The 60094-nt window shown below is 36.6% G+C and overlaps 3 protein-coding genes and 1 long non-coding RNA gene across 5 annotated transcripts in view; 1 reads left to right on the forward strand and 3 right to left on the reverse strand.

Annotated features, from left to right (window-relative positions):
- Nucleotides 1–18595: 18595 nt before the first annotated feature.
- LOC133525991 (uncharacterized) lies at nt 18596–38189 on the reverse strand. The gene is made up of 4 exons (XR_009800656.1): nt 36210–38189; nt 21611–21781; nt 20413–20563; nt 18596–19967 (listed from the first exon to the last, which is right to left on the reverse strand). It is a non-coding gene; the product is annotated as an uncharacterized LOC133525991 (long non-coding RNA).
- A 4948-nt stretch (nt 38190–43137) lies between these two features.
- On the reverse strand, nt 43138–47880 carry LOC133525990 (uncharacterized). 2 transcript variants are annotated; one of them, XM_061862445.1, is made up of 4 exons: nt 47667–47880; nt 44685–44855; nt 43870–44032; nt 43138–43580 (listed from the first exon to the last, which is right to left on the reverse strand). In XM_061862445.1, the coding sequence occupies exons 1-4, from the start codon at nt 47748–47750 to the stop codon at nt 43444–43446; spliced, it is 555 nt and encodes a 184-aa protein (XP_061718429.1). In that variant the 5' UTR covers nt 47751–47880; the 3' UTR covers nt 43138–43443. The 2 variants fall into 2 exon arrangements, with proteins under 2 accessions (XP_061718429.1, XP_061718430.1); XM_061862446.1 differs by lacking the exon at nt 47667–47880 and adding an exon at nt 46722–46890.
- A 2271-nt stretch (nt 47881–50151) lies between these two features.
- On the reverse strand, nt 50152–56346 carry LOC133525992 (uncharacterized). Its single transcript, XM_061862447.1, has 4 exons — nt 56143–56346; nt 54843–55016; nt 51033–51186; nt 50152–50324 (listed from the first exon to the last, which is right to left on the reverse strand). The coding sequence occupies exons 1-4, from the start codon at nt 56248–56250 to the stop codon at nt 50194–50196; spliced, it is 567 nt and encodes a 188-aa protein (XP_061718431.1). The 5' UTR covers nt 56251–56346; the 3' UTR covers nt 50152–50193.
- Nucleotides 56347–57598: 1252 nt separating this feature from the next.
- Nucleotides 57599–60094, forward strand: part of LOC133525995 (uncharacterized) — a 4978-nt gene continuing 2482 nt past the window's right edge. The window contains exons 1-3 of the mRNA XM_061862451.1: nt 57599–57731; nt 58593–58671; nt 58975–59166. Of these exons, the coding sequence (XP_061718435.1) occupies nt 57721–57731; nt 58593–58671; nt 58975–59166 (282 nt within the window). The 5' untranslated portion in view covers nt 57599–57720. The remainder of the gene's footprint in view (nt 57732–58592; nt 58672–58974; nt 59167–60094) is intronic.

Below are 60094 nucleotides of genomic sequence, written 5' to 3' on the forward strand. Positions count from 1 at the left end.
CCTAGAGTCCACTTGGCAACTAATCCCAAGAAGTGGCGTAGGCACTAGTTTTTACGAAAACAACTGCCATCTGCCCTTCCAACATAGACAGTAAACTAGGCCTTATTGGAATTATCCCAGTTTTCTCGCGATGTTTCCCTTCACCGAAAAGCGACTGGTAAATATCAAATGATATTTTGTACATAAATCTCAAAAAACTCATTGGTATGAGCCGGGGTTTGAACCCCTAACCTCTAGATTGAAAGTCACATGCTCTTAAAAGTTATTGAACTGGTGGGAGATGGCACAGGATCGTGACAACTGGCGTGTTGTCGGAGGCCACTCATTTTGGGTCGCTGCGCCATTAAGTAATTACCTAAGTGTCATCGTTTGAGAAGTATAAGTAATCTATATTTAAATTATTTGCTCGTGTTACAGGCTACATCCGGTATATTACACATAGGTGCATATTGTAATTCAGTGACGTTGTTGGAACAAGTGACATGTCGTGAGTCGTGACCCCGCAACGAACGGGATCGCTTCCATGTACTTGTCTCTTGAACTCGGACTGACATAGCACAGACATAGTGACGTTATTGTACAACCTACTAACACAAAATTATTTATAAATTGTATATACAGATGTCAATCACAATAAAAACATATAGATTGTAATGTGGTACGTTCCATAATAATTTTTTTTTTTACATTTAACAAATATATTATATATATTAATTATATATATATTTTTTTTTAATTTAGGTTAACCAAATAACGGAAACCAACGAGTAAACATCAGCAAAAAGGCCAAAGAGGAACCAAGAAACAGAAAATACTAAAGACTCGAACGCAAAATTTCCTTCTTCCAGCCAATATGAAAGTCGATTGAGCATGCTTGAATTCTGGCTGTGGACGTCCTACGGCCGAAATAATGATGATGGGAAATACCTAAAACTTAGAATTAATGCCGAAAATTATAATTTATACAGTAAAACAGGTACCTAGAAGAAATTATTGACAATAATATACAACAAAATGTTTTCTCACTTTGAACATTTTCTCTGTAAAAAAGTTACTCTCTAATTTCTCGATGTTAACATGTTCATATCTACTAGTAATGTTTTCTCACTTCGTAAACAACGGCGTATAAACATACAAATCTTTTCTAAGGTCTCATTACACTTTGAAACAGCGCCGAGAAGCACATAACAGCCATAAAGTTACATGCTTAAGCTTACAAATTTTTATCTTTAAACTAAAACGTACATATTAAAATATTCGCAGAGGTACTTGAATTTCAAATGAAACAGCAAACAATGTAGCGAAATGAGATATAAGCATTTATGATAATTTTAAACATGGACGTTTCGTTACACGGAAACGAGCGGTCTCTATTTTGTTTGACAATGTATTTCTAGCGGTGGTTCAATGAATATTAGGTTTATATTTATATCCTATGGTTTGCATTAGGTAGTTTACCTTATTGGTATTCGTGGTTAAAAGACTTCTATAAACATAAAAAACATTTAACTAATACAAAATTAAGAAAACTAGGTTGCGTATAAATGTATGTTATTTAAGTTATTTTATTTTTGTTCTGTTATTTTACTAATACGATTATTTATGTAAAAACCTTCACCTAAGTACTAGTACCTAAATATCAATAAATTTTACATCAATGTTTTTTATAAGTTATTTTAAAAATAAGATTTTGTCAAAAAAAATCATTTTTGTTACAAGCTTTTATCGCTGACTGACCTTTTCTTTCCACATGCAACTAATACTCATCGAGCCAATTCTAAAAAACCCAAACACAATTAGGTTGCCTTGTTTAATCACAGAGTTCATATGGCCACCTACTGTCTCCATCATCAGATCAGCTCAATGGTACACAGTGCAATATTATGTGCATTCAACTTACATACCTATGTATGCAAATTTTCAGCTTCATTGGAAACCGGGAAGTAGTTGCAAGATTTGACCCGTACATACATAGGTACATTGCGAGTTAAATAAAAGCTTGTAAGAAACCAAAATAAGTACTAAGGATGTTGTATCAAAATCAAATTCTTTATAATTAACATTTAATATTCCTCGCCAACAAAAGAGTCAGGCAACCCTTCTCAATGAATTCGAAAACAATCGCATTGCAAGGCTACCACACTAGCACATAGTAGTTAAATGCGTTTGACGTGACGCTTGCCTTGCCATGCGGGCTGAGTGAGCCAAGCTTCCATAATTAATCTGTTACGGCGGTCGCCGGCAAACGGGCTCGGGAGATAGTGCCTCCTGGTGACACTGTCGGATAAAAGGAAGGCTTAAGGTTAAACTACAGTGCTGTAAAACAGAGTAGAGGTGGAAGCATTTGTTGTTTTTAAATCCGGTAAGCAAGAAAAATATGAGCGTGCGCGCCCATTTGTCAGTAAGAAACAATTAAATGCCAACTAAAGTGGACCAACAAATATTTATTAGCTAAATAATAATTATATTGAACAAATACGCCGTTTTCACAAAACAGATTGAAAAGCCATCATTTGTTGGCTTGAATGACAAAAAATATCTGTCGTTGGACGTTGGAAAATTATCAAAGATTCCGAACTGGGAACCTAACTCTTAGAAATTTGGAAATCAGTTAAAAATGGTCAAATATATAAAAAACAAAAATACAATCGTAAAGGCAAATTTAACTAAATTAAGATGCAAAAACAAACATTATTGTCAACTGTCAAAATATACAAATCTATTTTGTTGCAGACGATACTGTTGATCGACAAACATTACAACAAAAAGACAGCAATATCGAGAAAGAGCTATTTGCAAAAGCCATTGACAAAAGGACATCTCATTGCATTTACACTGAGGGAAATAAAATCACAATTTTTGGAAAGAAATGAACTGAGAGGAGAAAGGGTTGAATCGGACGCGCTCTGAATAGACAATGCTCAGTCAGTTGTTGATTTTCGGGCCGTTGCGCGCATACCAATGAGTTTTGGTGCAGTTGAATTAATTTTTAGACTCGAATTGTAAAAAATTGAGAAATTGTAAACTCAATTTGTCATACGCTTGGATTCTGCTCGTTCTGCTGCCGTGAATACTAAAGGTGACTCGGTCTCTTTGATTTAATTTTGTGCTGTGTGCATGTCTCATGCTTCGCTTTTACAATTTGTTATGTGTTTCAGTACTTGTTCGTTTTTCAAAAAATAAGGATGCGCGGAGGTGGCGTCTGGATGCATATTCGATAGAATGTTGGCAGAAAATACGGACTACTTTCATTTCACCTTACATACGTATACATAATTAATGTGAATTAGGTTAAAGGTACAGGTGTATTGGTATAAGAAGTATTTTTAAACGTTTTTGAAAACGAACTCCTTTTTCTTAAGAAACTAAACAACTAATTAAGGCATGTGGCGGTAAGTATAAAAAGTATGGAGATGGGAATTTTAAATATAAACCGAGACCTATAACTAAACGCATATGTAATATTAGTGTTACATACGTTAGCATACGTTATTATAATCTTGCTCATTACCTAAATTTAATTTATTATAAGCTCACAGGAAATGTTAAATTGAATCCACCAACCTTGGCACCTTAAACTTTGTCAAGACGCAGTAATGTCGACTCCTACAAAAATAGTTGCCTTTGGCCTGGTCAATATCAAAGATCGAGTTTTAGAAATAGTCTAGCCATAAATTCTGCATCTACGTTAATTGTACATTATACAAATCAACTTTGGATTAAAAATTATTGAATTAAATTTTACATATTAAATGGAGAAACTAATCACGAATATAATAAGTCTAATGATTTTTCGATGCCGTCAGCCCTTGAGTTAATACGTGTTTTATAATGAATTAAACACGCCTCAAAAATACGCAAAACTTTATCACCACCTATTTTACTACACCTCAGCAAGATTTCCAAGTAAATCCATTTCGTGCCCGTACGTCAGTCTAACGGAAACAGCGGGAAATGCACAATTAGAGGGCCCGAATCGTGCGTCGGGGCCAGAAATGCTTTTATTTTTCCACTTTCCCGCCAGTTTATGGCCTCCGATGGCCAGTATTGTGAGAATTTACGACGTGTGTGTGTTACGCTATATGTTTTGGGAATTAAATAAAATAAAATGTTTCTAGGTACTGATTGCCGTTTATCGCCACATTATTCCTCATTATGATGTTTAGTTGTGTTTTTACCTGACGCGACAGCAAAGACCGGGACGCTTTTAAAGCGCGAGTATCTAATCTTAAGTTTGTTGCAGGTATTTTTCTCTCAAATATTCACAAGTTCTGCATGGTACTTAGGAATAAACTGTATTCTGTGTGTCATATAGAGAGTTCTTAAAGGAAACACCTTCCTTTATTTAGTACAAATAAATTATGTACGTATGTTATAATCTCCACGCCCCGAGAAACCTCTTTCCCGCTCCAGTGCCCTAAGCTGTTTAGACTGCGAAGTAACGCTACCAACTAATTTTCTCACTCTGCGAAATAATCTTTCACGTAACTTTACTAAACAACTACTTACTTTAATATTATTTCGAGAACATTGCATTGCAGACAACATACACAAAGTTTTCCGAGAGTATTACATTAATACTTGCCGTACGAGGAATATTAATGTTGGTATGTCTCTGGTGTGGACCAGGCAATACCTATAGGTGCCTTTTTAATAATATGTGCTTTTATGCATAGGAGTAGTTACCTAATAGGTGATATCTCAATACTTCCCATGTCAAGTTTTTGTCTAAAGACTCTTACAAACGCGAGATTTTTTTACTGTGTTAAAGTCTCTTCAGTAGCTTGTCGGATACTAAATCCATTTAAAGCTACATAGTTAATCAATATTTTCGTAAATCTTATTAACATGATTTCCTTGGCAGTTAGGTTCTGCCTCGTACGAAAAAAAAAAACAGCTTAATTCCAAGATCGAATGTCTTACTTAGGAAATGATACTCATAGTTAGGTACCTTGTTTGAAATTGAAGGCATTCTCGCATACGCTGTTCCACAGGGACTGGCAAGCGATGACTGCGATAAATTCCTGACCCGCTCGGAAACATGCTCTTAACGCGGCCCACAGCGGGCAAGGTGACGTAGAAATCTTTTTTTCCTAGCCTATTTGATCGTCCCACTGCTGCGCAAAGGCCTCTTGATTTCCATGACTCCCGATTTAGTGTTTCCTTCGGCCAGTTGTTCAGGTCATCCCGCCATCTCCCTCTGGGCCTGCCCCGTCCACGTCCCACTACAGAAAAAACGCGATTATATTATTGCTCGAATGATCCTATGAATATAAGTGAAACGCTAATATTCAAATGTTTTATCAGTATCAGCAAGTTCAAAAAATAGAAAAAAATATCAAAGATGCCCAACTTGATTGATTGGGTAATTGATTAATTTTAGTATAGCCCTTTTCTAGGGCTTGTTATGAAAAAATATTTGTTTAAATTAGAACTTTAACGGATGTTAATAGAGTTCAATGTTATACAGTCAGCATCAGAAGTAGCGGATGAAACAACGCGCCAAAAGTATCTGATATTCCGGATAACTTTTCCAAATATAGATAAATTTCTAAAATTCTCGTTCAAAAGTATATCTTTTGCAGTCCTAGTTATTTTATATTAAAGAAATCACTTTTTGTTAAGCTGTTACAGAATGGCAGTTACTTATGGAACGTTATTTCATCCGCTACTTTTGATGCTGACTGTACATATGCCTTTGCATGAACTAGGGGGGTATAAACTTTTTTTATTTTTCAGAAGTATTTCTTGGAAATGCATGGAATAACCTACAAATATTATATAAATTTAAACGAGGTATTTGCTCCCACTATTGATATAGTAAACATTTGTTTTATATCCATAATTAAAGGTGTATCGAAGGTAGCTTAGTGCATTGCTTCTAATTAGAAACATTATTATAATATTTACCATTTCAATCATCAGACGTGAACACTAGAAAGTAAATATTGCGTTGTGTGCATCATGCTGTTAAAAATATGTAGGTACCTACATAGGAAATTAAATACAGTTAAAAAGTAGGTATCAACACAACACAACACTAGATTAAAGTAGTATTTTTTGTCAATAAAAAATATCAATGATAATATTAAGCATACATTTTTAAGTATTTATAATCCCATCCGCAGTATTGCATAAATGTTTATTTATTTATTTAAGCCTTATTGAGCTTACTGTGGGACTTAGTCAATTTGTGTAATAATGTCCTATAATATTTATTTATTAGTTATTGTTATTATTATTTAATATTTATTGCACTTCATAAAAGGTACCAATGGTGGACTAAATGCCTCATGGAATTCTCTACCAGTCAACCATAGGGCCAAACAGAAAAATGTCAAATGTCAAGAAAAATGTTCTGCTGTGTCCAAATGTACTGTACACGCACGGTCTAGTCAGAATAGGCTATCATCCTGACACGAAGTCTCTCAGCCGTGGTAATAACGCATATTTTTCATCTCTCATCTCACTCTACGTCACTTACAACGTGTGAGATAAAATACTGGGCATTCTTTTAAACCGCTCAACATTACCTGCCTTTTGCGAGGAAATGGATTTTCGTAAAAGCGGTGTAGAAAATACTGGCTCTTTACAGGCGTTTTACAATTAGTTTATTGCGATGCAACGTTGAAACTATGGAAGGTACAGTTAAGGAATAGAATCTCCATGTACCAGTAATGTCTGACAAAAAACAATATAAAGGTGGCGCTGCAATACCTAGTATACTTGAAAAAATATCGAATCATAGACAGCGCACTTCACTCCGTCAATAAGGCCTAGGTTATTGGCTACTCTAGCGCTACGCTGGAGAGATTTGGAACTATTATTTATAGCTGACAGCTGGACTCTTTTGCAACAGTTCTGCCTATGGAGATTCTATTCCTTTCCTCAACCTTCTATAGTTGAGACACTTTCGTTTGACACATTGAGGAAAGAGATGCATATAGTGCATATTGGGGCCTAGCCAAGATGACAATTGAGCGCGTTTATGTCAGTGCATGACTCTTTCTTAAATAAATATTATTGTTTGTAATAAATATAAAGTAAGATATGTACTAAAATATTTATTACCTAATAACGTAAAACTTAATGTAAATAAAAAAAATCAGAGCAACTATTGTAAACAGACGAATGTAAGTCGAACGTCAGTGTTAAAGTTAAAAAAAAGCGGCCAAGTGCGAGTCGGACTCGCCCATGAAGGGTTCCTTTATGACGTATTAAAAAAAACTACTTACTAGATCTCGTTCAACATTTTACCACTTTGGACACACATTTTACCACTTTGGTAGTGTCTCTCGCGCAAACTATTCAGTTTAGAAAAAAATGATATTAGAAACCTTAATATCATTTTTGAAGACCTATCCATAGATACCCCACATGTATGGGTATGATGAAATAATTTTTTTTTTAAATTTCATGATATATTAAAAAAAACTACTTACTAGATCTCGTTCAAACCAATTTTCGGTGGAAGTTTACATGGCAATGTATATCATATATTTTTTTTAGATTTTTCATTCTGTTATTTTAGAAGTTACGGGGGGGGGGACATACTTTTTACCACTTTGGAAGTGTCTCTCGCGCAAACTATTCATTTTAGAAAAAAATGATATTAGAAACCTCAATATCATTTTTGAAGACCTATCCATAGATACCCCACACGTATGGGTTTGATGAAAAAAGATTTTTTGAGTTTCAGTTCAAAGTATGGGGAACCCCCAAAATTTATTGTTTTTTTTCTATTTTTGTGTGAAAATCTTAATGCGGTTCATAGAATACATCCACTTACTAAGTTTGAACAGTACAGCTCTTATAGTTTCGGAAAAAAGTGGCTGTGACAGAATCGGACAGACAGACGGACATGACGAATCTATAAGGGTTCCGTTTTTTGCCATTTGGCTACGGAACCCTAAAAACACGTCAGTGGTTAAGGTTTAAATTTCACACTCATCAGCTTGTTAGCATAGACACGTAATTTTATATAGCCCAACAGAAATAAGTCAGGAGCTGCAAAATTTGGGGAATTTGGGTGCCGATCACTGTCACTTTTTCTCAAATTTAATCGAGCAAACAATGTGTTTTAAAAATTGCTTGCTGCTAGAGGTAGACATTTGGCAGACATGATCTTCTTTATACTATTGCCAACCCTGAATAATATTTTTATGAAAAATTATTTATAAAATGTTTCACTTAATATAATTAATATTTAAAAACAAAGTGTATCACTCTTATTTGCCCACTCTGTAGTATAAAGTAGTGAAGTATGGAACTTCCTTCCAAAGTGTTCCTTGCAGCTTAACATTTTCCATGTTTTAAAAACATAGAAAATGCTAAGCTTTAAGTCAGCACGCGGTGACCTCGCGCTCTTCGTAAATGTCTATTCAAGTCTGTGTCGTCTGTGGGAAAAAATAATCTTACCGTTTCGTCTATTAAAATTATAGACATGTAGGTAAATTAGGGGATGTATTAAGCTCAATGCACACACACGGCTAGAGCGAGCGTGAGCGTGCGTGCGCGGGCGTGAGTGGGACAAACCTGACCAAAACCACGACTTGATATGACGTCATGGCGTATGGGACACGAAATGTACTGACTTTTCAAGTTAATTCTTGTCCCTTAAAGCCTCATAAAAAACAGCTATCAATAAATAATTAAAAAACAAAGCGCTGTGAGCGGTGTCAAATTACTAGCGGGACATTGAAGATGCAAATATATTCAAATAGGAACAAAAATCCATTAAAAACTCATTGAGCGGGAAAGATGAAAGAATGGAGCCTGGTTACTGTTTTTTTAAGGACTTATAAAATAATACAGTGTAGGTAAAAAACTAAGTTAAAGCATACTTGTAGGTTGTAAACTGTAGGTACACTACAACCGATATGATGATGTTCGGAAAAGCTCTTGAGTAGTTGACGGATTTTTCCTTATGGTGGGCAACAAATAACCTGACCAAATTACGTAGGTGTTTTTGGTATGTTGTCAGGCATGTTAAATCGTATTTTTAATTTTGTCGCATTGCGTATATTCTGTCCCTCACGGCGCACGCATCTATGTGATCCCACCATCTATGCTTTAATGAAATATTGGACAAAACTGCGTTGTAGATTTTGCTCGGGTAAGTTAAAAAAATGTTCTCGAGAATAAATACTAACTTGTGTTTTAAGTAATTACATATTATTAATATTGGTAGTGCAGTGTATGAAATGAAATAAACTAAATATGAAAGTTAGAACGGAAACATTTAATGATAATATCATTAATTCCATTTCTACTTCTGTCTGGTCCATAATTACAAAGTGTGTTAACAAAACAGGGTGTCTGAGTTTGTATACAAACTTTGATAAACATTAGCTACTAATAAACAACATAATGATAAAGGCCGTCACGCTGTTAGTCACTTAGGGTCATCAACACGCCGCCGGCTCCCGCGTTGCTCGGCGACGCCGGCGTCGCGACGGCGCGGCGCCGCGGCAGCCTCCGTGTCACTACCCTGACGATGAATCATATTGTGAAAATGGGATTTCATTAAACTTCAGAGATGTGAGACGAATATGAATGGTTATAATAATTTTCCGGTGTGTAAATATAGGGACGAGCAATGATATAACCAGCATAGAAGTGACGCTACATTATCTCGCCCGCGGATAGACTACCCGTCTTTTTCTCACTGTTTTAATTTGAGAGGGACTGGTATTGTGTCTCGCCGACGAGATACTCGGTACTGTTGCGCCAATCCTGTGCTAGGCTTACTGATATGGTTACAGGCGTTCCAAAATTGAAGCAAATTATTACAAATATTATACAAATTGTATAGTTGGTCTTTAGTCGCGCATAGCCAAGCTATAGCTGTGCACCTGCTAACAAGCTACCGCATACTGACAGAGAAAATACAAGCTTATATTCAACAACGAATGTAACAAATGAATGGTATGTGAACATTAAGCAACAAAAACAGATTCATTCGTAGGTACCGAAAGAAATAAAAATAGAAGTATTTTGTGTGTTCCTTATGTATGAGTATAACCTATCTAGAGTTATAATATCATTGCCATTAATGATGAATCATACATATGAAAATGTGATTTCATTCAACTTCAAATATATGAGACACATATGAATTTGGTTTTTTTATGGGTTGGTGAGAAAACAGGAACGAACAAAGCGAAGAATCGAACCGTCTGTTCAGCAGACGCAGCGCTGCCGGCGTTTTTAGCCCATCATACCTACTTTACTCTTTGCCCATCACAGCCTTCAAGTACCCTTACCACGAGTCACTGACAGTGTCAATGTTGACATACACGCTAACGTCTACGTAACTTACTTTATATGCATCTCGCTCGTACAGTCAAGTGCAAAAATAAGTATCGAATAAATCGTCTCATACATATGGTAATACGCTCTTATTACACTGGAATAAGATGCTATTGGACATATTTTTGAGCAATATGTGTACAGCCATACTTTTACACTTGACTGTACTGAAATATTAGTGCGAGCGAGATGTATACATAGAAAGTAAGTTACGTAGATCATAGCGTAGGTGTATATGTTGGTATTCCTCAATATTTATTTATTTATTTAAACTAATTGCATGACATATAATTGTACGAATAGCGGACTTAATCCCTTAAAGCATTCTCTACAAGTCGACCATTGGGTCAAACAAACGTGTAGTTAGTGCAGGATGAATATAAGTCATCCAAATTTAATGAAGCCGCAAATCAGTGAAGCATTAGCTTTCTGCATACAGGGATAGCATTTTAACTATAAAAAACTGATCTTGATTTAATATTGTTTTCCTATTTTCAGACCGCGATAGCTTATCTCCGCACCTGGCAAGTTCCTACGCTGGGAAGTCGATTTCTGACCTAATGATTTCTCATGGCTTGCTTTTAAATTTTTACCGTGGCAAATAAATATCTGGGGACAATCTTACACCGATCGACCTAGCCCCAAACTAAGCAAAGCTTGTCCTATGGGTACTAGGCGACGATATACATACGTAAATAGATAAATACATACTTATATACATAGAAAACACCCATGACTCGGGAACAAATATCTGTGTTCATCACACAAATAAATGCCCTTCCGGGATTCGAACCCGGGAAAATATAAAAATCAACTTACGAAGAGCGCTGGTAGCCTAGCGGTATGGGCGTGCGATTTTCAATCCGGAGTTTGTGGGTTCAAACCCCAGATCTTACCTCTGGCTCTGAGTTTTTTGGAACTTATGTACGATAAATATATCATTTGATATTTACCAGTCGCTTTTCGGTAAAGGAAAACATCGTGAGGAAACCGGACTAATCCCAATAACATCCATCTTTTTGTATGTTTGTCTTACTCAACATTTTCAGCACTTTTAAGTGGCGATAAGGCTTTAATCATGGATATTTTTGGATCTGGTCGGTTTAAGAGTCCCTGGCAAACCCGAATTCCACCTTCCCTTACCAAGGGAGTTTCGTTCTCATTTTAAAACTATATATTGGATTGTAATGAAACTTTGCACATTGACATGAGGTACATCTAGTCTTTTAATTCGTTTACAGCTCCAGTATATAATGCAAAAACAAGTTTTGTATGAAAAACTTATATTCGCTATATTTTTTTAACTATGATATCTAAAACTACATAAACTAATTACAAAACTAGATTACCTTATTCTGTAGTAAGTACAAAGTTTCAGAGCAACCTAGCTAGTCGTTAAAAATTGAGCGAAATGAGAGAGAACCGAGCTTACTGGGCACCATTAAGGGTTACAAAATATATGTCAGATTAGTATCAAATCATGCGTTTATTTAAACATCGAATGCCGCATCAGGATGTATATTAATCTGTATGTTAATTGAACCCCGCAGACTGCAGCGGTATTTTCTATTGGAGCATTTATTGAACGGCGGATTAAATGGCCAGGTGCAGCGCAATTGCTTTTGTGGAATATTAATTTATTTTTGAATTATTTTATGACATTCTTTAAACATAACGTAATTATTTTCGTGCAATTTTAAATTTTAAAGTTGCAATTTTGTGTTAATTTAACAATACCTATATCGTACCTATAGACTATTACCAAAATCATGTTTGCTCTAAAACTGTTTTAAAATAACCATATAGGTACCGATATATTTAAGAAAAAAATGATAAGTCAATAATGAAAACGCACATTTGCGACATGAGATAATTATGGTCCATCCAAAATTAATAAAAAAAAATTGCAAGAGCTAAATGACCAAAGGATAGGTTAAAAAATAGGTTTACTTTTGACACAAATGAACCATTAACCATCGCAAATATCGTGGTAAACTTTTAAAACTATCAAAATAATAAATCTTTATCATCAAACTGGCAATATTTTAAAGTTTGAAATTTCTAAAAAAACATGAATATTTAAGCTACAGCTTTCACTGCTTTTACATTATTTATTCTATCTTTTTAAAACTGTAAGATTTGGACCTATATAAGATAAAAACCCAAAGCATAAACAGATCGGGAAAATTTTATAGTAAAATGTTATACATGTCCAAATATTCCTAAGCTCCCAGCAAGAAAGTTAAAAGATTCCGAAATACGAAACCGATGCCCTAAAATATGAGCTCGGATGTAATTATGTATGCAAGTCACGCATGGTGCACCCAGATTTCTGTACAACTAATCAATAGCCTTGTTCGGTACAATTCGTTCATCAGTCTCTATAGCGAATTATGCTATTATTTACTCCATTATGGTTTGAAGGGCTGGTGATACGAGAGCTATAATTAAGTAGAATCTAATTGTAGGTCTTGGTTAGTGGATTTGTAAAATATTGATAAAACTTGGTGTGACTTAGTATAATCACAAGTTTTAATTAGAACTACTTATTAGAGTATTTAATAGCGCGATGTAGAAACTCTAAGACTATAGGAATCTAAGATTATAGTAAATTGTGGTTTAAGTGTAATAAATACTGACATCCGAAGGGCATTCAAACAATTTATATTATTTTAGTAAACAAGTTACAGACAATTGCAGAAATTATAATATTGACCATAAATGGAAAAAAAAACATTAAGTAAAATTATAACGCTAGAGAGATGAAATGTTTTTTCTAATCTAGATTATGGGCAAGAAAGTTAAATAAACAGTTGCGTTAGCTAGTAGGTTATTAAACGAAGCCTAAAACTAAAATAAGTATCTAATTAAACCTGGCAAAATGCGTTTTTATTGTAGGTACCATCTGATCTTGAAAGGTAGCAACCTGCATTTTTCAATCGACGCGTGTAATTCAATGCAGCGGTTCGTCAGGGGTCCGTCGCGACCGCTCACTCGCTAATCAATCACTGCTGGTTCAGATTCGGAAATCCATTGGAAAAATACTTCCGAAACTATAGGAGGTTTGTCGACTGTGGCGTGGATATTGCCGGCATAATGTTTGTATAAAAAACTGTGAACTATAGTCAACCTTCTATTTTATAAAATAGAAGGTTGACGTCTGGTTGACGTATCCGGTGACCGAAGAGCTGGCGGCTTCCTCGCACAACGTATCAGTATAGCGATTCAGCGAGGACATGCTGCCAGCACCCTTGGTACAATGCCTCAAGGGCCTATTTTAAATTTAAGCTAGTTATAGTAATCCTCTGTATAAATCCATTATGTATATTGTGATCATGATCATACAAAATGAACGCTATCATACAACTATCAGTATAATGAAACTTGCGAGGTTCTGTTTTTGCCGTTTCTGGTATGTATACCAAAATCACCGAAAAATTACATAGATCTAAAGGGGCGCACTTTATTTTTAATTAATTTATTAAGTAGTTTTTATTTTATTGTTGTAGATTAAATACCACGTAGAACGCTTTGTTATTTAAAAGTTTATTGCAAAATAATTTAGCGAGGCAAGTAAGAGTAAATTTTTGTGTTATTTTTGTGTTTATATTATGTTTCAAAAAACAGATTTTCTAACTTAGTTCACACGAGACTAAAACATTATATTAATCCTTCAATCTTTCTTTCTTTTGCAATATAAAAAAGGTGATTAGGAAGTAGGTACAGTGGCCAGACGCATTTGTCCCTAATTTGTGTCAAGCGCACGCAATAATGAACCCGACCGAACCGATGGCGGCAGGCTGTCCACTCCAATTCCCTGCTGGCCTCAACCCCGATAATTAAGGACCAAATAAGGAGGAAGATGTAACGTAACTTAGACATTGCAAGTCCAACGTAGTATCTTTACTTGTTTTTATCCGCTAAAAAGTTTGTTTGAACAAGAGTTTTACTTGTTGAGACTATTTAATTAAATTGCATAATACCAATGTTTCAATCTGTTATCTTTTTGTTTTATCTAAAGTATTTTTTAGTAGTAAAGTATAGCTCAGTATAGACATACATAGGCTGTTGATGTCGTTTGTTTGCGAGTGCGTTGTTAGTTCATAAGTGCTTGCGTGCGTATGTTGAGCGCAGGCACAAGAGCAGAGGGCCTACCGCGAACCACGTTCAACGTGTTGTCTCTCTGTCGCACTTGTAAATTCATACGTAAGCGTGTCTGGGAGTGAACATGTCGAACGTGGTTCGCGGTAGGCCCTCAGATGTGGAAAACTGCTCGGAGATCTGACGGTCCGGTCCAGTGGACGTGTATTCGCTGATATGATGATGATTAAAGTAGACTTGGTAATCGTGATGTAGAAACCTACTTTAGTGTATTAGGGAGCTTATAACACCAAAAATTCACTTCAAATATACACGAGAAAACCCTCAATTTAATTTTACTCGTTGTTATCATTTAAAACAGGTAACCCTATCCATAAAATATCCGCTAAAATACCCAACCGTGAAAAGGGTACGAGCTCAAGGGAACAGTAATTTAAATAAATATAATTTCGGCACATATTTTATGTATGAGATGGCCCGACAGCGCGTGGGTGCGTTTGAAACGCCATTAAAAGAACAATTTTAGACGAAATTAAAATATTGAGACACGTTCTAGACACACACATATTACACACACGTGTTGGTACACATTCGTGTACAAACAATTAAATAGCTTTGTAAATGAGAAATGTGAGGATATTTATGTATTTACTTTAGGGAGTACCAACAGCTGCAAAAACATGCAGATTTAGGTAACAATACAAACCCAATTACAGGTACTCACAGATAGAAATGAAATAACAATATAACAAACTTTGCACGCAAGTTCACACAATGCTATCACACCTATACATTTAAAAAAAAATACAAAAAAAAACGATTTTATACAACTCAAAGCTTATCTAATTGTAAGTTATAGACATGCTAACAATACTAACAGTAAAAATAAAGGTTACGTAAATCCTTAAGCACTCGGACAGACCGTATAACTGTTACTTTTATATGGACGATTATCTCGGGTAAACTAATTCAATTTTGACAAATAATAATTGCATTTGTTGCTGTTGGCTCTCTGTCTTTCGAATATGTAAGAGGGATAGAGATGAAAATCGAACGAAGTGGCTAGAGGTTATGTCGTGTAAGGTTGCAGGTCCCGAATAAGTCTCTTCAGCAGAAGGTGCAGATTCTCACGTATAATCCATTACTCAGCACGTATCGTTAATGACATTGCTACGTGAAACACAAGGCTATTATATTAATTGAAAACTTTGTTAACGATCGGGGCGCTGTTTGAAAATGATTGTGTTTTTGCACATTTTGTGGACCAAAAAACCGAATAGTAATAACAATTAGTATTATAATTATAGATCTTGCAAGTTTTGGCGCTCTTCCCAGACAACCATTATTGATCACGAAACATCAATAGTTGTCACAGACTTAGTAAAGGTAGTTGCAGTGACGAAACATTTACAACACATTGTTACAAGCAGTAACAATTTGGTTGCCATGTGCGGTTACATTGTGGACACTTTGTGTTTCTGTTTCTCCTTGTTACGACACAAGCCTTATTGAGCTTACTGTGGGTCTAGGTAAATTTGTGTAAGATTATATAACATTTTTTTTAATACTTTTACAGTAACATTTTTGGGAAACATTATGTTCAACTCGCACGATAAACAAATATGAAGTCGTGCGAGATAAAGAAAGATGTGCTAAACATGCTGACGATAACAGTAAGAGTTATTAAAATTATCATGTTATTTGATTATATGTATAATAATCATTGCAATCTCATTCTTACTGCTAGTATTCAGGATTTTACTCAGTTTCTAAAGATAAGATAAGGATAGTTTATTATTGAAGAAAGCATTTTAAAATGCGCTTATGAACGTCAAATAAAGCTACAATAGCTCTAACCCGACACCTCTGCCTTGAGAAGATTTAAATCCCTCCTAAATTGACGGAGGATATCCCAATATGGGACCAGCAAGAAATTCAGCGGGACACATCTTTTCAAAACATTACATCACATAATTAACATCCATTAAGTAAGAAAAATACACTATATTTCATTCCATTCAACGCCAAAAAACCTAAAACTACATATGTATTTTATGTAGAGAGTCAGGAGGACGGACGTAAACACAACTGTGGGTCAGTTTCCAAGACCCTTGTGACTCTTAAGACTCCTATCATTTCTCAAGACAGCCTTATCACGAGACTTTTCCAGTTTCCATTGAAAACAAACGGCCAACTAACGAACAAGTCGGTCCAAGTCAGAGTTAACTAATCGAACTAAAAAGCCGGTAGTCGATTAAGCCAATCTGGAACCATTGTCTAGCGGCGCTCCAGTTCATTTAGTGCAGCTACTGCAGCTAGTCTTAATGTTATAAAGCTACTTTTTTAATTGTTACTTTGAAATATTACTTACCTAATTACAATATGTTTTTGTGCATTTTTTAGCTTTGGTACGAGCTTTTGGCCAACTGTATTCTTCAGCTATTCATCCATGTCAGCCGGGGTGAAAACATGTTTTGGTTTAAAAGTATACAAGTCATACGTACAGTCACGTCTGAAAATATCGATACGAAAAAAGTGCCAAAAATATGTATACACGACTTTATTGCTCATGTATTAAGGCGCAGACGTGAGTCTACTAAAAACAGTACATGCCTAAATATATGACGTCATCATTGATGTCTATAAACATACACTTCTCTATATCCACGGATAGCTTAAATAACAAAATTTAACTAATTTACTCGTGTTTCGCGCCTGACATCTAGGTCAAATTTTTGGGACCTAGGCTTGGCGGTCACTGAGTTAAGCCCCATTTAGACGGTTCAAGAACTTGCATGCAATATTCAATACATTGCTATAATTAAAGAGTTCAATGAATTTAGTCGATCGACCAAATACCGCAATATAACGAAAATCGCATGCAAGTTATTAAGTTCTAAACCGTCTAAATGGGGCCTTAGGGGTTATGCCTCGCGCCACCTAGCGGAGATCGTCAGAAAAGAGCAGTTGGCAGCGGAGGTTGTAATACAGCCGACTATTTTTCGAGAATTCTCTTTGCACGTAGATACCGTTACAACCACGGAGGGTGAATACTAAATGCTAGAGGGCGCTGAATTTCGAAATATGTTTGTTAAACATATTAAAGCATAAATATTAAATATTACAGGACATTATTATACAAATTGACTAACATGTTTCACAAAGTCTGAGTAAAGTATTGGATAGCTAATTAACACATAAATTACCTGCCAGATAAAATAACTTAAGTTGTAAATGTATTTATCTACAGATAATCTTTTTTGAAGATAGTGAACCGCTAATGATGACTTTATTTATCAGATAAGTGGCAAGTAGCTTATTCAGAACTTTACTTGAATATTGTGTAACTGACCCGAAGTCCCACAGTGAGCTCAATAAAGTTTGTGCTGCGGGTACTTACTCGTAGACGATATAAATATGTACATATTTATAAATAATTAAATACAAAGAATACACCCATGACTCAGGAACAAAATATCCTTGCTCATTCACACAAATAAATCCCCCTACCTGTATTTGAACCCGGCACCATCGGCTTCGTAGGCAACCATGCCTTCTCGTAGGCACTTCCCGAGTACCCATTAGACCAGACAGGTCGTCCATAATAACATATAGGTACTTATTCTTATTATTGTACTGACTGTACTGTTTCAGCTTTTATTTCAAGAAAACGCCTTGCATTCCGACTAAAGCTAAAATGCCAAAATAACTGTTATGCTTTTAACAGTCTTTAAGTATTATGACTTACGAGATCCATCTGGGAGTCTAGATCTTTGAAATGAAACTACTAAAGAAGGCCAGAACGGAACTCCTCAACAACAAGTATTTTACGTTCGGTGATTAGGTTTCTTTGTGAAGGCTGCTAACTTATGCTTATAAAAGTGCTCGAATCAAAGTATTTTTTTATTTATTTTTATTTAGGATTAGGTACCAACAGATAATACATCTTACATGCTCTTAAATCTATATGACAATCAGGACTGATGCTTATCTAATTATAGGTAACCACATCTTATATAAGTGTCTTCTACCAGTGAACATGCAGTAATCTTACGGTTAAATTAATTAGTACCAGTACATTACATTAACTAATGCTATTCGTACAACTAGGATGATGGTAAATAGTTGATAACAATTATTAACTACTTATATACAAATATTTTATATAAATAAGTAAAACTCATTGTGAAGACTGCACAACAATAAAAATAAATTTTATTCTAAATTTGCAAAGGTACATTAATGCTTACAAACTACAATTGACAAATTCAAATCTGCAAGGCAGTTTTCGTCAGGTGGGTACAATCATAAATCAGCAACAGGCGTCGTCGCCACTGAAGAGACCCGGCCGGCCGGGAATAGCTTGAGATAGTACATAGGATAGGTTTGTTTATAATAAACAGCATAAAGCCACGACTGTGTAAATGTACTTATATGTACGTGTTTGCTTTCTCAACCCGTAAGTCCTCTTTCTCCCACATCTGAGATTAGCTCGGGAAACCTCTCCAGCCCTTCAGGCCGAGAGGATATGTGAGTTTTTCGCAGGCAGCACATCACATTTCAATTCATAAAAAAATGTTTTTTTTTTTTTAATTAAGTCCTTGTGCATCTTAAATAAATAAATAAATAAATATTATAGGACATTATTACACAAACTGACTAAGTCCCACAGTAAGCTCAATAAGGCTTGTGTTGAGGGTACTTAGACAACGATATATATAATATATAAATATTTATAAATACTTAAATACATAGAAAACACCCATGACTCAGGAACAAATATCCATGCTCATCACACGAATAAATGCCCTTACCAGGATTTGAACCCGGGACCATCGGCTTCATAGGCACTACCCACGAGGCCAGACCGGTCGTTTTTCGTAATCTTATTTGTGCACTTTATCCAGGGAAAAACTGTATAAGCAATATATTTGAGGGTTAGTGTGGATTTTACCGTAAGATTAGTAAGATCGCACGAAAAACTGCGAATACTTAAATGGTGGTCAAAAACCTAGAGTCCTCATAAGGCATATTAATAACTATAACCGGTTGGATATTCGGATGAACAGCTGTACTATACGGATAAGATGGTCGCAGATGTCTAAATTAATGCGTGTTAGTTAATGATTGTCAGTTTCTTTCAATCGCGCGGTATTCTTTCTATCAGTTGGATAACGCCATCCATCGTACTTCTGGAGAAGAATGCAGCAGATGTACGAAGCATCAGATTTAGGTACACAGTATAAGGACGGTTATGTGCGTTGTTAGCATTCCGCGCGCCTACGAAAGGTCCAACGCATAGCTCGCTCTTCAGTTGTCTCCCGGTCGCGATTGTGTGAATACACGTTCATAATCAAGTACTCCTGCGTGTCTTATTACATACTCCCAGATACCCCTATACACAGTCAAATAGATGTTTCATCCAGATACGTTAAATTGGAGGTTCGTAGTCCGTCCTCGTTTCCATGGTCTTGTCCAAGCCGATGTATCCATGGGCTTGGCTTTGTTCTTGTAGGTCCAACATAACGCCGCGCATTATCAGGACCCTCGAATAACTGAAAAACGAAAGAAACGGATCAATATCTAATAATTGTGATTACAGAGATTAGTCTGTTTTCTCAGTCTACCCCGTGATGTCTAAGCGAGAGCGAGTCTCCGTTCATTTTCTTTTTCATGTCACTTTATGATGTCACTGTAAATGTTGTAAGTACCTAGTTGGGCCTAGCTTAGGTACTTAATACATTTTTGAATATTGAATTTGGAAGCTTCGGCAAAATGCTTTCGTAAATATAAGTATCTGTATTTTTTTCTATACAGTTTACATTTCTCAACCGATTCTCATTAAATTTGGTGAGCATGTTAAGTATCTATATATATATATATATATATCGTGACGAAATGGCGGAGCTGGTTCGCGAGGTCTATAACCCACAGAACCATTTTTCTATATTGTATTTCCAGAAATGGTGCAGTTTCTATTAAAAAACGCAATATACTTACCTATTATTATTAAGACGAAAACTGTCCAAACAATTCTTAGCTCATGGAACAAATAAGGTGATGGTTTGTAGGCAATTGCAGTCACGGAACACAAAATGGCACACATTACGGCTCCGAGGTACAAAAAAATCTTGAGCAGCTTCACTTTTTTCTGTAACATAATAATCATAAATAAATACGGCTTATTGATAAATTACATTGGTTCAAAGCAGTCATGAAAATAAATTAAAGTCACGGCTATCAAACTTATTTGTTAAAAATTTGTCTTAACAATTTTTCTCCAAAGCACTGCGAAAACTAGTTTTGACTGAAATAATCCAGTTAAAACTAGTTTTCACCAAGAAGTTTCGGAAAACTAGTTTTAATACTTTTAATTAGTGATAACGCGTTTTCACCACGTCGTGTCGTAAACTGTCACAAAAAAACACGTTTTTCCTAGAAATGGATTTTCACGGTAACATTTTGACTGTGATCACAACTTCTTTTTTTACAATTTTGATTCTAAATATAATTTCTTGTCGAGACTTTCAGCCTTATTTGATCGTGCATTGATATCAGATTGATATCTGAATCAGGTCTCGGTCGGAACAGGTTTTTCAAACCCCTAAATAGCCCAACATTTTTAATTATTTTATGATATTTATGTAGGACTGAATCATGTACTTAGGTAACAACTTCGTATAAACCAAAAAACTAAAAAGAACGTAATAATACCGGTTTTTTATGAAGAAAAAACCGGTTCCGAGGCTTGATCTGATTCATGTTAGTTAGTTATTCGGCGTCTCGCCTGCGCCAATCACAGTCATGTACCGACTAGTACTAGTTAAATGCACGGTAAATAACATGATTTAAATATCATTCTGATATCAGTGTAACTTACGAATCGGCCTGTATCTCTAATAAACAAGACTCGGACAAACGCCCGTCATTTTGAAAACATAACCAAAGGACCCATTTATGAGTCGAAGATGTTCGTTCACCGTCGGAAGTCATTGGAGCATATTTTATCGTTGACATTGGTACAAGGAAGTCTCTGCTCGTTCGCCACGTTCGACGTGTTGCCTCCCTGTCATGCTTACGTACTAATTTAAAAGTGCGACAGAGAGGCGACACGTCGAACGTGGTTCGCGGTAGGCCCTCAGGGTTATGTTTTCATAATAACAGGCGTTTTTCCGAGCCATGTTAATAAAATACTCACCCCAAGAGTAGCCACTATGACAAGCAAGTTGTACACGATATCGGTTAGTAATGCCGAAGAGAATATCAACATTTTAATATCTTTAAACACAGAGACGCGACTTACTCCTGACATTGCGTCTATAAGCATTATTCCCAAATACATGATAATTAGCATAATTACGGTGGAACCCTGAAACAATAATAATTACATAAGTAACACAAAAGAAAGAAGCATATTGGCCAGAGGGCCTACCGTGAACACCGTAATTTGCAAATTGCGGGCGTCTTTCTCGGTCTTACGCCTATTACGCCTTAATTGGAGTAAAACAGAAAGATGCTCGCAACTTGTCGGGTATCTTGCAAGATATATTGACCCACTTCCGGGTTTCCGATGAAGCTGAAAATTTGATAAATCGGGTGACAATGCAATATTATCTGGTAGAGTCTGTTCGGAAAGAAAAGAGTCGTGACTCTTCTCTTTCCGCACTCCGCACAGACTCTAAGAAAGGTACAGTCAGCGATACAAGCCTGTACCAAAAATATTTTTTTGCCAAAAACTTATTTTTAGTTTCAAACCTTGGTTTAGAAGGTATTATTTTTGGAAATAGACATATATTTTCTTCGTGACGCGAAAACGGCCAATTCATGCCATGGAGTGGCCAACGATAATCGCAAAACCTTTGATAATGCGGATAGTCCATATTTCATTTTCAAATGTGGGTCAATTCCCTAGAAATTAACTGCATAAAAGCTACACAAAAGACACAAATGATATGTTATAGTTGGTGTCATCCACGATGACGCGCAGATTTGTCAAATCTAACCTTTAATAACATGACAATACGAGTGAAGGCACGCGTCTTCGTGAATGACACGATCTATACAGTAAGTAAACAAATGACGTCATCACAAGCTGCATATTCAAACATTAATTAAATACATATATGAAAACAAGGACATTGCAATATTGCCTATAAAATATAAAAATATTATTTACAAAAAACGAATATCAAGCAAAACTTTTTTTTTTATTGAAGTGAAAATTTCTTTAGCGGCGCTGTGCATTTTTTGTGATGGGGAAAAAATGTTAAGCTCGCGTCAGGTGTCACGTGACCGTCAGATTGAAAATTCGTAAGAAGAATGTCATCGAAGCCTGGTTACTTTTTTTTTTATTTTATTTAAATACACAATAAGATTTATTTAAATAAACATAAAGCAGTAGCATCAACTTCTGCGAGTACATGCACAACAATTGGCGATGCTGGCTCTTCGTCTGCAACCTACTGCTTTATGTTTATACACTAAAAGCCGACACTTACCACACAATAAATCATTTATGCAAATTAACATATTACTGCATTTGCTATATAAATCAGCCTCTTGCTCTGTTTCTATACATTTTTGTTTCCCACGGATATTTTTTAATGTTTTTTTACAAGACTTGCATTTAATGTTTTCCATTTTCCACATTGATGTAAGTAAAAGGGGTAGATATGTGACGTTAATAGTTGACAAAACTAAAATCTGGTCCAGCACCCATTCATTTGCAAATACTGCACACCATTATAATGTACATGTGCACAACGAGCAACAAGGATAACCAAATATAGTTAACAGTGCTGCGCAAGCGAGACCCCTATATTTTGCGTATTCCTCGAGGTGCAACAGAGAAAAACTAATAACATTATACAAATGTGTAGGCGAGACGTACATACTTCTTACATTGTCGTCTTAAAGTGATATTAAGTCATTTCGATTTTTAAAAAATATCAATGATTTGATATTACCTAATCTTAGACCGTCTCTCTCAAGCAAATATCTGAGCGAGCGAGTTACACTGAGATTAATATCAAATTATTGACTATCATATTTTTAAAGCATGAAATTGACCCTCATTTTTTACTTCTGAAACCCTGGTCGACTATTCACTATGTTCAACTAACGTGTCGCCTCGAGAAAACCAGTATAACGATATGATCTCAGTTGATAGGGATCTCGAGGTTTCAGGGTTTCACTTCTGATGGTTTTTCGGAAAAGACAGGTACGCTTGACAAGAGACAATATTGTAATCACTGGTAATTCGTAGTTACTCCTGGTATTTATATATTCCAATCGTTCGCCGAGCGCACGACTCAAGAGAACCAATATAAAAGTGTGAACCTTGTTTATTCATAGTTACGATACGTATACGGATTCACTTATATTGGACAAGTTGTAAGTCATGGGAATAAGCGCCTTCAACGTCGGTCTTTATTAGGTAGCGTCAGGAAACAAATATTTATAAAATATATACGAAATTAAAATAAAAAAAAGACGTGTGGCACTCGGGGACTGCCGCGGTAAAGCTATTGCATAGCATTTTGTATCAACTTATGCAATTATAATTATTTATTTATTTTATTTATGCAGTATTTCTTTTTCTTTGATATTAATACCACCATAACCAACCACCAGTGAACCAGTATAACGATATGATCTCAGTTGATAGGGATCTCGAGGTTTCACTTCTGATGGTTTTTCGGAAAAGACAAGTACGCTTGACAAGAGATAATGTAAACACTGGTAATTCGTAGTTACTCCTGGTATTTATATATTCCAATCGTTCACCGAGCGCACGACTCAAGATAACCAATATAAAAGTGTGAACCTTGTTTATTCATAGTTACGATACGTATACGGATTCACTTATATTGGACAAGTTGTAAGTCATGGGAATAAGCGCCTTCGCCTGTTTTAGAGTGAGGGAACTAGCACGAAAAACTGACTTATAAACTCGACGCCAAAGCGGCAAACGCTTTCTAATTCAAAAGTTATAATGTGTTGACGGACTTGCCTTGTAGACGGTCTTGCCCACAGTGACCTTATATTAAAATAAAAACCGGTTACATTCTATAGTTTCAAGGAATAGGAGCACATGATTTAAAAAGTTGCATTATTTATAAAAAAAATTGCTGACTCGGGCATGCATGCACTGCATGAAGCGGGCATGCCTACTTGACACTCGGATAAACGTGTTTCTCACATGGGTAATGCATTATTTAGCTGTCGCACTCACTCAATAACAAGGAAATTTTTAATTTTATTTAGAAAAAATATGTTTTCAAATGTTATAATAGTACTTACGAATGAAAAGTGATACCGTGAGCTTTGTTTTTGTGCTTGGAGCTATTGAAGCACTGGAAAAAGGCGCAACACGGCATTCTTTGGCAATATTTTATCGAATTTGATGACAATGTTGACACTTCAGCGTCACCCATACGACTAATTCAATATAGGTCCCGGAACCTATATTTTGTGGCTCACGATCGACCGCCTGGTACCTCATCTACCCCTATTACGTACATCAATGATACATACAGATTACTATAAACAGCTGCTTATGTATTTGTCCGATTTCGGAGCAGCTCGTCTCGATTCGTGCGAGTTTCGTAGAGTAGTACCATAGAAATAGGATAGTATAGAACGACTGTCAAACTTCAAAAGTGTGACCAAAAATGAAATGCAAGTGTGTGCGTAAATTGTCTATGTGCGAACAAAAATAGTGATGTCATGTTACAACATATTAATAATCTATCGATGTTTAACTGCTTTATCGACTACTTTTTCAAATGTGTTTGTTTTTATAAAAAATGTAATAGGTATGAGTATTATTACTACTATTAGACCTTATTAGCGCCTTTAGTACCTTTAATTTTCTTTTACAGCGGACGCATAGTAAATAACAATACTGATAGTGATAACCGAGGCTACAGTTACAGTCGTTTCAGTCAGCATCAAAATGGTCAAATATATAGGTACACATGTGTCACAATGGTCAAATATATATTGTTACTTATTTTACAGTACATATGGAGCTACTTTACCGCACTAGTGCGATAATTAGCACATTACGTAACTATATCGAACATTTTAAGGGCCATATGTATTGTAATACATTTGCGAATAGTTAATTCGAAACTCGTGTCGACTTAAAATCGTATCGCCACTCATTGCGATTTTTTATTTTTCTCACCTGGTTTGGTGTTCTGGGACGTTTACTTACTTACTACTTACTCCGTTGGCTCAGCGACCCAAAATGAGACTTGGCCTCCGACACAAGACAGCGCCACTTTTCTCGGTCCTGTGCGACCTCTCGCCAATTGTCGACTCGAAGCTCGCGCAGATCCGCCTCCACCATGTCGCTCCAGCGATACCTAGGGCGTCCGATAGGACGTCCTGCTAGGCGACCCAGGTACGCTCTTTTTACGTTTTTTCGTTTTTACTTGACTAAATTACTAACGTAGTCCGATCAAGCATTATGGAACCCGGCGCTGTCGGTAAAGCAGGTGACTCGCGTTGATAAAGCAGGTTTCTGTCGTATGCGGGTGTGAGTGGTGTAACATGTGCAATGTCGTTAACACAAACACATGCTAAGTGTTAACAGTAGGCGCAAATAGTTGACTTACCAAAGAAAATTTGAAATTCGCGCCTTTTCCGCCTGACAAGTTGGGTTGGGTGTGTATACGCTGTCTTGTGTTTCCTTGTGTTAGCGGCAAAGCCGTGGAAAAGTGGTTAAAATGTAAGTAATGTGTTGGAAAGTGAAGTTTAAATTTATCGCTGAACATGTGCATCTTCAAAAAAGGTATTATAACAATCGTTATTATTTTACGTCGGTTATAAAGGTTAATATCTTAATGATGTCTTGTGAACAACTAATTCCATACCTACTAATATACCGACAAGTTATCGATACAGTCATATGAACATTTTGTCAAGCCCTAGCGTAAAGTAACAGTTTAGGTTTTTACACAAAATATTCTAAATTATTGACTAATATCATGAAATATTAACACACAATTGAAGAAAAACTTATAATGAACTGTATAAATTGGCTTTTTACACTTTTTATGCTGTTAATTTGATATAATATCGTTACGAAAATTTCGCTACGATTATCATAATTACCTGTGAAATGAGTATTTCCCTGGGTTTTTTGGCCCTGAAACACAACAATCCGGCACACAACATGACACCATCTTCACTAAATTACTTACTTAATATTTATTTTTGATTTTGATTCTCGTATATTTTTAACGTTAAAAAATACGGCAATATGATTTTGGCCGCCTCGGCCGCCTTCGAATTCAAAAAATGGTTACGTTTTCTCATATGTAGTCTGCCTCTTTCACACTCGTGGCTTGTTCATATACGTGATGGCTTCCCTTTCGCACACTTCATCTGTCTGTCAAGCGAAGCGTATGACAAGTCTCTGAGTAGTACAATACGTCTAATCGCACGCACACAACGCCGTGTCGAAGACTGACGAACTGAAACGACGTTAGACGAAGTGGGGAGCGTGAGGTTTTTTCGTTACGGAATTTCTGGATTCGGTCCCCGCGCTCAAGGCCCGCGATAGAAGCTATGCAATAGCTTAAAAAGACGTGTGGCACTCGGGGACTGCCGCGGTAAAGCTATTGCATAGCATTTTGTATCAACTTATGCAATTATAATTATTTATTTATTTTATTTATGCAGTATTTCTTTTTCTTTGATATTAATACCACCATAACCAACCACCAGTGAACCAGTATAACGATATGATCTCAGTTGATAGGGATCTCGAGGTTTCACTTCTGATGGTTTTTCGGAAAAGACAAGTACGCTTGACAAGAGATAATGTAAACACTGGTAATTCGTAGTTACTCCTGGTATTTATATATTCCAATCGTTCACCGAGCGCACGACTCAAGATAACCAATATAAAAGTGTGAACCTTGTTTATTCATAGTTACGATACGTATACGGATTCACTTATATTGGACAAGTTGTAAGTCATGGGAATAAGCGCCTTCGCCTGTTTTAGAGTGAGGGAACTAGCACGAAAAACTGACTTATAAACTCGACGCCAAAGCGGCAAACGCTTTCTAATTCAAAAGTTATAATGTGTTGACGGACTTGCCTTGTAGACGGTCTTGCCCACAGTGACCTTATATTAAAATAAAAACCGGTTACATTCTATAGTTTCAAGGAATAGGAGCACATGATTTAAAAAGTTGCATTATTTATAAAAAAAATTGCTGACTCGGGCATGCATGCACTGCATGAAGCGGGCATGCCTACTTGACACTCGGATAAACGTGTTTCTCACATGGGTAATGCATTATTTAGCTGTCGCACTCACTCAATAACAAGGAAATTTTTAATTTTATTTAGAAAAAATATGTTTTCAAATGTTATAATAGTACTTACGAATGAAAAGTGATACCGTGAGCTTTGTTTTTGTGCTTGGAGCTATTGAAGCACTGGAAAAAGGCGCAACACGGCATTCTTTGGCAATATTTTATCGAATTTGATGACAATGTTGACACTTCAGCGTCACCCATACGACTAATTCAATATAGGTCCCGGAACCTATATTTTGTGGCTCACGATCGACCGCCTGGTACCTCATCTACCCCTATTACGTACATCAATGATACATACAGATTACTATAAACAGCTGCTTATGTATTTGTCCGATTTCGGAGCAGCTCGTCTCGATTCGTGCGAGTTTCGTAGAGTAGTACCATAGAAATAGGATAGTATAGAACGACTGTCAAACTTCAAAAGTGTGACCAAAAATGAAATGCAAGTGTGTGCGTAAATTGTCTATGTGCGAACAAAAATAGTGATGTCATGTTACAACATATTAATAATCTATCGATGTTTAACTGCTTTATCGACTACTTTTTCAAATGTGTTTGTTTTTATAAAAAATGTAATAGGTATGAGTATTATTACTACTATTAGACCTTATTAGCGCCTTTAGTACCTTTAATTTTCTTTTACAGCGGACGCATAGTAAATAACAATACTGATAGTGATAACCGAGGCTACAGTTACAGTCGTTTCAGTCAGCATCAAAATGGTCAAATATATAGGTACACATGTGTCACAATGGTCAAATATATATTGTTACTTATTTTACAGTACATATGGAGCTACTTTACCGCACTAGTGCGATAATTAGCACATTACGTAACTATATCGAACATTTTAAGGGCCATATGTATTGTAATACATTTGCGAATAGTTAATTCGAAACTCGTGTCGACTTAAAATCGTATCGCCACTCATTGCGATTTTTTATTTTTCTCACCTGGTTTGGTGTTCTGGGACGTTTACTTACTTACTACTTACTCCGTTGGCTCAGCGACCCAAAATGAGACTTGGCCTCCGACACAAGACAGCGCCACTTTTCTCGGTCCTGTGCGACCTCTCGCCAATTGTCGACTCGAAGCTCGCGCAGATCCGCCTCCACCATGTCGCTCCAGCGATACCTAGGGCGTCCGATAGGACGTCCTGCTAGGCGACCCAGGTACGCTCTTTTTACGTTTTTTCGTTTTTACTTGACTAAATTACTAACGTAGTCCGATCAAGCATTATGGAACCCGGCGCTGTCGGTAAAGCAGGTGACTCGCGTTGATAAAGCAGGTTTCTGTCGTATGCGGGTGTGAGTGGTGTAACATGTGCAATGTCGTTAACACAAACACATGCTAAGTGTTAACAGTAGGCGCAAATAGTTGACTTACCAAAGAAAATTTGAAATTCGCGCCTTTTCCGCCTGACAAGTTGGGTTGGGTGTGTATACGCTGTCTTGTGTTTCCTTGTGTTAGCGGCAAAGCCGTGGAAAAGTGGTTAAAATGTAAGTAATGTGTTGGAAAGTGAAGTTTAAATTTATCGCTGAACATGTGCATCTTCAAAAAAGGTATTATAACAATCGTTATTATTTTACGTCGGTTATAAAGGTTAATATCTTAATGATGTCTTGTGAACAACTAATTCCATACCTACTAATATACCGACAAGTTATCGATACAGTCATATGAACATTTTGTCAAGCCCTAGCGTAAAGTAACAGTTTAGGTTTTTACACAAAATATTCTAAATTATTGACTAATATCATGAAATATTAACACACAATTGAAGAAAAACTTATAATGAACTGTATAAATTGGCTTTTTACACTTTTTATGCTGTTAATTTGATATAATATCGTTACGAAAATTTCGCTACGATTATCATAATTACCTGTGAAATGAGTATTTCCCTGGGTTTTTTGGCCCTGAAACACAACAATCCGGCACACAACATGACACCATCTTCACTAAATTACTTACTTAATATTTATTTTTGATTTTGATTCTCGTATATTTTTAACGTTAAAAAATACGGCAATATGATTTTGGCCGCCTCGGCCGCCTTCGAATTCAAAAAATGGTTACGTTTTCTCATATGTAGTCTGCCTCTTTCACACTCGTGGCTTGTTCATATACGTGATGGCTTCCCTTTCGCACACTTCATCTGTCTGTCAAGCGAAGCGTATGACAAGTCTCTGAGTAGTACAATACGTCTAATCGCACGCACACAACGCCGTGTCGAAGACTGACGAACTGAAACGACGTTAGACGAAGTGGGGAGCGTGAGGTTTTTTCGTTACGGAATTTCTGGATTCGGTCCCCGCGCTCAAGGCCCGCGATAGAAGCTATGCAATAGCTTAATAGGCACTTTATTTATTTTATGGAAAACAAATTTTTTTTCGCTAACACACTAAATAAAATATGTAAAACCGATAGTTTATCTATACAATTAAAAAAAATATGCGTAGAGGGCGGTATAAAAAAGAAAATTATAATGTATGGAGAGAAAAAAATTGTATCAAAAACGAAACCGAACATCATTTTTAATTTTCACAATTCAATCGCTAGGCATTTCCACTGCTGCAGCTCGTTTTAAAATAGAAATAAGTTAAAGTTTTTTCTCTAAACATAATAGTTTTAATTTTTTTAACGTTCATACTCATTTTTAGTAAAAAAAATTGCAAAAAGTTATATTTTTTTAAATCATTCCCTATCGAAGGCGAAATTAGCAATGTCCCACTTTTATCGATTTGAGACGGCAGCGTGCCCTTACATTAGAATGTTCAATTTAAAGTATTCGTTCTGATTTTCATCGTTTTCATTTTCATCACCTTAGTTGCTCTACAAAGAGGACAAATTAAAACAAATAGTCAAACGGTAAATACGTAGTTAGGGAGTTTCGTTCTGTTCATCATCAGCAGTTCCACTACACTAAATGCCAGTTTTTGGATGAAAATGCTTAATTTGTAGACAAAAACTACAACAATCACTATATGTGTACCTATAAGATTTTAGGTGTTCCCTCAATTCTTCATGGATTCCATCATCAGAACTTTGAACCCGGGACAGGACCATCGGCTTCATAGGCAGGGTCACTGCCCACTAGGCCAGACAAGTCGTCATACATTTTACTTGACAAATAGAGATGATTATTATTTATTTCTTTTGTTTATGATAAAAGGAAGTAAATAAATAGGTTAAATTTGATTGATTTCATATCTGTTCTAAATATTTTTTACACAGTTTTCAACATACATAAATACATCTTAAAACTACACTATAACTCGCATATTAAAATTGTAAATCCAAGCTCTGGTTAAAAATGTTGTCCATAGTTTTCCTTGTTGTACAAGTACTATTTAGTAATTTTTGATGGACTATTCCCGATATTTGGGTTTCAAGTTAATGCAAGATATTGTTTTAAAAATACTATCAGAAAAACTGGATTTTTGGTTAACAACCGGTTATTCGTATATTAAAATAAAAACCGGTTACATTCTATAGTTTCAAGGAATAGGAGCACATGATTTAAAAAGTTGCATATTTATAAAAAATTTGCTGACTCTACAATGCATGCTTACTTGACAGTCGGATAAACGTGTTTCTCACATGGGTAATGCATAATTTAGCTGTCGCGCTCACTCAATAACAAGGAAATTTTAAATATTATTTAGAAAAAAATATGTTTTCAAATGTTATAACAGTACTTACGAATGAAAAGTGATACCGTGAGCTTTGTTTTTGTGCTTGGAGCTATTGAGGCACTGGAAAAAGGCGCAACACGGCATTCTTTGGCAATATTTTATCGAATTTGATGACAATGTTGACACTTCAGCGTCACCCGTACGACTAATTCAATATAGGTCCCGGAACCTATATTTTGTGGCTCACGATCGAGCGCCTGGTACCTCATCTACCCCTATTACGTACATCAATGATTTTCCACTACAAAATGCAAAAAACAAATGCAGATAATATTATGTGTCAGATGTTGTCAAAGCTGACACGTCATCGTTGATGTACTTCTATCTGTACATATAATGCCAGTGACTACTTATTGGAGAATCGTTTTTTTTTTTTACATGAAGCACGAACATTTGTGCAAATATTTTTATATGTGTATGTAGTGGGAATTAGTGGCTACTCATGCATATTTTTTTTGGAGGTGTACCTCCGCGAAAAGTAAAAAAGACGTGTGGCACTCGGGGACTGCCGCGGTAAAGCTATTGCATAGCATTTTGTATCAACTTATGCAATTATAATTATTTATTTATTTTATTTATGCAGTATTTCTTTTTCTTTGATATTAATACCACCATAACCAACCACCAGTGAACCAGTATAACGATATGATCTCAGTTGATAGGGATCTCGAGGTTTCACTTCTGATGGTTTTTCGGAAAAGACAAGTACGCTTGACAAGAGATAATGTAAACACTGGTAATTCGTAGTTACTCCTGGTATTTATATATTCCAATCGTTCACCGAGCGCACGACTCAAGATAACCAATATAAAAGTGTGAACCTTGTTTATTCATAGTTACGATACGTATACGGATTCACTTATATTGGACAAGTTGTAAGTCATGGGAATAAGCGCCTTCGCCTGTTTTAGAGTGAGGGAACTAGCACGAAAAACTGACTTATAAACTCGACGCCAAAGCGGCAAACGCTTTCTAATTCAAAAGTTATAATGTGTTGACGGACTTGCCTTGTAGACGGTCTTGCCCACAGTGACCTTATATTAAAATAAAAACCGGTTACATTCTATAGTTTCAAGGAATAGGAGCACATGATTTAAAAAGTTGCATTATTTATAAAAAAAATTGCTGACTCGGGCATGCATGCACTGCATGAAGCGGGCATGCCTACTTGACACTCGGATAAACGTGTTTCTCACATGGGTAATGCATTATTTAGCTGTCGCACTCACTCAATAACAAGGAAATTTTTAATTTTATTTAGAAAAAATATGTTTTCAAATGTTATAATAGTACTTACGAATGAAAAGTGATACCGTGAGCTTTGTTTTTGTGCTTGGAGCTATTGAAGCACTGGAAAAAGGCGCAACACGGCATTCTTTGGCAATATTTTATCGAATTTGATGACAATGTTGACACTTCAGCGTCACCCATACGACTAATTCAATATAGGTCCCGGAACCTATATTTTGTGGCTCACGATCGACCGCCTGGTACCTCATCTACCCCTATTACGTACATCAATGATACATACAGATTACTATAAACAGCTGCTTATGTATTTGTCCGATTTCGGAGCAGCTCGTCTCGATTCGTGCGAGTTTCGTAGAGTAGTACCATAGAAATAGGATAGTATAGAACGACTGTCAAACTTCAAAAGTGTGACCAAAAATGAAATGCAAGTGTGTGCGTAAATTGTCTATGTGCGAACAAAAATAGTGATGTCATGTTACAACATATTAATAATCTATCTATGTTTAACTGCTTTATCGACTACTTTTTCAAATGTGTTTGTTTTTATAAAAAATGTAATAGGTATGAGTATTATTACTACTATTAGACCTTATTAGCGCCTTTAGTACCTTTAATTTTCTTTTACAGCGGACGCATAGTAAATAACAATACTGATAGTGATAACCGAGGCTACAGTTACAGTCGTTTCAGTCAGCATCAAAATGGTCAAATATATAGGTACACATGTGTCACAATGGTCAAATATATATTGTTACTTATTTTACAGTACATATGGAGCTACTTTACCGCACTAGTGCGATAATTAGCACATTACGTAACTATATCGAACATTTTAAGGGCCATATGTATTGTAATACATTTGCGAATAGTTAATTCGAAACTCGTGTCGACTTAAAATCGTATCGCCACTCATTGCGATTTTTTATTTTTCTCACCTGGTTTGGTGTTCTGGGACGTTTACTTACTTACTACTTACTCCGTTGGCTCAGCGACCCAAAATGAGACTTGGCCTCCGACACAAGACAGCGCCACTTTTCTCGGTCCTGTGCGACCTCTCGCCAATTGTCGACTCGAAGCTCGCGCAGATCCGCCTCCACCATGTCGCTCCAGCGATACCTAGGGCGTCCGATAGGACGTCCTGCTAGGCGACCCAGGTACGCTCTTTTTACGTTTTTTCGTTTTTACTTGACTAAATTACTAACGTAGTCCGATCAAGCATTATGGAACCCGGCGCTGTCGGTAAAGCAGGTGACTCGCGTTGATAAAGCAGGTTTCTGTCGTATGCGGGTGTGAGTGGTGTAACATGTGCAATGTCGTTAACACAAACACATGCTAAGTGTTAACAGTAGGCGCAAATAGTTGACTTACCAAAGAAAATTTGAAATTCGCGCCTTTTCCGCCTGACAAGTTGGGTTGGGTGTGTATACGCTGTCTTGTGTTTCCTTGTGTTAGCGGCAAAGCCGTGGAAAAGTGGTTAAAATGTAAGTAATGTGTTGGAAAGTGAAGTTTAAATTTATCGCTGAACATGTGCATCTTCAAAAAAGGTATTATAACAATCGTTATTATTTTACGTCGGTTATAAAGGTTAATATCTTAATGATGTCTTGTGAACAACTAATTCCATACCTACTAATATACCGACAAGTTATCGATACAGTCATATGAACATTTTGTCAAGCCCTAGCGTAAAGTAACAGTTTAGGTTTTTACACAAAATATTCTAAATTATTGACTAATATCATGAAATATTAACACACAATTGAAGAAAAACTTATAATGAACTGTATAAATTGGCTTTTTACACTTTTTATGCTGTTAATTTGATATAATATCGTTACGAAAATTTCGCTACGATTATCATAATTACCTGTGAAATGAGTATTTCCCTGGGTTTTTTGGCCCTGAAACACAACAATCCGGCACACAACATGACACCATCTTCACTAAATTACTTACTTAATATTTATTTTTGATTTTGATTCTCGTATATTTTTAACGTTAAAAAATACGGCAATATGATTTTGGCCGCCTCGGCCGCCTTCGAATTCAAAAAATGGTTACGTTTTCTCATATGTAGTCTGCCTCTTTCACACTCGTGGCTTGTTCATATACGTGATGGCTTCCCTTTCGCACACTTCATCTGTCTGTCAAGCGAAGCGTATGACAAGTCTCTGAGTAGTACAATACGTCTAATCGCACGCACACAACGCCGTGTCGAAGACTGACGAACTGAAACGACGTTAGACGAAGTGGGGAGCGTGAGGTTTTTTCGTTACGGAATTTCTGGATTCGGTCCCCGCGCTCAAGGCCCGCGATAGAAGCTATGCAATAGCTTAAAAAAAAATTGGAAGGAAAACAATATTTTTATTTTTTGCAATGAAGTTTAAGGACAGGATGCTGGTAAAAAATATGAATTTTGTAGTTTTTTTTATTGTTATCAAATATAATTTTGTTTGGTTCATGTAACTTGAATCGTTTATAAAATATGACACTTTCAATGATACCCTAATTATTTTACGTTATCCTGAATAACTCGCAAACAAAAGAGAATCGAGGTCTGATGTTAAGCATGGAGGTTTCTTAGGACCTAACAGTACACTACCAGAAATATCGACAAAATCCGTCGTTGGGGGCACTTCTTGTTCGCTTAGCCTGCTAGACCCTTTGATAAAACATGTACGCGCCGCTTAGGTATAGGGCTTATTACATCCATCCTGCCGCTGGGCTTTCCATCGAAGCCGACGTCGGGCCCGATGACTCTTGCAAAGGTTGTTTTCCTTTTCACGATATGAGTCATGCCAAGATAAGTTGGCAGCGATTTTGACAGCCTGGACAGTGCAGGTGTTATTTTAAACGTCAAACTTCTATCAAATTATGACGTTTACTTAACACTTGCACCGTCTGGGCTATCAAAATCGCTGCCAACTTATCTTGGTCTGACTCTAAGTGTGGTTGCGGGATAAGTGTGACTGAACGCATACCAATCGTTAACGCTCCGTAGCAAACGAAACACAACTGTCACTGTCGCACTAACACGAAAGAGTGATAGAGAGAGATGACTACGTCACGGAGCGTTAACGATTGGCACGTGGGCTCAGCAGCCTGGCCTTCACATTGGGGCCCATTTAGGTGCACATTGATGTCTTTAAACGCAAATAGAAAATGTATAAATTCTCAAAAACACAAATCAATGTATAAACAGGGCTATAACCGCGAAAATCGAAGTTTCTCTGTTACTCTAATTACGTCTTAGTGAGAGTAAAATAGAAAGATCCCCGCAATTTGCGAAGTTCGTTTTTCGCGGTAGGCCCCCTGGCCTTCACATTGAGGCCCGTTTAGGTGCACATTAATTAATGTCTAAATGCAAATAGGAAATGTATAAATTCTTAAAATCAATGTGTAAACATCACCCTATGTCACACTTACCCGTATGCCACACTTATCCAAATTGACCTTACCTTACCTAGCTTATAAAAAGTAGTGTTTTCATGTTTTGATTACTTACCAAAGTGATAGAAGCCCAAACTACAAGTTCAACCCTAGGACTTATACACCTGCAACAATTTTTAATCTTGGACTTGTTATATACTGGACTACGTTCATTCTGCATATTGTCATAATATCTAATACCTAACAAAAAATCTCCAAAATACTTCACTGAATTTAGCACGCGTGTCTATTCGTACACTTTCAACTGCCGACTGGAGCGTCTGTTATTATTAGTATGTATGCGTCATTCCGACGCCAAAACTAGGCAGAGGCAAATAGAGATAATAAAAATACAATATGCAAACTTAAGAGAGATACCATGTATTCGCCCATAAAAAATAAAAAACGTTTTTCCACTTCTACATATTTTCTATTCTCCATGATTTTTAGTATGATAGTGACTATGAAAACTAGGTTTATAGATTTTCTTTTATTTCAAAATTTGCAACACAATAAAAACTAAACCTATACCTAGAATAAGCTGAAGCGATCGACATCAAAATCAAAGTGATTTGTTGAAAATGGTTTCCACCAACTAAATCTTAACAAATCAACTTGATTTTGAGGTCGATCGCTTCAGCATAATATATTCTATATTCATAGGTTGCCTTTTTTTGCAAATTTTGTAAACATTAAACCTCGTTTTTCATTGTGTCAATAATGGTACTAACAAATCAAAAACGTTTTCTCTTTTTGTATGGACGTGGTATACTTCCCTCTTAAGTCTCCACGCGGGCAAATTCCGAACTACTTAAATCACGGCAGCGATATTTAGGCGCCGCCTGTACCAGCAATGCTAACCTAGAGTTATATTTAGTCTGTAGACCTTGAAGGTTATTGGCCTCTCCAAACGTCCCCGATAATCGTATGCGGTTTGCAATACATTGCGGTTTTTGATCGATCGATTGAATTCGTTGGTCCTACTAAGCCGGCAATCATCTAAAATCTCATAACATTTGCAACGTTTGTAGAAGCAGCCATACGTAAACACTGGTATTCCCAGACTATATACGCACGGCGTGTTTTGATATGATATATCGTTGTAGGGGTTCCTAGTGAGTGTTTAAAAGTAAACTAGAATCAAAACAGTGGTATCATTTAATTCATGAAAATTAATTTATAACGAACGACATCGTTTTATTCGCTCGGTAACCTCTGTTACCCAACTTACGTAATCTGCGTACCTGCCTGAAATAGTTATTTGCAACCTCGCCTTTGCCCTCGCAACGCTCGAGATTCCACTTCTCGAACCACTCGCTACGCTCGTGGTTCAATTTTGGAATCTTTCGCTCGGGTATCAATATTAGCACGAGCGGTTAAACAACAACTTTGTCTCCGTGTGAAACACAACATTTTTCACTACACCAACGCGAGAAAAATACTAACTATGAAATACCAAAAAAATTAAACCAAATCAAATCCAAATGAACGTCATTTCATTTCAAAAACATCATTTAAAAGTCAATTCCACCAGCTAACATAAGGAAACAACTCAAAATTTGCATCTGATTACTTTCTCTCACATGTGTATAAAATGCATCTTTCTCATTCGTTTTTGAACAATCAAGAGGGTTCGAGAAGTGGAATCTTGAGCGTTGCGAGGGCAAAGGCGAGGTTGCAAATAACTATTACAGGCAGGTACGCAGATTACGTACGTTGTGTAGGTAACAGAGGTTACCGAGCGATTTTAGGGATATTTTTTTTTTTAGTTGTTTTATTTTATAAGTATTTTACTAATTGTATGTTACTTTAAATTTTTATTTCTTATTATTATTACCTAATGCTTAAATTCAACTATTCGTAAACAAAAACAAGACAAATTACATAATATAACGAAAACAAAGAAGATACTAGGGAATGCAAACCGGTTTTAACCGAAACCGAAAAAACCGGTTAAAACCGGTTTTTTGACGGAAACCCAAAACCGGGTTTTTAGAATTTGAAAAAACCGGTTTCGGTTTTATTCGGTTTTTTTTTACCTAAGTTGCATGTTTTATTCATTATAAGGGTATAAATCGGTCCTAAACCGGTTGAATCGACATCAAATCAAATAATGTGGTGTTGTGTTAGTTTGATCATTTGTAACGCTAAATGAATTTTTACGGTACAAAATACAAAAATACGAAAGATTTAAATAATTTAAAGTATTGACAGTGGCAGGACATCCGTGCTGGTGTACGAATTGTATAGGTAGTAGTACTTTTTAATAAAAATGGGTATAAAAGGTCTTATTTATAATTTTATTATGCGATGCGCTATAGAAAAATTCCACGTAATCAATTATATCAATGGCAGCTTTAGAGTCTTTTGTTGGTTCGGTGATAACGACTTACCGACAACCTTTTTTGTCTCTTTCGCACTAATAGGAAAGAGTAGTTCAAACCCTAAAGAATGGAATTACTTGACTACCTGTGTTTGCCCAGTTTAAGCTAACACCATCAGTTTCTAATATACTAGAAGACAGCGAAAAACTTATAGCAAGATGTCGGATTGGGCCATTTGATTTAAGACAAATAACATTAAATTATAAATTGATATTGTCATATATTTAAGAAAAAATGACAAATGACAATGTCTAAACAACAAACCAAAAAAATAATTTAATAAAATTGGTTTGTTCCTATTCCTAGTTACAAATAGGGCGTCCTCCCGGGAAATACCGGTTCTCGATTTCCCGGGAAATCCCGGGATTTATTTGGAATCCAAAGAACCGGTACTGAGCACCGAGTCCCGGTTCTCCCGGTTCCCGCCATAACATCAAATAAACATTTATATTATCAGTAAAATTAACGCACCGGCAAGTTCGGCAGCGTCGCATTTGTCGTGAATCGTGCGATGCGACGTTGCGACACTTGCAACATCGCTTATTGTCTTAACCACCCCGCCCCACCCCGCATACCTGAGCTTACTAAATTTTCCATATTCACTCACTTGCTAACAGAGCAGCAACGTTATCGCATTATTTTATTCTGAAAGAGAACCTGTTTTTTTCTTATGTGCCCAGTGGTTTGTGGTGACGGTGAATCTTATAATTAGACTGATTTATATTATTTAAGTTCACATTTAAAATTAAAATAATGATTAGCGTTACGTCAAGTAAATTCGACGACATTTTACATAAATAGTCAGGTTGAGATATTAAAATTTGTATAACTTTGCACAATTTGTTTTTTTTTTTAATTACAATATTATGATAATTATGATATTGTGAACATGATAAGAATGTTTAAAATATTATGGTGTTTGTAAGTATTACTTACTACACATGATTCATAACATTACGATTATGATCAATGACACTGTTAACTGATAAATCAATTAAGACTGATTAAAGTAACTATACGACGGTTGCTACTTATATATCCGGAAACAAAAAAACAAACAAACGTACACGGCTGAAAATGGTTTTATTGTTTTTCAAAGTATTCCCCTTGATGATCTATGCACTTTTGCATTCGTGTGAATGTGAACCAATTTTTGAAGCACTTCTGCCACTCCGCCTGAGGTACCTCCATAACGTGTTGTTTGAATTCGTCGACAGCATCTTCAGCGGTCGAAAATCGTTGACCGCGTAATTTATTTTTTATATTGGGAAATAAATAAAAATCATTGGGTGCCAAGTCAGGGCTGTACGGCGGATGACCCGTTAATTCTACATTTTGACCTTCCAAAAATAGAGTTGTTTCGCGTGACGTATGACAGCTGGCATTGTCATGATGAAGAATGACTCTTCGTCGCTGGTTAGTTTTACGAATTTGTTCAAATACTTCCGGTAAGCAAATGGTCGTGTACCAATCTGAATTAACCGTTTTACGGTTTTCTAGTGGCACTGTAGCTACATGGCCATTAATACCGAAGAAGCAGGCCACCATTTGTTTCAATGTACTTTTTGCACGAGTAACTTTCGTAGGGTTCGGCTCATTTTGAAACACACATACCGTTGATTGTTGCTTCGTTTCGGGATCGTATGCATAGATCCAGGATTCGTCACCTGTATAGATGTTATAAACGGCCTTTGAGTCACCACGGTTATATTTTTTTAATATTTTATTGCACCATTCGACGCGAGCATCTTTTTGCTCCTTAGTTAAGTTGTGCGGTATCCAACGCGAACAATTTTTTTTTACAGCTAAATGATCATGTAATATGCTATTAATGCTAGTCATAGAAATAGCCAGAGTCGCCTCTATCTCGCGGTACGTAACATGTCGGTCGTCCATTATAAGTTTTCGCACAGCCTCAATATTTTGTGGTACAACGACCGATTTCGGGCGACCTGCCTAAACTTCGTCCGTAAGCATACTACGTCCACGATTGAACTCACTAAACCAGTGATACACAGTACTTTTAGATGGAGCTTCATCGCCAAAAGTTGAAGTTAGTTGATCTTTGCACTGTTGTTGCGTTAAACCACGCCGAAAATCATAATAAATCATAGCACGAATATTTTCACGAGTGAGTTCCATTCTTGGAGCGAGATGACATTTAAAACCCGTCAAAAACAAAACACTAGCGTTAATAAGAAAGAAAAAATATACCAGCCTTAAAAAAGTTCAAATTTTACCATGGAGGTCAAATATACTATTTAAGAAGATTGTAATCCCGGTTTCCGGATATATAAATAGCAGCCCTCGTAAAGACTGATTTAAGTGTATTATTCCTAAAACTGTTTTTTATTATATAAAAAATTCTTAATTATTCCTACGATTCCTTTTCATTATTATTAAAGTTAGTTGCAAGATTCACAGTTAAATGATGTCAAACAAAATATATAAAAATAATTCAGCTCAGCATAAAGAACCGGGAGAACCGGGAATCCCGGTACCGGCTCCGACCCGGTACCGGGAAATGAAAAACTAGGAACCGGTCCCGGGACTGCACGCCCTAGTTACAAATAACATTAAGTCATTTGACAATTCCCATACAATACAATAAAATCGTGTATATATACACACACACACACACACTTTTGACAGGGTCTGGCACGAGGGCCTTATTAGCAAGCTACCGTCCTTCGGTTTTCCCCCTAGTTTTTGTGACTGGGTATCAGACTTTCTGAGGGATCGATCGATTCGTGTGGTCATTAATGGCTGCTCGTCCGATCAATTGGCAATCAATGCCGGAGTCCCTCAGGGGTCCGTGCTTTCAGCGACCCTTTTCCTGCTCCACATAAACGACCTGCTGAAACCAGGTACGTTCGGATATGCAGATGACACTATGGTTGTTGAAAGCTACATACCCAATTCACGAGCTAGTGGAGTCCAAATACAGTCGCTCAGGGAGGCAATGGTCGAACGCATGAACGTGTCACTAAAGGCAGTCTCTGATTGGGGTGAAGCCAATTTGGTCTCGTTCAATGCTAGTAAGACCCAGGCGTGTCTTATCTCCGCCAAACGGAGTCCATTCCATCTGACTCCTACTTTCCGAAATGTATCCCTTCCGATAACCGACCATCTTGAGCTTCTCGGAATCTCGCTGACTTCGAAACTCAACTTCGGCCCGCACATCGAGTCGAAAGCACAGTTAGCAGCAAAAAAGCTGGGCATCCTCAACAAGGTGAGACAGTATTTTACACCTAGGCAACTGCTCGACCTTTACCTAGCACAAGTGCGATCGTGTGTGGAATACTGTTCGCATCTGTGGGATGGTTCAGCAAAATACCAGCTTGAGGCACTCGAGTCAGTTGAGAGGAGAGCCAAGAGAATCATTAATGATGACGATCTGACGAATGCTCGACTCCAAAGTCTGGAGCATCGTCGCAAGGTTGCCAGCCTAACGATCTTTTACAGGATACATTTCGGAGAGTATGCCGAGGAACTGCACAACCTTATTCCTCCGTCCCCATTTCACCATCGGACTACCAGACAATCGGCACTCCGGCACCGCTTCATGGTAGGTATTCCACAAATACGCACGAAGCGTTTTGCTTCAACATTTCTTATGCGAACTGCCAAGGAGTGGAATGCCCTGCCCGAGTCTGTGTTTCCGCATGAGTACAATCTGGGTCTCTTCAAGGCTAGGGTAAATAGGTATCTCATAGGTAAGCGTGCTCCACCGTAGACCGCATCATCACTTACCATCAGGTGAGATCGTGGTCAAACGCTTGCCTATCGTTATAAAAAAAAAAAGATCTGTTGATTCTAAAAACCGGTTCTGGTTTTTTTTGTAAAACTGAAGAAAAAACCGGTTTTGAAAAACCTCCCGTTTTTGCATTCCCTAGAAGATACATACTAAAATATATCTAAACAGAAAACGAATTAAAATTAATTTTTTTTTAAGTTGTACCTAAAATTAATTTTATGTTATATTAAAATGAAATACAAGAGTATTTTAATTTGATTAAAAACTAAACCTAAATATATCAGAACTTAAATATAAATATAAACTAAATATGTATAAAAAAACCACCTACCTATTGGCTACCGGGCCGTCCCCGATGCAAAGGTGCCCATCACGCTGGCTGCATTGCCGCGTTGGATTGCGATGGATAGCCTTTGCATCAGGAAAAACCCAGAGCGGGAGTCAAGGCCTCTTTCTAGCAGGCGACGACCCAGATCCCGGAGGAAGGACCCTCAGCGCACCAGCATCCCGAAGTCTCCACAGTGAGAGGAACTAATAAATAACCGCTCAGCGCCGAGTATTTACCTTTATTCTTATGGCTTAAATAAGAATTTATCATTTATATACCGGGTGTGGCCTATAACAGGAGCAATATACTAAACTGTAGGCTGTACTCCTCAAACTGACCAATGACTGATCAGCGACTTAAAAAAAAATAACTTGTGTTTTTGATTTTTAATTTTTTAGTACAAAGTTTTTTGTAAGATGTAATGTACTGCGAATTTTGTTTTGTTTTGCAAAGCGTGACAAACAACGTCAATTACACAGATGATTGCGCACATTGTAAATTAAATTTTTTTTTACGAAGAAGAGAAAATCTATAGACTTTATGATTTTTTAAAGTTTTTGAACAAGCATTTTATGGTTTGAGGAGTACAATCTATGGTTTAATTATGTGCTCGTGTTACAGCAGGAGACATCCGGTATATTTTTTTAATAATTATGTTATTGGAAAATGTTCAAAATGGCGGAGTCATGGGGTTTTTGCAGTCTGCAGCTCACAGAGCCCACAGTGTAACCCGAGAGCATGACGGTCGGTGGTGCTCAACGCTAATGCCTCAAATGTATGGCGGTCGGCGCGCCTGCACGCGCATGACGCGCGGAGCGTGAGTTCCTTGGCCCAGGCAATACTAATACACGCGTCGAACAGGGGGTTCCTGGTCCCTCCCCATTTCCGCGGTCTTGTCCAAGTCAATGTATCCATGGCTATGTTCTTGTAGCTGCAACCTTACGCCGCGCATTATCAGAAGCATGTATCCTCGCATTACTGAAAAACAAAAGCTGGGTCAATCATTTACGACGAGGTAGACCCATAGATTATACTGGTTCCAACATGAACCAAAAGTATGTAGTAGGTAGTCTATGGTTTGTACCGTACGCGGTTCACCATATGATACAGTCGCCATCAGATATATCGGAGCGGCTAAGATGCTTAAAAATATCTAAACACGAACTCTTAACGCCTTACTACACAATAGATGCGTGTCCAGATATTTGTAAGCACTTTAGCTGCTCTGATATATCTGACGGCGACGTACAAAGCACAAAATACTTACTTATCAGTAAGACAAAAATTGCCGAATATCTATTGAATAGCGTCGAAACATCTGATGGTGCGAGCGCTATTGCAGATGCGAAACCTAGAATGACGCTAGCTGTTAGAATGAACCACAACACGGCACCGAGGTAATAGGAAATCTTGAGCAGCTTCGCGTTTCTCTGTAACACAAGAATATATAAATAACGTTAAAATCCTTTACAGACGGAGCGATAATATATATTAATATACAGAAGATACCGATATATATTATATACCGACTGATATCTTAGCTATAGCTAAGCACCACACGCCAACGATATCAAAATATATATCGCCTACCAACAGTGGCGGGGCAAGACCTAAATTTGGTGTGGGCAAGATACATTTAGCGAGGCCCTCAGGCAACAAAAAACTAATACATTTTTACGTTGCGTCCGAATTTACGTAATTGAGACGCGAGGCTCCTCGGACCGATAATGTTATTTAGTAAAAAATGTATCTCCCAAGCCTCCCAAAATGTATACCTTACCTACACACTTCCTGGGATAGCACAAACTGATTTCCAGCTTACTGGGAATTAATTCCTCAAAATGTTTTTTTTTATCTAATTTAATTGGCATTTAAGTTAGTTACATATTTAAAATATGTAACATTACTGATATTTGTCACCACACTTTTCTTCTTCGGCCATTGCATGAAAGTTGATAAATGTTACGTGTTTTTCTTGTGCTTCAATATGTTTTCCACTTTCTCCTATATTAACATCTTTAAAATACAATCCACTTTTTCTACCTAATCATGACTTCTATTATCGGTTAATATAATACCCACCCCAAGAGAAGATCCTATGATGAGTACGTTGTGCACGACGTCAGTGATTAACACCAATGAGATTATCAATATGATCAAATCCTCAGGGGCGAACCGATGACTACCTCCTGCCATTGCATCCGCGAACATCACACCAAAAATCAGGAAAAATAAGACCACCGTGCTGATACTCTGAAACAGTAATAAAAATAAAACAAAGGATAATTCGAGTTACACGGCCTGATTCGAAGAATGATTAAGACACGTTTAAGATCTTGGAAAGATCTTTAAAAGATCGATAGCTATTAGCTAAACGACATGTCAAAATTGACGTTTATTTCGATTTCGATGTGATCCCAATAAGATCTATCCATGATATTTCTAACGTCAAAGTGACATTGGTTGCCCGAATCGAGCTGCGTCTGTCAATTATACGATATACAAACGATATCCAAATGAGAACTTATCTTAACCACCGTGCTATTTTTATCGCATGTCACCATGCCTGCCACATTCTAACAAGTATGTAAGTGCGAAAGTGATAGGCATAATGAAAGGCGATAAAAATGGGACCTTGCTTCCACCGCAGAAATTATCGTTATCGTATCTCATTCTTCGAATCGAGCCGTTAGTTACTAAATCTAATTCCAATATGGTACTGATCTGATACTGATCTGTCAGTGTTAAAAGTGACGTTTTTGGCTGAAGGTTGACATTATACTTACTCTCTTTGGTTGACATAATGCGCAATTCAGCAGGTCCTCTAAAGGAGATTATTGGAACCATCGCATATTGGAATGATGTCAGATCCATGTTAAATCAGTATCACATTATATTGTTCGAATTGGCCTGATAAGTAACGCAAAAGCTGGGAAATCCAGACTAATATGATAAATGGTGTAGGTATTCCCATTTGTCTTCGTCCCGCGTTACCGCCGCCATACATGACGGCGTGGATAAATGGAAATTATTTATATGAATGCGGGACAAATGGGAATACACCTTATAAATGCGAAAGTAACTTTATCCTGTCTGTTGCCTCTTCGCGCTTTAATCGCTGAAGCGGAGGGGGGACAACATAGTATAGTTTTATCCCGGAAATCATCCTTAAAGGGAGTGAAAAGGGGAGCAACATTTTCTTTGGAAGTAGCATGGAAATATTAATTACGAGTATATGCGTACAATACCTGGGGACTCCGTGCACACAAATGGAGGCAGTTAGCAATCTGAAAACACTGTTATAGGTTTCGTGGAGGAGCTGGGGTGGCTAGAGTAGTGCTACCTCGTTTTCACGCAAAATAGGCACAATGGTTGTCGATTTGCGGAAAATGCCCAGTATAACTAACTAACTATATGCGTACAAAGTTGCGGACAGAAGTGAGAAATACGCGTGTAGGCTAGATTTTTATGATGTGAATGCGGTGCATGGTAGGTTGGTAGTGAGTATGATGGTGATGGTGTAGTTTTACATTTATGTTAAGAAGATCAGATGTCAGCGTTATTATTATAGTTATTTGTTTCTTTTCCCGTGAGTTATTCTGCAAGAACCGCTCTGCAGGTAAAGGCCTCCTCCAAGGTGAACCAATCGTCTCTAGATTTTGCAGTTTGCATTATTTGGAACTTTGGACCCGCTGTACGTTTGATTTCGCCTTCCCACCGATTTCAGGGTCTCCCTTGCTTTCTTTTGCCTGGTGGTCCCCTCCATGCGGTCACAATTTTTGTCCATCTCAGGTCTTGAAGGCGCGCGACGTGTCCAGCCCACTTCCATTTCAGTGCTAGAGCATATGCCAAGCCATCTGTTGCTTTGGTGGTGTTTCTTATTTTAGTGTGGCGTATTCTTTCTATTCTTTTTATATTTAACATACTGCGCTCCATTCCGCGCTGGCACGTAGTATTTTTATTTTGCAAATCCTTGTTGAACTTCCATGTCTCACAAGCATAGGTCAGGCATGGTATGGCATGAGGTGGTGTAGTTTTATATGTATATTAAGAAGGTCAGATGTCCTAGCCCAGCTGCATGAAAACAACACAAAGGAGAGAAATAAGAGTCAGAGATACCTCACATGCCCGTGCGTCGGCGTTTAATCAACTTTATGGCTGCTGCTCGACGCAACGTTGGCGCAATTGCGCAGCGTCGTCATTTACCATGGCGTCAACTAGAAGCAGACGCTCAAAAGACGCTAGTGTGGGGTGGCCCTCAAAGTCGAACATTTCTACAGTGCGCCTAGAAGGGTCCATACTAAACGACTGCAAGAAATGACGTCACTTGCCGTATGGATTGTAACATGTATCCACCCCTTAAACGCGCTGCAAACTTGAATTAATTTATTTATGTTTACCGTTACAAATAACAAAACAAATTATAAGAAACGATTTATCGCGTTTATTAGTAAAGGGGGGGCAGAATTTATGGATATAAATTGTATGCTATTTTGTTTTTAAGCAAATAATTGTGTGTAATTTAACTATTAGTGGTCCTTTATCAACCCAGTAACTGCACCGTTTACTTTTTTTTAATAATGAGTTTTACGGAGTGATTCCTGGGAGAGCTAGGAGAGCTGGGAGATCTAGAGCATTCCATGTTTCCGACTAAAAACAGTTGGAGGAGTCGCCGTCGTCGGATACGGCGAGGAGGACTATATTTATAGTGCACGGCAATTCTACATAAAAACTAGTAAAAATGATACAAGTTCACTGTACCACTGTTCACTGTAGGTACTTAAGTAATTGTACATTCTGATTAATTAATGAAATTTCTTATTTGGTAGATAACGCACATCCAAATATTTACATTTAAAAATGCGCGGAAATCCAAAATAATGGCCACATCATACTTTTAATCCCTGAATAAATAGTATTTAATTTATTTATTAATTATTTGAATAAATGGTCACAAAAAGAATTAAACATAGGTATGTTATAACGCTATAAGTTCACTTTCCGCTTAGTACTTATAGGTAGTAATTTCATAAATAAATATAGTTGCATCTTTTGATTACTCACCAAACTGATACATGCCCAAATGACAAGTTCAATCCTGGGACTTATGCAATAACTACAACAACTTTTAGGTAGTTTAATTGCCATCTTTTATATTGTTTTTTTTGTAAGGTTGTCGAACTTAATCACTAAATCAAAACACTTCAATATAATTTAGCACGCGGCACGCGTCTCTATTCGCACGCATGCGACTGTCGACTGTTTTTGTTATTCATTATAGTATAACATGCAGCCTGGCGAAACCCAGCAGATAAAAACAAAATACAAACTTAAGTCTGCATGCGGTCAAATTTTGAACTAAGTTACCGCAGTGCATCTAGCTCTCGGCATTGATGCCTGCGCGCCGCCTGTACCGGCAAAGAAAATATTATCTACCTTTTCAAGGTTAGTAAATATATGTAAACACTAGGTATTCCCAGACTATACGTAGGTATGGGGTCGTTCTACTTTTTACTGCAGGTTTTTGCGATTTCAAAGAATCTTGAAATTGTAATATTCGTAATGCGTTTTAACTTACACTAGCTACTAAAACGTGATAAGCACAGAATAGGCCTCAATATTTGACCTTCTTCTTCTTCTTCCTTGCGTTGTCCCGGCATTTTTGCCACGGCTTCATTTTTGCACGGGGTTGACTGGTTGGGGAAAACTCATTGATACGAGCCGGGGTTTGAACCCGCGACCTCCGGATTGCAAGCCTCAATATTTGACCCTTGACTTTTATTTATTTTTAAAATTTATAGCCTGGAGCATGCACATACAACTATGTTACCGTCCCTTTTACTTATAATGACAATTTTGTTACTTATTAAAGTCCGACCAGAAATATATGATCATTGTCAAGAGGGCGCTGTTATTCTCATGTATAGGGTGACAGTTCAGTTTAGTATGACAAATTTAATTCCAATGAAATTCCGCAATATGGCGCGTGATCAATTGATCATATATTACCTACTGGTCAGACTTTATATATAAAAATAGATAAAATATTGTTTACCTTGGTTACAAGTGTATAGTCGGTTAGTGTAGTATTAAAATATGCTTTATATTGATATAAAATAAAAAAATACATAATTTACAAATATAATACGCAAATACTTGCTTCTGGAGACAAAAAACCTGCAGTAAAAAGGAGAATGATCCTATGGCCTGTTTTGTATTATTTTGATGGACCAATGGAGGGGAAAGGGGGGGTTTCCAGAGTTAATGCTTAAAAATTAACTAGAATCAAAACAGTAACACTTTTAAATTGAGTTATAAATAAAAGGGTACAAGGTGTACGTTTATAATGGTGAGAGATTGTGTGTTGTTACGTTTTCCTTTGTTTACAATTTTATGAATGACACAAAACAGATCGACCGATTTAACAGCGATTTCTGTAAAAGGTGAGTCTCTTACAATCACTCACGGCGCTAGTACGCTGTGTTTATAATCGAGAGTTAGAGTCGGACCAAGATTAGTTGGCAGAGGTTTTGATAGCCCAGCCTGTGCAAGTGTTAAGTAAACGTCTTATAGTATGTCAAGCCATCTTCGTCAATAGAAAAAAGCCGCAAATTTAAAAAATGTAGGCGCGAAGGGGCCAATTGTCTCTTAGAAAATTTGAATTTCGCGCTTTTTTCTACTGACAAAGTTTTTAGACCGGCTATAATTTCATAGAAGTTTGACGTTTAAAATAACACTTGCACTTGGGCTGTCAAAATCGCTGCCAACATCGCTGCCAACTTATCTTGGTCCGACTCTAACATGATGAATGATGGCGGCACACTGTATTCGATTTACGCGCATAGCATTGTCTCGCTCAAACATCATCATCGACGTGCGAATCGGATGCAATGTGCCATCTCTCTCTATCTCACCCGCATAATTTAATTGCTATCTCGCTCGCACAGTGTCATTGACCGCCGCGCCGTCCAGCTATTGCCGCCGTCATCATAAGCGGGATATCAATATCAATATAATTACACGCGAGCGATAGAGATACAGGCGGGTCAATGTACCAAAATTCCTCGTGCCAAGCGTCCTTTCTTTAATTTACTTCGTGGTTTGTAATTGGGATTTTCCCAAACCACCCCAAACATTGGTATCAATAAGTTATTTCTCTTATTGAAAGCGCCCTTGAAAGTAAAACAAAGTTTTTTTTTTTTGTTTTATTTCATATCACCTATTCTTAAATTAGATAGCCAGTCTTAATCAATAAGAACTTATCATTTTAAAGTCTATATTTAATTTAATTTTTACACATGTTTAAAACGGCGGAGCCATGGGGCCCATGGAGGCCAATTAATAAGATTAATAAATGGGTGGATAATTTTTTCTACTTGTTGTTTTGTCCCGTTATCCAAGGGACTTTAGTGGCACAGTTTGATAGAAGAAATGTTGTACTTATCACGTTCTTAGGACGCTTAGCATATCATTGATAACTTATTACTACCACAAAATGCATGCCTGGTATATTCACATACCATAAATTAAGGATTTTTAAGAGGTAACCATGGTAACGAATGACTAGAAAAAGTCGATTCACTTATATACGTTAAATTGGAGGCTCGTTGTCCATCCTCATTCCGTTCGTCTTCCCCAAGCCAATGTATTCATGGGTTTGGCTATGGTCTTGTAGATCCGACATAACGCCGCGCATTATCAGGAGCATGTACCCGCGAATAACTGGAAAACAAATGCAATGCATCAATATATCTAAAAGTGATTAATAATTTAGAAATAAAGAAATTATTACGTTTTTTCAGTGTACCTTGTGGCTGAGCGAGAGCGAGGGACTCCGTTTCAGCTTTCGGCAAAATTAACTTCGTATGTTCGGCTGTTCGGCAGAGGTGGCATTTCTCAATCGATTCTCGTGAAATTTGGTGACTTAGGGGCCTTGCCAATTATGACAATTGTTAATGAAAAATGCCAATTGATACTTAAATAATGTACTTATGTAAAAATAGTTACGTGACTTTTCGTAGCATCTGTTAACCCGATACATATTTTGTTTCAAATATCAAATCATTGATTTGCTAGAATACAGTCAAGTGGATGTTGTCAACTACATTTCCAAGTAAACTTCAGCCAGCTAATGGGCATTTATATAAAGAAAATAAATAATACTCTTTATACTACAACACCTATACTGAATTTAAAAAAAATCGTTTGGCTTTGGTGAATTTACTTGACCAAGCCCTCAGGATCGATAATTATATAATTTTTTTGTCTGTTCAGATTCCGTTTTTTTTTTCAAAATGGCGGAGCTATACGGGTTCGCAAGGTCTACAGCGCACAGTCACTAGTTTCTATTGAATTATTTCTTATTTAAATATTTCCATGTTGTATTTACGAAGATGGTGCCGTTTCTATGAAAAAACGCAAAAAACTCACCTATCATTAGTAAGCCGAAAACCGTCCAAACCATTCTTAGCTCATGAAACAAAGAACTTGATGGCATCATGTGCACAACTGCAGCCACGGAACACAAGATGCCACACATCACGACACCGAGGAAAAAGGAAATCTTGAGCAGCTTCACTTTTTTCTGGAACACAAAAATATTCATAAATTAATTTAATTGGTTTAGAGTCTGTTTCACAAAGTCTGAGTGAAGTATTGGATAGCTACTATAATTAACAAACACATTAACTGCCAGCTCCAGGACCGACTTCTCTAAAGAGTCTGGCTAGCCAAATATTGTTGACAGATATTGCCATGTGGGATACCACATGGCAATATCCACCATGGCACCAATTGTCTATGATTTAAAAAAAAGCTAAAAGCCTGTTGTTTTATGTCATTCATTCAATTTGTTCTCGGTTTGTATGCGGTTTATTTTAAATAATATTAATAATGACTATACCGAGTGAAGTCTGAGGTCCGGAAACTATTATTTAACCTCATAAATAATTACGATAATGTGCGAAGTCGACGTGAAGCGTTGTATAACGAAAAACTGCTATGTTTACAAGTCGTAAACAATTTAGTAGGTTGGTGCTCTATTAATATTTTGATACTTTAAGTACTAGTTCTAACATTTGACTATAACTTTGCCTACGCCCATTCCATACTCCGCTATGGCATACTCCTTTGGGGTAATAGTACGAATGCCAATAACTTATTTATTCTACAAAAAAAATGCATCCGAATTTTAGCGAACATAAAACCAAGGGAAAGTTGTCGGCCACATTTTAAAAACCTGAAAATATTAACACTTACCTCCTTATATATTTTTGAAGTTTGCACTTTTGTCAAATTACACAGCTCTTTCTTCCTACAAGCAAAAGACCGACATGCAAAACCATTAAATCTCCGCCAAAATAACTCCCTTTCCTTGCCCACTTCTACCTTAACAATATTTCACTCCGGACCACACATGATGTGCATAAAAATCTTTAATAAACTTCCGCAGTCAATAAAAGAAATAGAAAATTCAAAATTATTCAATAAAGCACTTAACACACATCTAAAAGACAAATCTTTCTATACGCTGCAGGAGTTTTTTGATAATGGAACGTTAAATTAATACCTATGCTATGAGTAGGTAACTTAGCTCTTAAGTACTGCCTGTGATCTCAAATAATTGTCTGTAAATCTTTGTACTAGATTGTTATTTAGTTATAAGACTGCTGCGCCCTTGCAGGGTACATATTATGTAATTTTGTGTACTTAATATGATTGCAATAAATGCTTTGTCTTGTCTTGTCTTGTCTTAAGGACGTGAATTTATTAATAACTGAACTCATGAACAGGACAAGTGTGTAAAGAAACGGATAAGCTGGAAGTTCTGGAAAATATCAATAAAATCAAAACATTGGAATGTAACGAGTTACCGAAAACTAATATTTAGAAGAAATTTGTGGAATGACTGGTCAGTAATAAATTGATATAAAAATATCTTGGCGAAACATGTCTATATATATATATATATATATATATATATGTCTTTGTTCTTTACATAGAGGTAGAAATTACGTGAGCTGACTTTGAGTGCACGTCAACTTATATTAACTTATTTCCTTAGGTACCTTACGTGTGCACAGAAAATCAAAAATATTTTCTAGTATCAAAACTATAATTCCTACTACAAACAGTGTGACCAGCCCTAGATTTTTTGAATTTCCCGCCACAATATTGTGTAATATTTCAGTAGCCAGACTCTAACTATTTTATAAAAGAACATAGAAAAATAAGCATATTTTGGTATGTGTATAGCCTAGTCAAAACTAATTTTCACAAAACTTTTTTCGAGGCACTTTGGCGAAAACTAGTTTCTCCACGGTGTTTCAGAAAATTGATATTTTGTAAACTGTATAGTTTTCACTAATGAAAAAGCGTTTTAATTTTTTTCACGGCAACATTACGACTATTGACTATGACAAAAATAAATATATTTTATATGACAAAAATAAGCACCCAATAACAATGATTTAAAACTTCATTTCATAATGACAGGGTTCTATTTTCCGTAATATCTGAAACTTGTCTGCCCGTTAAAGGATATACCTCAATTGGGTATTTGACTACTAGTCAAATCAGTTTCTTTTTGCGAACTGTCAAAACGATTAGCCAGTATGGAATGTATATGAAACACTAGCAAATGAGGTCACGGTCAAGTTATCTACTCTTTATAATTCTATACGAATTATAAAATATAAATAGTGTCTAAAAATAACTGCTGTCTACGTTTCTCAATTAATGTTATAGTGCTTTATTTCGTGCATGGTGTGAAATCATTTAAGTATTTTAAATACAGCCAAATACCTAATAAATATTGTGCCAAGCGTCGAGCCTTACTCAAATAAAAAATTGTCAGATATGCTGTAAAAATACGGCCAATTTCAAAATGTAGGCGCGAAGGGTTATCGTCCCACAAAAATTTTGAAATTCGCGCCTTTTTCTACTGACAAATTTGACCGGCTATATTTATAGTTTTGGTATCTGTGGTAACTTTTTTCTCTCTATGATTCCGGATAAATGATGGCTTTGATATTCGTATTTAATATACTGATAATAATCAATACAAGTGTGTTTAATCTCAAGAATTGTTTTGATTAACATCAATACTAATTCGGGGTACCTCAAGGTAGCGTCTTGGGGCCGTTATTCTTTTCCTTTTATATAAATGATTTGCCAAAGATTATAGAATATCAATCAGTGTTATTCGCTGACGACACATCGATTATAATACCGTGCGTGAATGATCTGACCTATCAACAAGAGATAAAGCAAACCTTACAAAAGACTATACAGTGGCTAGAAAACAACAACCTATCCATAAATATTATTAAAACTAAACATGTACGATTCCTCACAAGAAAGAGCAAACCTAAGGAACTTTGACATCACTTATAACGGAGAACAAGTTGATAAAGATCACAGCACAAAGTTTCTAGGTATACATTTGGATGAGCATTGTAACTTTAATGTCCATGTTGAAAATATATGTAATAAATTGAATAAATTTATTTTTCCACTCCGACAGTTACGACAATCTGTATCTCATGAGGCAGCCCTAGTAGCATACCACGGCTACGTTATGTCTGTACTCCGCTATGGTCTTACCATATGGGGAAATTCCCCTGACATGCAAAAAGCTTTTGTTAAACAAAAAAAATTTATTAGAGCTATATTAAACCCATATTTAATTAAACTACACAAACTTTTGTCGTTGCCTTCATTATACATATACGAAACGGCTGTATTTGTGCATAGCAATCAAAATTATTTTACTAAAAACTATGAAGTTAAAACCTACAACGACCGGATATCAAGATAAAAAGATCAATTATATGTACCTCCTAAAGCTCGCTTGAAACAAACGACATATAGTCCATATTTTATGTGCGTAAAAATATATAATAAAATTCCAAAAAATATAAAAAATCTATGCCTTAACCAGTTTAAAACAAATTTGTATGCCTGGTTATGTGACCTAAATGTTTATACTATGGAAGATTTTTTTAATGTTAAATGCACATAGTAATAGTATGCATGTTGTTCGATAAAACTTGTTAATAGGGTAAGTCTCTGTATTTTGTTGGATCACTAACAATCCATCAAAAATACAGATAATTTTTGCATGCTTGTTTAAGTAGAATATGGAGAACTTGTACATACTATATTTTTAACAACCCTATGTAACCCGTATTCCGTAAATAAAATTCATTCATTCATTCAACACAACAAATATCTACTTACCCCAAGAGAAGCCACCATAACAAGCACGTTGTACACGATATCAGTCAGTAACGCCGACGTGAATATCACCATTTTGAAATCCTCAAACTCAAACAAGGAATGGTGATCTCCGCCCATTGCGTCTATAAACATTATTCCGAAAAACATGAAAATTAGCATAAATACGGTGAAACTCTGAAACAATAATAGGTACATGTAACACAAAAGCCAATGCTGTCAATCTATCCCATTTTTAATGAGGGTCTAATGCCTTGAGACCAACTGCATAAAAGCTACACAAAAGACAGAATTTTATAACACATTCTAATTAAATACACAATTAGCAATTTATCACTTACACATGGAATTTAATATTTACACATGGAAATTATAAAAAAATACAAGAACTAAAAATTGTAAAACAGTACTATTCGGGTCACACATTTTATTGAAAAATAATTGTAGAGCAATATACATAAATGCAATATTTCCTATTTCATTCCACCACAAGACGGCTTTGTGATCGTGGTCGTGAAGTAAAGGGGGCAGAAGGGGGCAGATTTGTCAAATCTAACCTTTAATAACATGACAGTAAGAGTCAAGGCACGTGTCTTCGTGAATGACATGATCTATACCATTAAAACAAACTTGTCAACTAGACTCTACGGTCCGATTCGAAGTATGATTAAAGATCTTTAAAAGATCGATACCTAAACGACATTTCAAAATTGATGTTTATTTCGATTCCGCTGTGATCCCAATAAGATCCACCTATCTACGATATTTCGATACGAACGTCAATATGACATTGGTTGCCCGAAACGAGCTGCTTCTATCAATTATACGACATACTAACGATATCTAAATGAGAACTTATCTAAACCAGAACTTATCGTTATCGTATCTCATTCTTCGAATCGGGCCGCTACTAGGTATTACAAAGTTTTTTTAATGTGTGGAGGGTTGTTTTCCAAAAGGAAAAAATAAAGCAGTTGTACTTTTGCTTGCAAGGAATGGTCCGCGTGCGAGCACGCAAGCCCGCCTTCGGCCTTTGCAATATAGTTACTTTGGGAGTTAAAGGGAAGTTGGAACTTAAACACGACCCAATAGTAAAAGTGTCTTGACAAAGTTTCGCTTGTCTAAGACACTTTTACTTTTTACTAGGTATTGTAAGAAATCAGATCGAAAGCTCCATATTCAAAACATTGAATGTAGGTATGAAAATAAGGAAATTGCAATTTTGCTCATACAATATTGCTTTTTACTTACTTAATTAGTACCTAGCTTAAAAAAGTAGTGTTTTGATCTTTTGATTACTCACCAAACTGATAGATGCCCAAATTACAAGTTCGATCCTGGGACTTATACAACAACTACAACAACTTTTCATCTTGGACTTGTTATGTACTGGACTATGTCCGTTCTGCATGTTTTCGTAATAACCAATACTCCAAAATACTTGTCTGAATTTAGCACGCGTGTCTATTCGTACACTATCAACTTTCGACTGGCGAGTTTCGGCTATTATTACATTGATTACTCATTCAGACGCCGAATAAAAACACAAAATACAAAATTAAGTATGTATGTGGGCAAATTTCGAACTAAGTCACTGCAGTACATGTAGCTCTCGGTAGCGATGCCAGCGCGCAGTCTGTAGCCGCAAAATTAAGATTGTCTGTCGACATTCAAGGCCTACGCACATAAACTATATGCATAGCTATAGTTAAAATAATTCAACCCGTAATGATAATGAACTTTGAAATAATTATATTTGTGTAAATAATGTTTTCATCTATAATATAATAATGTGCGATTTAATAGATATAATGAGTTGACATGTAAAATAACTATATTTTATCAATAAAGTTTAGATTGATTGATTGATTGATTGAAACAAGTATATTCCCAGACGCAACGTAAACGTACGCATGACGGTAAGGCGGCACCAAGGTGGGGCAATGCCCCGGGGCTCCCATAGCTCGGGGGACCCCCAAAACCTGGTTATTGATAAAGTAGCTTAGCGGTAGAAAGATTACAGATGATTGAGCGACTTTCAAAAATTACTTGCGCTTAATTTTTAGTACACTTTAAAGTTTATTATGAGACAAAATTAATTGCGAATTATTTATATGTTTAAAGCGTGACAAGTACTGATGATAGCGCAGTTAGAAAATAAATAAATAATTGACATGACGATAGATACTTGTAATTAGTCGTAATTGCAGCTCATGAAATTGATTTCCTTTGGCAGGATTGGTCCTTAGAAGCTAAGGATGGACTATCAACTTTATCTTGATATCTATACCCCACCAAAAACATTTTCATGCTAAATGTTGCCAAAACGAAACCATATGGCTCGCTCTGTCAAACAAATATCAGGTCTCATGTAGAGCCAAGCATCTAACTTCACAAACTCTACACCAGTCAAAATATGTGACTTAGCCGTTTCTTCACTACAAGAACTTTTGTATAACAGTAAATTGTAAATTGCGAATTTCGGTTTTCGCGGTAGGCCCCCAGTTATAACTGCCATTGGAAAACTTATTGAAATTTGTACCGTATTCGAACGCAATAAATTCAAAATCCAAAGGTAGCACATAGAATATTCTGAATACGATACGTAACTCCCCTGAGCCATACACTATACAGACTCGATGATGTCATTTGGCGCCACATGCCGAAAAGAGTGAAAGAGCAAGACAGAACAACAAGGCGAGACAGCGCTCTTACACGCCGTAACACTCGACCGAATAAATGTTTGCGAATAATATAGTAGCAACAAGGTCAGATCTCTCAGTTGAGCTGTTTTACTTACTGTTATTAGACGCGTGGCTTTTCAACTGTTTTATTTAGTATTTACAAAATAGTAAAATCAATATTTGAGGTGTTGTTTACGATGGAATCGAAGTAAGTGTTGATATAATTAGTTAGGTATTTCATGATATTTTTATATTTTTTTGAGCTGGGTTGTGTTCTCGCATCAGTGCAGTGCGTACCTTGGCGTACAATGTTACTTAAATATTTTTAATTCGCGTGAGTTCATGAGAAAGTTCAGCATGGTTCAACAAAACATGGCATGACGGAGGTTTGAAATAACAAGCATGAAGTATTGAAATGTTTCTTTATGTAATTTATTCTGTTTCTTCTAAGACTTAACCGCTCATATGCCGAACGTGGATCCACATTAGCAAAAAATTTGTACTGTATTTATGCTGTAAGCACGCATCCACATTTCGGGGCGAGGTTTATGAGAAATGGAGATAAGTCACGTGACCGATTCTTCATACAAACGGTGCGAAATGAATATGTTTACTAAACAACTTTTTCTATTGGACCAACTTCGGAAACCTAAATAAATCTTTTATTGGTTTAATATGTTTTGTAAATTCAAGCTTAGCTTATTTTATTTGTATTGCTGTTGAAGCCCCAAATAAACGAAATAAATAAATTCACTGTTCTACAATACATTTCGCCTATCCGCCCGATTCGAACTTTAAGATACGTCAAAAATTTCCTAAAGATACGATATGGATTGGATATGTCAATGTCAAAAGTGACGTTTTTTTTTGAAGAAATGTCACTTTTGACACTGACATATCTAATCCATGTCGTATCTTTAGCAAATGTTTGACGTACCTTAAAGTTCGAATCAGGCCGTACGTCGATATTTGCTACAGAACAGAGACATTTATTCGCATTTCGCAGTTATAGGGTTTTTAGAGTTGATTCGGTTGTCATATTTTAAGTATGTAAAATGTATGCTTTCAGTCGTTCCTGCTGTTCGTCCTCCGTGTGCTGCGGGGCGCCGGTGGAAAAAGGATGCTTCGTATTCTCCATCATAAATGCCGTAAGTGAAAATACCCACAACGTAAAACAACCGTAACAAAACTAGTTTGGAATCGGCATTTTTATTATTATTCTATTTTATACGGTATACGGATTATACGGTAAACAAGCAAGCACTCATGCTAGAACGGTCTGGGCCACGGCTCCCGACACTTCGTTTTCTATGACGGGTGATCGGTGTCATGCTTTCCATAGAAAACGATGTGTCGAACGCCTCGGCCCGGACCGGGGCCGTTTTAGCGTGAGACATCTTTTATCCGTGCAGCAATAAACTTAACAATAACTTTATTCTTTCTGATTCCAGATTATTTGCATGGCAGCTTCCATAGGATGCCTCGTCTTCCTAATCTTCAACATCAGCATCTATTTCGACGGAGAATCCCGAGGCTCTGACTTGGTGTTGGTACATATGCTCGTGGGCATCGCTCTAGGTTCCTGTGTAGCCAGTGCCTTGCCGCTAACGTTCGCAATCCTGCTGGTTGTGGGAATCCGACGTGTAAGTTGCTCAATTTTGCAATATTTTGTGAATAATGACTCACTTGATTTAAATTTTAAACTCACAATTAGCACGACGTTTTGAACGGGGGAAATGGTCATTATTCGACTATTTTTTTTTTAAATGTCTAAACGGTTGAAGTTAAAATGATAAAATAAATGTGAGATGGACCCAATGAAACCTTTCATTTGATATGTATAACCCGATGTAGTTTGCAAAATGTTTTTTTTTCTCATTTACTCCTCAAAAGTGGTCCCTATGTTTGAAATTCATTTAGGTATATTCGTTGGATTTGGTGACTTACATATGTGTACCAAATTTCAACTTAGGTAATTGGTTTAGTGGTTTCGGAGCAAATAGGCTGTAACAGACATACACTACGGACATTACTACAGGCAGACGCACGAGTGATCATATAAGGGTTCCGTTTTTTCCTTGAGGTACAGAACCCTAAAACTACTGTATTCTAACCGTTTATTCTAGTGTCATTGTATTGTAGAGATACACCTATAGATTATTTAAGTCGCATTTAAAACTGTTTTATAAAGTATGTAGGTACTGCGTTGGTTTGGTAGTCTCCTGGTCTGCTGGGGCGCAGATTGCGAAACAGTTTATGCGTGACATAGGCCGTCGACTTAGGCAAAAAGGAGAGTCCTCCGCTCCGAGTAGTTTCTGGTGCAAAGGCTAATGCCGAGAGGATTATGGACACTCTTGGACCGGAAGCGACCAGGTACGGGTTGGACTAGTTACTGGTTACTTTATGTAATTATTTGTAATAAGTTGATAAATAATGAGTAAGAATCGTGTACAAATGTTTATGCCAAAAATGCCTTACATATTTTTGGAAAAGAGCTGATACTTAGCGCCACTTGCACCATCCCACTAACCCGTGGTTAACCGTTTGGCAAGCCATTTTTGTAAGTAGAAA

The sequence above is a fragment of the Cydia pomonella genome, chromosome 15, assembly GCF_033807575.1.
Source record: "Cydia pomonella isolate Wapato2018A chromosome 15, ilCydPomo1, whole genome shotgun sequence".
Lineage (NCBI taxonomy): Eukaryota > Metazoa > Arthropoda > Insecta > Lepidoptera > Tortricidae > Cydia > Cydia pomonella.

Excerpts from the sequence above, each read along its gene's own strand:
- LOC133525990 (XM_061862445.1), bottom strand. The coding sequence starts at position 47,750 with ATGGCAATTAAACTACCTAAAAGTTGTTGTAGTTATTGCATAAGTCCC. Across the intron at positions 44,856-47,666 it reads TTTGGGCATGTATCAGTTTG|AGTATCAGCACGGTGGTCTT; the intron begins GTGAGTAATCAA and ends TTACTGTTTCAG. Across the intron at positions 44,033-44,684 it reads TCATAGGATCTTCTCTTGGG|AGAAACGCGAAGCTGCTCAA; the intron begins GTGGGTATTATA and ends CTTGTGTTACAG.
- LOC133525992 (XM_061862447.1), bottom strand. The coding sequence starts at position 56,250 with ATGCAGAACGGACATAGTCCAGTACATAACAAGTCCAAGATGAAAAGT. Across the intron at positions 51,187-54,842 it reads TTATGGTGGCTTCTCTTGGG|AAAAAAGTGAAGCTGCTCAA; the intron begins GTAAGTAGATAT and ends TTTGTGTTCCAG. Across the intron at positions 50,325-51,032 it reads TTTCGGCTTACTAATGATAG|TTATTCGCGGGTACATGCTC; the intron begins GTGAGTTTTTTG and ends TTTGTTTTCCAG.